This window comes from Triticum aestivum, chromosome 4D (genome assembly GCF_018294505.1).
Source record: "Triticum aestivum cultivar Chinese Spring chromosome 4D, IWGSC CS RefSeq v2.1, whole genome shotgun sequence".
NCBI classification, from domain to species: domain Eukaryota; kingdom Viridiplantae; phylum Streptophyta; class Magnoliopsida; order Poales; family Poaceae; genus Triticum; species Triticum aestivum.
Window position 1 is genome coordinate 44,961,703 of NC_057805.1, and position 72,089 is coordinate 45,033,791.

The 72,089-nt window shown below is 45.7% G+C and overlaps 3 protein-coding genes and 1 pseudogene across 3 annotated transcripts; 3 read left to right on the top strand and 1 right to left on the bottom strand.

Annotated features, from left to right (window-relative positions):
- Positions 1-12,540: 12,540 nt before the first annotated feature.
- On the top strand, positions 12,541-18,501 carry LOC123096069 (protein DETOXIFICATION 29). Its single transcript, XM_044517665.1, has 8 exons — positions 12,541-12,947; positions 16,457-16,998; positions 17,109-17,195; positions 17,287-17,343; positions 17,458-17,696; positions 17,779-17,897; positions 17,997-18,083; positions 18,204-18,501. The coding sequence occupies exons 1-8, from the start codon at positions 12,750-12,752 to the stop codon at positions 18,300-18,302; spliced, it is 1,428 nt and encodes a 475-aa protein (XP_044373600.1). The 5' UTR covers positions 12,541-12,749; the 3' UTR covers positions 18,303-18,501.
- Positions 18,502-24,724: 6,223 nt separating this feature from the next.
- On the top strand, positions 24,725-30,974 carry LOC123096070 (protein DETOXIFICATION 29). The gene is made up of 8 exons (XM_044517666.1): positions 24,725-25,116; positions 28,834-29,375; positions 29,480-29,566; positions 29,658-29,714; positions 29,924-30,162; positions 30,263-30,381; positions 30,471-30,557; positions 30,682-30,974. The coding sequence occupies exons 1-8, from the start codon at positions 24,913-24,915 to the stop codon at positions 30,766-30,768; spliced, it is 1,422 nt and encodes a 473-aa protein (XP_044373601.1). The 5' UTR covers positions 24,725-24,912; the 3' UTR covers positions 30,769-30,974.
- Positions 30,975-33,375: 2,401 nt separating this feature from the next.
- LOC123096071 (protein DA1-related 1) lies at positions 33,376-40,310 on the bottom strand. The gene is made up of 12 exons (XM_044517667.1): positions 40,007-40,310; positions 39,142-39,419; positions 38,572-38,659; positions 38,220-38,382; positions 35,434-35,554; positions 35,272-35,355; positions 35,049-35,168; positions 34,698-34,910; positions 34,574-34,633; positions 34,377-34,495; positions 34,165-34,223; positions 33,376-34,054 (listed from the first exon to the last, which is right to left on the bottom strand). Exons 2-12 carry the CDS (start codon positions 39,394-39,396, stop codon positions 33,684-33,686), a joined length of 1,653 nt encoding a protein of 550 aa, XP_044373602.1. The 5' UTR covers positions 39,397-39,419; positions 40,007-40,310; the 3' UTR covers positions 33,376-33,683.
- A 23,051-nt stretch (positions 40,311-63,361) lies between these two features.
- Positions 63,362-72,089, top strand: part of LOC123096642 (uncharacterized) — a 19,252-nt pseudogene continuing 10,524 nt past the window's right edge.

Sequence of the window (72,089 nt, forward strand, 5' to 3'; positions counted from 1 at the left end):
CAATTGCTTGGTGACTGAGAACATAGGTTGTTGAGTTTCAAGAGAATTCATTGTTTGAACCTTAACATGTGAATTGGTTGCTACTATAACATGAGAAGTCTTATAAGAAAGAATTGATGTTATGATGCTAGGAAAAGTGATTGAAATTATCATTGATCAAACTTATGCACTTTGCTAGCATTCACACTTCATAAATTATTTCTTTTATTATTTACCTACTCAAGGACGAGTAGGAATTAAGCTTGGGGATGCTGATATGTCTCCAACGTATCTATAATTTATGAAGTATTCATGCTGTTATTTTATCATTCTTGGATGTTTTACAATCATTTTATAGCAACTTTATATCATTTTTTGGACTAAACTATTGACCCAGTGCCCAGTGCCAGTTGCTGTTTTTTGCTAGTTTTTTACATCACAGGAAATCAATATAAAACGGAGTCCAAACACCGAAACTTTTTGTGGATTTTTTTATGGACCAGAAGACCACCAATGGGCCAAAGAAGCACCTGGGGGTGCCCCGAGGGGGGCACAACCCACCAGGGCGCGCCTGGGGGCCCAGGCACGCCTAGGTGGGTTGTGCCCACCTCGGTGGCCTCCCGCACCCCCTCTTTACCCTATAAATTCTCGAATATTCCGAAAACCCTCGGGGTTAACCTAGATGAGAAGTTTCGCCGCCACAAGGCTCTGTAGCCACCGAAAACCAATCTAGACCCTTTCCGGCACCCTGCCGGAGGGGGGGAATCATCTCTGGTGGCCATCTTCATCATCCCAGCGGCCACCACGATGAGGAGGGAGTAGTCCACCCTCGGGGCTGAGGGTTTGTTCCAGTAGCTATGTGTTTAATCTCGCTCTCTTGTGTTCTTGAGATGTCATGATCTTGATGTATCACGGGCTTTGTTAATATAGTCGGATCATATGGTGTTTTTCCCTCTCTATCTTGTTGTGATGAATTGAGTTTTTCCCTTTGAGATTTCGTTGTTATCGGATTGAATACTTTTATGGATTTGAGAACACTTGATATTGAAGGAAATATGCCCTAGAGGTGATAATAAAGCTGTTATTTTACATTTCCTTATATCATGATAAATGTTTATAATTCATGCTAGAATTGTATTAACCGGAAACTTGATACATGTGTGAATAAATAGACAAAAAAAGTGTCCCTAGTATGCCTCTACTTGACTAGCTCGTTAATCAAAAATGGTTAAGTTTCCTAACCATAGACATGTGTTGTCGTTTGATGAATGGGATCACATCATTGGGAGAATGTTGTGATGGACAAGACCCATCCGTTAGCTTAGCATAATGATCGTTAAGTTTTATTGTTATTGCTTTCTTCATGACTTATACATATTCCTCTGACTATGAGATTATGCAACTCCCGAATGCCGGAGGAACACCTTGTGTGCTATCAAATGTCACAACGTAACTGGGTGATTATTAAGATGCTCTATAGGTGTCTCCGAAGGTGTTTGTTGGGTTGGCATAGATCAAGATTAGGATTTGTCACTCCGAGTATCAAAGAGGTATCTCTGGGCCCTCTCGGTAATGCACATCACTATAAGCCTTGCAAGCAATGCGACTAATGAGTTAGTTATGGGATGATGCATTATGGAACAAGTAAAGAGACTTGCGGGTAACGAGATTGAACTAGGTATGATGATACCGACGATCGAATCTCGGGCAATTAACATACCGATGACAAAGGGAATAACGTATGTTGTTATTGCGGTTTGACCGATAAAGATCTTCGTAGAATATGTAGGAACCAATATGAGCATCTAGGTTCCACTGTTGGTTATTGACCGGAGATGTGTCTCGGTCATGTCAACATAGTTCTCGAACCCTTAGGGTCCGCACGCTTAACGTTCGATAATGATTTGTATTATGAGTTATGTGTTTTGGTGACCGAAGTTTGTTCGGAGTCCCGGATGAGTTCACGGACATGACGAGGAGTCTCGAAATGGTCGATAGGTAAATATTGATATATTGGAAGGTAGTATTCGGACACTGGAAGGGTTCTGGGGTGTCGGGTACATACCGGAGTACCAGAGGGGTTACCGGAACCCCCCGGGGAAAGATATGGGCCATATGGGCCATAGGAGGGAGGCTAACCAGCCCACAAGGGGCTGGTGTGCCCCCCACAAGGGAGGAGGCCGAATTGGTTTAGGGAAGGGGCGCCACCCCACTTTCCTTCTCCTAACTCCCTCTCCTTTCCCCTTTCCACCTCCATGCGAAGGAAAAGAAGTGGGGCCGAATCCTACTAGGACTCCTACTAGGACTAGGAGTCCTAGTAGGACTCCTCCCTTAGGGCGCGCCCCCTAGGGCCAGCCTCCTCCATCTCCCTCCTTTATATACGTGGGCAGGACACCCCTTGGAGACACACCAATTGTTCCAAGCCGTGTGCAGCGTCTCCCTCCACGGTTTACTCCTCCGGTCATATTCACGTAGTGCTTAGGCGAAGCCCTGCACGGATCACATCACCATCACTGTAACCATGCCGTCGTGCTGACGAAACTCTCCCTCGACCCTCTGCTAGATCAAGAGTTCGAGGGACGTCATCGAGCTGAACGTGTGCTTAACTCGGAGGTGTTGTACATTTGGTACTTGATCGGTTGGATCGCGAAGACGTTCGACTACATCAACCGCGTTAACCTAACACTTCCGCTTTCGGTCTATGAGGGTACGTGGACACACTCTCCCCGTCTCGTTGCTATGCATCTCCTAGATAGATCTTGCGTGATCGTAGGAAATTTTTTGAAATTGCATGCTACGTTACCCAACAGATATATGTCTTACAATTGAATACTCGTGGTGAAAATGGGGTATCGTACTGATTCACTTGATATATGTTTTGGCACTCAACTCGTGGATTCCCGAGGTGACATTGGGGTAATCTATGCATAGGGGTTGATGCACGTTCTTGTCTTTGTTTCTCCGATACAAACCTTGGGGCACTCTTTGAAGTTCTTTGTGTTGGATTGAGTATTATGAATATGAATTTGCTTTGGTGTTATTTTAGTAGAAACTCTAGGATAGATCGAACGGAAAGAATAGCTTTGTGTTATTTTAGTACGAGCTCTTGAATAGATAGAACGGAAAGAATAGCTTTGTGTTATTTTGTACCCTACAAACAATGTATTCTTATGTTCTCCGCTAGATTGGAACTTTGGAGTGATTCTTCATCGCACTTTGAGGGGTGGTTATATGATCCAATTATATTAGCATTCTTGGGAGATTGCACTAGCGAAAGTACGGACACTAGGCCTCATTTTCAAGCATTGCAATACCGTTTTTGTGCCCATTTACTATTTGCTACCTTGCTGTTTTTATTTATTCAGATTATAAAAATATATTTCTACCATCCATATTACACTTTTATCACTATCTCTTCGCCGAACTAGTGCACCTATACAATTTACCATTGTATTGGGTGTGTTGGGGACACAAGAGATTTTTTGTATTTGGTTGCAGGGTCGTTTGAGAGAGACCATCTTTATCCTACACCTCTCACGGATTGATAAACCTTTTTTTCGCGAATACGCAAAAGGCTTGCGTATCATTGCATTGATAGGTAGAAAAGAGTGTTAACAGCAATTACAGGAACAACCTCTGACGAGCACGATCACGCAGCGCGGCGTGAGTCAGGAGGTTATGCATACAACAGAAAGGGGTGTATGCATCCCCAAAGCATAAAAGGAACTACTCATCGGGCAGGATGAGGCCGAGTCCTCGGGCGCCCGCATGAGCCCAGCCGCAGGCTTCCTCCCTGATCGTCGCCAAGGTCCTAGAGATGGAAGGCCGGGCGGCGTCGAAGACACAAGCGTTGCGTTGCTTCCAGATCTCCCATGCGATGAGCAAGGCCAGGGTGGTGAAACCACGCCGTAGGCAAGCAGGTGTGGTGGCAGCCGAAGCGGCCAACCAATTGATGAATGGGGTGTCCGCGGTGGGGGCGGATGCCGGCAACCGACACCAAGTGAGGGAGTCGTACCAAACCTGTCTAGAGAATGGACAACCCGAGAGGAGGTGAGCCATGGTTTCCGTAGCCTGGTCGCAGAGGGGGCAAACGGAACCATGGGGGAGGTCGTGCCTGGCAAGGCGCTCCGCCATCCAGCACCGATCCCTGAGCGCGAGGCAGAAGAAGATCTTCACCCGAAGAGGGGCCCAAGGGCGCCAGATGAGCCGCCAGTGGGGGAGCTCAATGGAGCCGAAGAACATGGCGCTGTAGCAGGAGCTCGCAGAGTATGTGCCATTCGTAGTCCATCGCCACGAGAGCGAGTCTGGGGAGTCCGAGAGAGTAACCTAATGCAACCGCTGCCAAAGGTGGACGTACTGAACCAGAGCCGCCGGCCCCAAGGACCCAGAGATGTCCCGCACCCAAGAGCGATCGTCAAGGGCATCGCGGACCGAAGGGATCTTGTGCCGACGTCGTGACACCTTGTCGAAGGTTAGCGGGGCGAGCTCCGCAATAGACCTGCCGTCGAGCCAGGGGTCAACCCAGAAGCGGCAGGAGCGGCCATCTCCGAGGGCCCACGACGTGGAAGCACGGAAGATGGCCTGGGTCTCAAGGCAGCTCGGCATGTGCAGGTGGTGCCAAGGCCGGGAAGGATCTGTTGCTTAGAGCCATAGCCAACAAGTCCGGAGCGCAATCCCGGCGCGCTGGAAGTCAGGGATGCCAAGGCCTCCGAGCGAAATAGGGCGACAGATCGTGCTCCAGTTGACGAGACAGTGGCCTCCGTTGGCCTCCTTGCGTCCGCGCTAGAGAAAAGAACGGACCAATCGGTTCAGCTGCTTGAGGATGGGTGGAGTGAGAGCCATGGCCATCATGATGTGCAGCGGCATGGCCCCGAGGACGTGGCGAGCAAGTGCCAGCCTCTCACCTTTGGAGAGCAAGGAAGCCCACCAAGGCGATAGCTTGCGCTCGAGCTTGTCAATGAAGGGTTGGAGCGCGGCGGAGGAGATCTTCCTGATAGAAAGGGGCAGGCCAAGGTATTTGGTGGGGAAATCCACGATCGGGTAGGCGAGGCCGCGATGGATAGCGGCGCGGTCCTCCGAAGAGCACTGGATCGGGGAAGCAGAGCACTTCGCAAAGTTCGTGTGAAGGCCGGAGACAGCGCCATATACCCGAAGGAGCTCGCGGACCACGGCGAGGTCGTGCTCGTCCGGGTGGCAGAAGACGACGACATCATCAGCATAAAGGGAGATGCTGGATGCCATGTGGCGTGGGGTAAGGTGGCAGAGGACGCCGTCGGTGACGGCCCGCTGGAGGAGCCGATCTAGGACGTCGATGACTAGCACAAACATCATGGGGGAAATAGGGTCGCCCCGACGGAGCCCCTTGTGGTGCGCACTAGGGGGCCCGGCACAGCCGTTGAGGGGTCGCCCTGACGGATTGATAAACCATAGGTCATTCACTTGAGGGAAAATTGCTATTGTCCTACAAAACTCTGCGCTTGGAGGCCCAACGCGTGTCTAAAAGAATAAAGTTGTGTAGTAGACATCAAGCTTCCCCCGGAGGGTTCCGGTAACCCCCCCCCCCCCCCCCCCCCCCCCCCCCCCCCGCGTACTGCGATATGTACCCGATACATTCTGAAACACTTCCGGTGTCCGAATACTATCATCCAATATATCAATCTTTACCTCTCAACCATTTTGAGCCTCCTCGTCATGTCCGTGATCTCATCTGGGACTCCGAACAATATTTGGTCACCAAATCACATAACTCATAATACAAATCATCATCGAACGTTAAGCGTGCGGACCCTACGGGTTTGAGAACTATGTAGACATGACCGAGACACATCTCCGGTCAATAACCAACATCGGAACCTAGATGTTCATATTGGTTCCTACATATTCTACGAAGATCTTTATCGGTCAAACCGTAATGACAACGTACGTAATTCCCTTTGTCATTGGTATTTACTTGCCCGAGATTCGATCGTCGGTATCTTCATACCTAGTTCAATCTTGTTACCGGCAAGTCTCTTTACTCGTTACGTAATGCATCATCCTACAACTAACTCATTAGTCACATTGCTTGCAAGGCTTATCATGATGTGCATTACCGAGAGGGCCCAGAGATACCTCTCTGATACTCGGAGTGACAGATTTTAACCTCGATCTATGCCAACCCAACAAACAGCTTCGAAGATACCTGTAGAGCATCTTTATAATCACCCAGTTATGTTGTGACGTTTGATAGCACACAAGGTATTCCTCCGATATTCGGGAGTTGCATAATCTCATAGTCAAAGAAATATGTATAAGTCACGAAAAAAGCAATAGCAATAAAACTTAACGATCATTGTGCTAAGCTAACGGATGGGTCTTGTCCATCACATCATTCTCCTAATGATGTGATCCCGTTCATCAAATGACAACACATGTCTATGGTTAGGAAACTTAACCATCTTTGATTAACGAGCTAGTCTAGTAGAGGCATATTAGGGACACTGTGTTTTGTCTATGTATCCACACATGTATCAAGTTTCCGGTTAATACAATTCTAGCATGAATAATAAACATTTATCATGATATAAGGAAATATAAATAACAACTTTATTATTGCCTCTAGGGCAAATTTCCTTCACCGCTGTCATCGCCCCTCCCTCCTCGGATCAGGGCAAACATTGTTGTAGTAGATAGTCGGGAAGTCGTCGTGCTAAGGCCCCATAGGACCAGCGAACCAGAACAGCAACCGCTGCCGATAAAGAGAAGCATAGATCGAAAGGATCCAACATGCAGACACATAGACGTAGACGAACTAAGACCGGGTCCAAAAGGATTCACCGAAGACAAACGCCAACCGGATCCCACGAGATCCGCCGGAGACACACATCCACAGGCCCTTTGACGATGCTGGAAGCATCACCGGGACAGGGCTAGGCGGGGAGAACCTTATTTCATCTTCAAGAAGCCGCCGCCGCCTCATCTTCTTGATCATGGCACAAACCCTAACAAAACTCAAAAGACACCTAAAACGGAGCCCTCCCGCCGGCAAGGGCCGGGATCCACCATGCCTCCATGGTCCAAGGACCATAGGAGATGAGGCAGATCAGCGGCGGCGCCAGCGAGAGGCAGGGAAACCAACTTAGAAACAAACAATGAGGATGGATTAGCTTTTAGCCTCCTTTTCGAAGAGAACAAACTCAACAATTGTGGAAAACCCATCATTTCCATTGCATTCCGAAGAAAACTTAGACTATCTTGCCATATATGTATTATGATGCATTTGGATGTTTGTGTTCGACCCTGGAATCATGAGTTGGTATTGTTTAGCCTCAAATACGGGTATTTGGATGGTCACCGTATTGACCCTTGGAAACTTGGCTCAATTCCGAGCTCGACTCTCTCACAAATGCGTGCTCCCTCGCTCGATACCGAACCTGAGATGTCTGTATTCCACTGAATCGTATCGCTCTCGCAAAACGTACTGATTCACTCATCCCAAACAGAAATTAAGAAAGGAAGACGCTGGACAGAAGAGATGTGACGACCTCCAACCTCGCAGCCCCCAAACACCTCCCTACCAAGCGGTCAGCTTGGTAAGCCACAGCCTTTCCCCCGCCTTTCTCCCCGCGCTGATGCTTCGGGTGCAGCCGACTAGACCCGACACGTCGTCCTTGCTACCTACTGCCGTCCTCCCCGGCGGTTCTAGGTGAAATGGTTGACATGGCATGGGTGGCATCCTCCCTAGGATGACTTCGTTTGGAACGAGGCAGAGTCTAGTAAGTGTACGACGACCGGCTAGGGAGGTAAATGCAAACGAGTGGCGACTGGCTAGGACAGAAACGCGGACGAGCAACAATGACAAGGAAGATTAACAGAACAAATGCAATTCAGGACATGGTCATCCAAACAAAAATTGGAGTTGGGTGCCCTCCTCAGATTCCAGCATGACCGTTTTTGCCACACAAAAATTCTTGAATTGTAGTCCATTTCAATGCATTGGTTGATTTGGTAGTGCATCCAATTCAACTCAACGGGCTCAATAAAGACACCCAAACAAAATGTTAGATAGGTCCAACTTACAGACACAACAACTATTCTCCGGATTTCATCGAGTTGCATGAAGTGAAATCACTCCAAGGCAATTATCCCATGATTGTGATAGCGAGTGCCTCCACCCCAAGCTCAAATACTCCTGTTATGATCAGCAAAGTCCAAAAGTAATTAAGAGAATGCACCAAATAAGCTAGCGGATGCTCTTCTCGACAATATTGGTTCCAAGTTTCAACCAATCTAATCTACCTACGCACCCAGTGGCGGATCCAGGAATTTAACATTGGGTGTTCAAAAAAAATTGTTCACCGCAATACAAATACAAATTGTTCACTAGCAGATATATTTTTCTAGGTCTACTCCATATAAAGTTTCCTGCTTTGTAGTTTTTGTAGGGAGGGCATATGTCCCCTAGCCATGATGTACCTGTGCTCATGCGTTAAAGAGCTATGGGGATGTTTGGTTTGTGACAAGGCTGCCTTAGGTTTCACGCTGTAGGTGGGGCGATATGCAGAGGACAGTGGTATCCCCGGCATCTCCGACTATGGCGGCCGCCGCCGCAACCCTCTATGCTGCGACACTTGGTCCCGTACTGGGTTGTCGCTCCTCCCTAGTAGTGGCGGCGGGCATGGCACTGGGCGACTCGTCCGCGTGGAGCTCCTGTGCCAGTGGCTTCCCCGCGTGGCAGCGGATGTGGCTCGCCATGCCCATCAGGTTGGGTCGCGGGCAGTGGTAGAGCCAGAAATTATGTATGAGGAGGGCCAAGTGCTGCTAAAACAGGTTGGGCAGGGCCAAGCTGTTGAAAAATGAATTTTTAGTAGCAAATAGTGACTAATTCTATCATTGTTCATATCAAATTAGCAGCCTAGTCCCCCTGTCTCCACCACTGGTCGTGAGAGCGGCGCCACCGCCTCGTTCGTGCCTCTGTGGCTCTGTGGGAAGAAGGAAGAATCGCTGGCTTTTTTCTTTGATTTTTTTTGTTGAGAAAATTGTTTTTTTGTTGAGAAAATTGTTTGGTGAGTGGACAAGAATCGCTTGGCTGGGTGAGCCTCTATGCGTGCGTGCGCCCTAGTGGACGTAAGTGGTCTGAAGCCTAAAGGTGCAAGGGAACAAAGCCAATGGGCTGTTGTTGCCTATCCGCTTGCTAAAATAGGCGTATTGGGCCTATAGAATAGTGTACCAGTCATATATGCCTATATTTGTCTCAAAAAAAATCATATATGCCTATATATACAAAAAAAACTAAAATAATTGGGTGTACATCTGTACACCCATGCTCCATGCTGACCCGCCCATGTACGCACCCCTTACCAAACACAACAAACTAGTAGCACACGCTTAGGGCGCGTTTGGTTGCCCGCATGCAGCCCAACCAGGCCTGCGCGGGATGTGCGCGACCTGTTTGGTTTCCTGGGATGCATGCGGTTTGAGGCCCGCACGGACCTTAAAGCAGCCCGCAGCCTGGCCCAGTGGAAACTGCTGAATCGGCAGTTTCTCGCGAGTCTGGCCGCGCGCGGCCACGCGTGCGAGGCAGTTGCGTGCCTCGGGCAGCGCGGGAGACGGAGGCGACATCTCATTACTCTCCCCCACTCTCCTGTCACCGCCCAGATGCACTGTTTCCACCGCTCCCTCTCTCTCCCTCACCGCCCCTCCCTCTCCTCTCCTCCGATGGCTCCACCACGCCCACCGCCGCGCCGCCCTCTGACCCCCGTCGACCAGCACATCGCCAGCATCCAGGAGCGCTGGCTGGCCGGGCTTCAGAACTCGGGCCGCAACCTAGCGTCGGCGCTGCGCGCGCCGTCCCCCATCTGCTGCCGGCCACCACGAGCGTCAGACAATGCGGTGCCGTCCGCTCCTGCTCCGCCGCCGATTCCGGACCTCGTGGTCCTGGGCTCGGCGCCGTCGACGGAGCCGCCCCTTCTTGGGACCCCATTGGCCACGGGGGTTTTCTTGACCCCCATCCAAGGGTTTTCTCCGGTCGGCGGGCCGTCCTTCTCAACCTCCGGCGTGGCGTTGAGCACGGGACTGAGGCCGCAGGCCGTCGCTGGGGCCGGCTCCTCCTCTGCTCCGCCCCCTCTCTCCTTCCCGCCGGGGTTTTCACCCCGGCCTCGGTTCGCCGCGGCTGCGCGTGCTCCGGTGAGTCAAACCCCTCAATCCTTGCTCCTAGATGTAGATTAGATGTTTATTTCTTAGGCTGTAGTAGTTAGTGGATTCAATAGGATTAGATAGGATTATAGCAGATCCGATTGGATGCGATCCCAATCGAATCCAATTGGACTGATCTGTTCTTGTTTTGTACAGTGTGTGTGCTAGGATAATTTTTCTTGTGCTACTGCTTGTGTGTCCTATGATTTGTGTTCATGCTAGTAGGTGTGTTCATGCTAGAATCATGTTCATGTTGAGTGATGAATGTTATACTGATGGCATGTTCATGTTGAGTGATGAATGCTAGAATCATGTTGACTGATGGCATGTTCATGTTCTAGATAGGATCATGTTCATGTTTCATGTTGCTAACATACATGTTCTAGCTAGGGTTTGTGTTGAATGTTATACGTGCATGTAGTAGGAGCATTTTAGGATGGTGCCAAATCTGCATGGCTGCACATGGGTGCTATTGGCACTTGGTGTTGTTATTTTTAGATGTTACCATGTTTAGGATAGTGCAGTGTTGAGTGCCAGTTGCATCAAAAAAGATGGCACTGATCAGTGGACTTGCCCAACAGTAAGTCAACTGATCAGTGCCACTGATCAGTGGCATTTGCCCAACAGCAAGTGCCATTGATAAGTGGCATTTGCTGTTGGGCAAAATGCCACTTATCAATGGCACTTGCTGTTGGGCAAGTCCACTAATCAGTGGACTTGCCCAACAGCAAGTGCCATTGATAAGTGGCATTTCATCAAAGAGTTTGTGACTGATCAGTGTCATTTGCTCTTGGGCAAATGTCCCTGACCAGTGCCATTTTGCAAAAAGTTTGTGCACTAATACTTGTCATCTTACCTGACAAGATATTGAAGACTGACTGGGATGTGCCGGGAGGAGGAGCTCAGGTGGTGGCCGGAGCTGAGCGCGCCGAGGATTTCATCCCCACGAACAGGTGGCTCAGGAAGGTAGACCTGCCTGGCAGGATCGCCTTCATGAGCGTGCCTCGTTCAAGGGGACGATCTCCGAGGCAGGGCCACGAGGATGGGGCCAGGGAGCCGATGCGCTTCTACCAGCAGATCAAGGACAACGAGGACCTCGCCATGCTCGTCGTGTCTCCCAAGTTCGTGGAGGTGATGAACACCTGGCTGGTCATCAAGCGGCTCCCTCGCGTCGTCAGGCTGTCGGCGAACAAGCGGTGCGTGTTCTGGGTGCAGGTGCAGAACTTCGAGGGGCACATGGTGCTTGGCCGGGGCTGGAACTACTTCTGCCGCCGCCACCGGATCGTCCCCGGCGACCTCGTCGTTGTGCGCATCTCCGGACTCGGACTGAAGGTTCAGATCTACAACCACGACTCCTCGGTGATGTGCAGGTTTCGTTGCACCAGGCACAATTGCGTTGGTAACATCGAGCAGGCTATGTAGTTAACTTAAGTAAGGTGTTAGTGGAGAACTTTTATGGTGTGTGGCGAGACTTGTGCTGGAACTTGTTCATATTTTGGCCAGGAGCAGCACCCTGGCGTGGAGCAGGGAAGGAGGATGCCCCTGCTTTTAATCTAGACTTATGCTATATAGTTAAGTAGTTTGCTGTCTTTTCCTTGCTTGCTGTGTTAAGTTTGTTGTCATTACATTGCTTGCTTTGTTTGATCTTGCTGTTCTGCTGTTGCTGTTGTGCTGATCATGTGGTGGTAAGGCCACCACATTTGAATGGGGTGAGCAGAACACAAACGCTGTTTGCAACCAAACAGCTGCAGTTTGCATCTGCTCACACCCTAAGCACAAAAACGGCAACCAAACAGCAGGGGGGTAAATGCCTCTTCATGCGATGCAGGCAACCAAACAGATTGCATCTGCTGCATATATGAGGCTGCATTTCATCAACCAGACTGACTGAAAATGGACATGCAATGCAACTACTGTTGCAAACTGCAACCAAACACGCCCTTAATGCTGCCATTGATGCACATCTTTTTCGCTGTTGGACACGCCAGTCATGATCCGATGATCGATGGAACCCTATGAAATCAGAGGAAGTCCACAACACTGGTTGCCGTGCTCCATCCCAGTCCACATCACTCGACCCACCTACCCACACGACCCGCCTCACACGGACCCGAAGGCCGGAAGTACCACATCACTTTCACTGCCGATGGGCCTGGCCACCCACTCGTCACCTGTAATCACCCTGTGCACGAGGCCCAGTTTCGTCAAACAATCGACGCATTAACAGCCAATCAATAGCTAGTACGTACTACATCTGTGTGTACTACTGTGTAGTGTGTACTCTCATGTAGTAGTAGCATCAGCAGAGATAGTGGCTGAAGACTTGAAGGCACGGGCACCGAATATGCCCGAGTTTGGAAGAAGCCTATAAATAACAAGAAGCTAGCTTTGCTTCGTTAGCTTTAGCTAGCTAACTCTGGAACTTCTCCCACATCCATCTTCCTCCTCTGTTCAAGAGCACCGGCCAGGAGTTCATAGACACCGCACCGAGTGAGGTGCAGGAGGGTTGGGCAGGTGGAGTTGGAGTAGCTGCCCCGCCCGCCGCCGGCCTGATACACGTCGTCGTCGGGCGCCGGCCGGCCGGAGGGATCAAGTTGATGGGGAAGATGGTGGGCAAGAGCTGGCAGGAGTCGAGGCTGCTGTGGCACATCGCGTTCCCGGCGATCCTGACCGCCGTGTTCCAGTTCTCCATCGGCTTCGTCACCGTCGGCTTCGTGGGGCACATCGGCGAGGTCGAGCTCGCCGCCGTCACCGTCGTGGAGAACGTCATCGAGGGCTTCGCCTACGGTGTCCTGGTACGCACGCCACAAGCCAACCAACTCGCATATATGCTAACGCGCATTGCTGCTTTTTGCTAGCTAGCTCATAGATAGATAGATACGTATATGCATGTGCTTAGATGCCTCCATTCCATCTGTTAATTTGCACCAATTAACTTGGCAAAATTTTGGCGAAATCTAGTCGCACGTACGGATGCAGCATGTCTAAGTGCATGTCATAACTCTTGATTAACTGGATCATGTGTCGATCAATTCAAATAGGTTGTTAATTAGACTGCAGAATTTGTGATAGGTTAGCACTCGTAATCAAGATGCATGAAGCGCAGCTAGTAGGTGTATACAGCTGATTAATTAAGCTAGCTAGTGGCGAGCAATGTGCCGTGCTAATGTAGGGTGGTTTGCACGTCCCCATCTAGGTCAGACTCCCGTGCGTCGCAAATTAACACCCGAGTTTGTTCCTTCCCTTGGAGACTTGGGTCAGCAGGACGCCAGTAGAAACAAGGATTGATTGGTCATGCGCATAACCAAATTAATAAGGAACTAATAACATGTCTCTCTGTGCGTGCTTGCTTAACCATAATAAAACTTGTAGAGATATAAAGAAGAGCCTAACATTGTGACCGATACTACGTACGAGCTTACGCATGCATGAACTGGAGTACTGGGGCTAGTAGTAGTGATTGTTTAATTCTCAGTTTGCCTAGTGATCGAGACACCATACCCGGGCTGGCTGGCTGGCTGCTGGCCATAAGTACCATCGATCGATCAAGCTATAAGGATTATGTTGTGCAAACATGTGTGCTCGCGTGTGCGTGCGCGTGTTCTCTACTCCTATTGTCCTAAAATGTAAGACGGATTTTGACACTAGTGTGTAGCTCGGAATCGAGAAAAAGCCGGCTCTGGCTAAGGGATCACATGCGAAAAAGATTACCAATGGCACGTGGTGAGCCATGTGTGTCGACCTAGCTATATCTAGGTGCCTGACCGCCCACCTAGCTGGTAATTGTGCGGTGGTCGACACTGCACCGTGCAGGGGCATCCATCCAACCATGCAAGTAAAGAGCCGTGCTTTCCTTTTTTTTAACACCGGTGAAAGCAGCAAGATTGCGTTAGAAAACAAACTTCTGCATTTGCTGGAACCTGCAAGTTAAAGTACAGACGCTCCCTCCAGATCTACCTCAGAAGTTTCGGTGCAGCTGCGTGCACACAGAGGCAGTACGTGTCGTGCGTGCTCATCACTCGTCGTACGTGCCGCTGCCGCCACACCCACTTTCGTCGTGCCAGTGGCCAGCCAAATTCGGGCTGGGTTGACCGATGAGCGAACGAGGAACAAGGACGAGACGCCACGACACGTCGGAGGAAACCATTTCGGGTTTCCCGGCGGTCGTTTTCCGTCGTTCGGTGCACGGGGAAAAGTAGATGAATGCACCCGAACGATCGGTGAACGACAACGTACTCCATCCGAACTCGAGCCACGGAAACGTGGGGATTGTGGGTGGCGCCGTATGCCGCCGCCGGAGTAGTGCATGTACACATACGGCGCATACATATCGTTCGTTTTGGCCATTTCATTATTTGTACCTTTTTTTCCAAAAGGAGGGCATATTCCTCGGCCTCTGCGTCGAGTGATGCATGCAGCATTTTTGTTGATCATTTTAAAGTGCATATTCCAATTACAAAACATATCCATTCCTCATGGACTGTCTCCAAATGTATATTCCTCATGGACTGTCTCCAAGTGTATATTTCTCATGGACTGTCTGTGAGATTTTAATAGGGAAATTACACAGCCAAACAGACAGTGAGACAGAAAACGAGCCAAGATCGTGAGGTCATGTCTCATCCTTTTTTTTGAAACGGAGGCAAAAGACTTGCCTCATATATTAATTAAGAAGAGAATAGAGTTTGTTGAAAATACAATACCCAAGATACAAAAGAATTACTCTCGCCCTATTTTGACATCGATGGCTACCACTCACGCCCCCACGTCTCATGTGAGCACCTACCACACGTCTGATATCATATGAAAATGCGGAAATTGCTCCATCTAAAAAAATGCAGAAATAGCTAATGGAGCTCGAGCTCCATGGAGCTTGGAATTTGAAAATTTCAAAAATCAAATTTGTAGGTTTTGAAAAATCTGAAAATACACACACATATCTTTTTTTGCGGGAATACACACACGTATCTATGGGTGCAACTACTTGTATGTAAAGTTTCATGATGAAATACATTTTTATGCGAGCTACACAAAATAACAAAATAATGTATTTCTAACACATGTAGTAGTCACTATAAAAGTACATGATTTCTTCTTTTACATCTCACATCAAAACGTATTTCAGAATGAAATATAATGCACAACTAGTATACATCTATAAGTACTTTGTATTTATTTTAAGAATTCTTTTGAAACCTAAAAGGTAAAACGAAAAATTGAAAATTTTGGGCTCCATGGAGCCAGAGAGCCAAAAAGCCTCACTCATAAAAATGCAAGTATAAATAAAACAATTCTAGTCAATCTTTTACCATTGTGCCCCTCCATTTATCACTTTTATAGCTTCACTGAAGGCAGGCCGGGTGAAGCTAGATCAATAGGAGGGGGTAGATTAAAGGGGATGATGCAGATGTTGGAGGGGTGGGTTAGAGTTTGAGAGTCCAGGGTTAAGGTTCACCTTGTTTGGCCTGTGGACTTTCGACTCAAGAGGAACAAAGGAAGACCGTAACCACATGGTTATTGCTTATGCTTATGCGGGTAGACTACACCGCGGGTTGTACAAGGGCAATGCATATTGCGTCGATGTGAGGGGCCGGGGCACAAAGGAAATGACAGCGACATAATAGTTCATCGTGTAGATGAGTGGTTAATCGATCGGGAGGCGCTCAATTGGGGACCAAATCCAATGACGCTAGCCCTCGAGGAAGTCGAGGATGGTGTGGAGCGCTGGCGTGGTCGAGAGTGAGAAAGTGAGAGCGAGAGAGAGTTGAGGTTGGGTGTTTAGAGAGAGACAAGGAGGGAATGAAGTAAATTAATCTCCACAGTTGAACAAATTTTTTTTTGATGAAAAGTGAAAAGGGTTTGAATGGTAATAAAAGATGAGAAGTGAATTAACCTGGCCATAGTTTTCCACTTTGAGTGCGTACTAGCAAGATGCCCGTGTGTTGCACAGAACATCAAGATGCATTTGTATGAGTAGTTTATCTTGTGGGAGAAAAGAATGAACGAGGGAAGGCCTTATCTGCAAACGTGGAGAGGAGTGCGGGTAAATTGTTATTCATATCCATCAGATATAGATCGGACGGTCTATATTGCAGGATGGCAGGCACACCATCATCACCAACTCTGTTTTTTATAAGAGTAGAGATACCATGTGATGATGGTGTCTTCGGGCTACAAGCTACCACGAATCACAACTCACGACCGCTTCTGCAAGTCATAAAATGAGTTCATAACTGGACCGGTCGGCATTTGAATTTTGCTCCTTCCCGCGCACGCATGTAATGTTGATGGGTTTCGTTTGCAGCTTGGCATGGGCAGCGCGCTGGAGACGCTGTGCGGGCAGGCGGTGGGCGCGGGGCAGGTGGACATGCTGGGCATCTACATCCAGCGCTCCTGGATCATCTGCGGCGCCACCGCGCTGGTGCTCGCGCCGACCTACGTCTTCGCGGCGCCCATCCTCCGCGCGCTCCACCAGCCCGCCGCCATGTCCGCCGTCGCGGGGCGGTACACGCGGTGGGTCATCCCGCAGCTGTTCGCCTACGCCGCCAACTTCCCGCTGCAGAAGTTCTTCCAGGCGCAGAGCAAGGTCTGGGCCATGACCTTCATCTCCGGCGCCGCCCTCGCCCTCCACGTCGTGCTCAACTACGTCTTCGTCACGCGCCTCGGCCACGGCCTCTTCGGCGCCGCCATGATCGGGAACGTCACATGGTGGATCATCATCGTCGCGCAGTTCGCCTACCTCGTCTCCGGCTGCTTCCCCGAGGCGTGGAAGGGGTTCTCGATGCTCGCCTTCAGCAACCTCGCGGCCTTTATCAGACTCTCCCTCGCCTCCGCCGTCATGCTCTGGTTGGTAGATACACGAATTTAATTGAAACCAGCTGGTAGATTGCCTGAGTATCATTTTGAGATTTGAATAGTGCTTATAGATTTTATATATGTGTGTGTGTGTTGTCTAGCTTGGAGCTTTGGTACTACACTGCAGTGCTCATCCTTGTGGGTCTCCTGAAGAATGCTCAACTCGAGGTTGACATTATGTCAGTCTGGTAAGCAAATTTTCTCTGACAAACGTGTAACTGAACTTTGTGTGCATGTAGAGAAATCGTTCAGTGATTAAATGGTTTCTGAAATCTGCAGCATCAACTACCAGCTTTGGACCCTGATGGTTGCACTAGGCTTCAATGCAGCAGTGAGGTATAGTGCGTGCAACAACACAAATATAGCACTGCTAACACAAAACTGCAACTGTACAAAAGTAGACGAAATCCATCAATGTTTGTGCTGATGCAAAAAATCTATGACATGCAGCGTTAGGGTGTCAAACGAGCTGGGCGCCAACAGGCCGAAGGCAGCCAGGTTCTCAGTGATCATGGCAGTGTCGACGTCTGCCGCCATCGGGGCGGTCTTCTTGGCCGTGTTCCTCGCCTGGAGGACCGAGCTGCCACGCTTCTTCAGCGACAACGAAGAGGTGGTGAGCGAGGCTGCAAAGCTTGGCTACCTTCTTGCAGCAACCATCTTCCTCAACAGCATCCAGCCTGTGCTCTCAGGCACGTACCACTGACAGTGATGAGTTACCAAATTAATCCAATGGCAATTGGAACATCTGAACAACAAGTTATCACTGTGCAGGTGTGGCGATAGGAGCAGGGTGGCAAACACTTGTTGCCTTCATAAACATAGGGTGCTACTACTTGGTTGGCATCCCACTGGGGGTCCTCTTTGGCTTCAAGCTTAGACATGGTGCATTGGTAAGGACAAAATCAGATCAACCTCCAAGATAGATGTACAATTATAAACGGGAATCGGATTCTAACCAGCTCTGGATATACAACAACGTGTTTCTGCAGGGGATTTGGGTGGGCATGTCCATTGGCACGCTGCTGCAGACTACTGTGCTTCTCATAATTTGCTTCAGAACCAAGTGGGAGAAACAGGTGCTCTACAATGCTAACATCACCCGATCCGTCGATCATAGTTTTTTTTTTCATATATAATGATTCGATCGAAGTTGAGCAGATCTTTATATAAAAAGTGTCTGAACTTTTAACGTGCAGGCTATGTTGGCCGAAGAGAGGATAAGGGAGTGGGGAGGAAGCAGTGATACATTGCCGGCGGCGACAACAACGGTGACAAACGGTAGCATAGATAGATGATCAGATGGTTACTGCATACAGATTCGACAATGCTATTTATATGTACATGGAAAACACATATAGGTAGATTATATAGAATTAATTAACCTGTACAGACTGAGATTGATCCAATGTACCTCGGCTTCGTCATTGGGGAAAACGGCCTTTTAGGATCTGTTTTAATCGGAGAAATGAAATTCAACTACTAATTCATCTTTAATGAGAATTAGAATTGGGCATCAATTTCAGTTCAGGTATATGGATAGCAACAGAGTCGAGAAACCAAATTAGTAGTGAAGTCAAATATAAGTTTTGTTTGGTTCAACACATTGTTCTTTTTAAACACAGAGCTGCCTGGTCGCCGGCGCGTGTGGTTGACTGTTTGGCATCGGCCGGCGCAAGCCTCGACACTTCCCCTCGGCGGCGTGTCTGCGTTCTTGTGTGGGTTGCCAGGTCGCCCTGTGTGCCTTGTTTCTGCGGGCCAGTTGTGACGGTTTTCGTCCGGTTTTCTGTTTATTAACCGGGCAACTCTCTTCGAGCTTATTTAATGAATCGGGCCCTAAGGGACCGCGTTTCAAAAATAGTACAGACGCAAGCGCCCATATACACATGCATACACTCACCACTATAAATGCACACACGCACACCCTACCCCTATGAGCACATTCGCAAGACTGAGCCGACATATAATGTTGAAATTTACGAGGTTATCGTAGGTACCTCGTTATCGACCGGAACGTCTCCTCCCACTGAATGCACATCGCCGGAAATCCTGAAATAAATTCAAAAATAAATGCGAGCACCAGGATTTGAACCTTGGTGGGCTGGGGATACCACAATCCCTCTAACAATCCAACCACAGGTTGGTTCGCTTTTGGTTCAGCACATTGAAGAATCGAGCGCGCAAACACACTGATGTATTTATTTATGTAGTGTACATATAACATACCACAAGTAAATATAAATAAAATACAAGTACTATAGACATGTACCAAATAATATATTCTGAACATATAATATTATTATATGCATAAATATAAGGCACATATATTGTGCTTCTTACATTTATATAAGTTACTATTGATGTTACAATAATGCATTATATATTTTATATGAACGAATTTGTACAATGGATTGTAGTAGTTTTTTTCCTTATATTTTATTGTATGTCCACATAAATGTGCCTTATTTTTCTTTTTGTTAGCCCATCATGTACTTTAAATATATAATAATATATTCGGAATATGTTTAAATTACTATTTGTACCAACTCCGTTACAAAGGGAAAAAAAGCACTCACGAGTCCCTCATCATAGACGGCTTGTTGTTCATTGTCGGATTCAGTATACAAACTGGGCGTGTGTATTACCAAGCTGGAGCATATGGGATGGCTGGAATGAGCAACACTGTCCATGATCCGAAAACAGTAGCAATTCCAATGACACATTCCGCGGCGGATCTTGGAACAGGGTCATGTTGTATTTGTTGTGGGGTTGTCACAGTTCCAAGTTTGCACCAAACTATTCTTGAATTTAAGAAGCCAAAATTTGAAAACAAAAACATTTTCAAATGTCAAACAATATTTAAAATTCCAAAAACATTTTCTGAAAAAAAACTCGAAAAGAAAATTTAACAAAAACAAAAACAAGAAAGAAAAGGAAACAAACAGAAAATTTGGTTCTTTTTTTTTTTGAGAAATAGAAAATTTGGTTCATAAACCTTCAGAGGGTTCTGAGAACCGGACAAGAACCTGTTAGAAGGTTCTCAAAACCGAAATGAGCTAACAAATTAAATGGGCCGCCCCACATGCTTCACTGGTGTGGTTCACCTTGCCACAAGGCGCGGCAAATAGGAATTTCCCTTGTAACCAGGGTGTGCCATGTGCCGCTTGATGCGACGCCTAGGGACGGCTCACCTGCACGGAGCCCGAACTAGGATGGCCCAGTAAGCACAAGCGGAGTCACGCTGACATCATGTGTGATTTTTTACTTCACATTTTTATCTTTGTTTTTAGTAAAAAATTATATTTCGAAATATTTTAAATATACCACAAAAGCATTTTACATAATGTTTTTTTTTCAATTTATCTTATATTGGGAAAATCTTAAACATGCTTAAAAAAATATTTCTGGTGTACAGGAAAAACTGTATAACGTGAATGACAAAATTATAAATGTTAATCATGTGTATGAAAAATATTTGTGACAATTAGAAAATGTACGTGACATTTTAAAAAATGTTTACAATGTAAAAAATGTTTGTGTAATTCAAAAACAAATTTAGTATATAAAAAATGTACGTCACATTTAAAAATATTCACAAGTTTCAAAAATATGTTTGTGGCATTTTTTAAAATGTTTGCATATTTAAAAAAGGTTTTTATTATTAAAAAATGTTTAACATGTATTTGAAATAATGTTCAACACGTATTTTAAAATTATATTCAACACATGTTTTTTTTGCAAAAATGTTAAACATGTATTTGAAAACGATGAACATGTATAATGTTTTTTTAATGTATACAAAAAATATACAATGTGTATGAAAAAGTAGACATGTGTTGAAACAACAAAAACCAAAAAAGCTACAATGAAACAAGAAGAAAAGCGAATAAACAATAAAAACCAAAAATATCCAAGAAAGAAACAAAGAAAACCAAAGTATAAAAGAAAAAAAAAGAAAAAAAAGAGAAACATTGCAAATAAACAAGAAAACTGAAATCATAATGAAGAAAAAAGGAAAATCGGCACAAAAACAAAGAAAACCGAATGAAAACAACAGAAAAAGAAAAACCCAGACTATATTGATCGAACTCAAGGACCAGACGTGGTGCGAACAAGGCCATCGACCGGTCTAGCTAATGGGCCGACCCATAGTCGTCCGCCCGTAGGCGATTCCTTATTAGAAATCGGTATGAGCGAGACGTAGGACTGGAGGTTACCCCTTGCGAGGGGGGGGGGGCTTCAAGGGTCACTTTTGGTGCCTTGGGAGCATGCCAAGTGGTGCATCTAGCCGCCGCCACATGTCGCGCGCTGGACTCTCCCTCTAGATTTCGTTTTTTTTCTATATGCATTGTCGGGTTTTAGATTTTTTTTTTGTCTATGTATTTCGACTTCCGCTCGGTTTTCCCTAGGTTTTGGAGAGACAAAAAAATCTTGGGCTTCTTTTTGCATGGAAAAAAAAGTTGTGCTTCCACGAGCTGCAGGCAAAGTTTGCTTCGCGAGAAGCACATCTGTACTTCTTGGAAAGGAAATATTGTGCTTCCACGAGAAGCACATATTTGCTTCCACGGCGGTTCTTCTCAAAAAGGGGAAAATGTGCTTTCATGAGAAGCAAAGATGGAGACATAGATTTGCTTCTGCGAGATGCACAATTGTGCTTGTCACAACGGAAAAAAGGTGAAGAAAACAAATAATTCCTTTCGGGCTTTTCTGAGTTTTTAATGAAAAAATCATTGAAATATACTAACATGGGATCTAGTTTCCAAGATCTCGATGCAAGTAATTCAACAGTGAAAACGGTTCATGATTTAAACGCATGATTCAAGAGATAAAAACATTTTGAATAAACGAATCTACCAAAAAAGGAAAAAACTCTCAGGTTACGGCAAAGTGGTGCACTGCATATGCACGACTTGTCAGCGCCTGAGAAGATGTGAGTAACTTTTGTAAAGGGTAATCCTTCACTAGTGATTTCGGAGACATAGCCCTAGCGTTGTAACCACCCTCCCTAGCACTTGACCTGCCTAAGTGAACCCATGCACATGGCTCAGTTTCGTCAAACAAACGATGCATTAACAACTAATAATTCTTTTGAGCTCCTATTTGGCGAGCTTCTGGGCTTGCCCATGTGATGTATGAGACATCTCAATTTTTTCATTTCGTTTTTATTGCTTTCTATCTTTTCTTTTATTGTTTTTTCTTCTTTCAACTAATTCAAGATTTCCAAAAGTTCCAAATTTTAAAACAAATTGTGATTTTTTTAAATGTTCACGTATTCAAAACATGCTCACGAGTTCTCGATTTTGAAAAAAATGTCCAGGAAATCATAAAATGTTCATGAATGCAAAAAATGCTTGTGTATTTCAATAAAAAATGTTTGCCAATACAAAAATGTTTGTGAAAAAATGTTCATGTATTGAAAAAAGCACAAGATTCAAAAGGAGTTCATGATTTCAGAAATCTTCATGAACTTAAAAAATGATCATGTGATTGAAATGTTCATGACTTTCAAAAAAACCGTTCGCTAGTTTGTGAAAAATGTTCAGGAATTCCAAAAAAATTATCAAATTAGAAATAACTTTCATGAGTTCAAAAAATATTTTCGAATTTTAAGAAATTTTCATGAATTCAAAAAATATATGAGAATTCGAAAAATGTTCTTGAATTTGGAAAAAAATCAAAAACTTGGGAAAAATATGTTCATAATTCCAATATTTTTCGCAAATTGAAAAAAATCACCTGCTTGAAAAATGTTCACAAATTTAAAAAACAATGCACACAAAATTAAGAAGGAAAAGAAAACAAGATAATATAAAAAACAATGATGGGAAAAGGAAAAGGAAATTTTTTTTGAGGGGTAAAAGGAAAAAAAACAAAACAATGGAAAAAGAAACAGAAAAAAAATAGTGTGGGATGGCTTATACCGAGGAAGTGGCCAGTGGGGAGGGTATGCGTTGGGTTGCTATCCAACTACCCAGGCGTCAAATAGTAATCGCCTCCGTTCTTTTTCTACAAAAAGCAAAAAAAAGAAGTTTGTCTTGTATAGAGAGGGCGTAAGAGCATCTATGATCGGACTTGTCAAATCTGACCCCATACGTCCGCAGACGCGCCTGGACACAACCACGGATGCAATCGAACCGCTCCTCATATGTCGTGCCTGGCATCCACATACATCAAGTCCGGAATTTCAAATACATACAATTCCATGTATGTCCATCATACACGCCAATACCGCACGTAAATATTGGTACCGAAAATACATAGTTCTTACATAATTTTTATTTTAAGTGCACAACTCAAACACTGGCTCTTTGGTTTTCATTGTGTATCCACATATACTCCATAAGATCACTGAGTAGCTGCGCGTGCATATGATGATCTCGAAGATTCTGATGCATCTGTAGAAAGTTCATAAGCATCTTGATCTACTGAGATTTGAACTTGTTCTTCAAGCGCTTCAAAATCATTGGTTTGGGCTACACCTTCACCCTCATACTCGACAATCATATTATGCAAAATAACACAACGTGTCATCAGCTGCCACAAAGTTTCTGATTCCCATCATTGCAGCTCCACGAACAATTCCCCAACGAGCTTGAAGCACTCCGTGCCCTCTCCACATCCTTTCTAACTGCCTCCTGCATTGTTGCAAAGTGGATTTATTTGTTGCCTTTTGGGTCGGATATGGTCTTCACAAACGCCGCACTGAGGATGGATGACATCGGCAAGATAATATTCCATGACTCCATGTTGTAGTCACGACTGTTGATAGTGCAGTTGCACGGCGGCGGTTTCCCATTACAAAGCCTCCTGAACAGGGAGATCGTTGAAGCATGTTGATGTCGTTACAAGAATACGACATTCCAAAGAAAGCATGACAAATCTATAAGTCATATGATGCCACTGCTCGGAACGGCTGCGGACCAAGGGTTGCGACGGAGCTGCGGGACGTCTGGCGCGGGGGAGGAAGAAGAGAGTAGAGCAAAAGGAACCAATAGGTTGAGGGGATGAATTTGATGCAATTTATGATAGGGTAGGCATGTTGGTTCCGACATGACGAAAGCGCCCAGGCATGCCCGGGCATCCCCATATCCCCCTACATTTGGACTGGATATGAGAGGTGTCAGTCAGCCTAGGCGTTTGAAGCCCGACAAGGTCATGTTTTTTTTACCGGGTCGTCCGCCCGGGCGTTTGAGGGGGTTTTGGGTAGTAGATGCTCTCAGTTTACTATCTATATAATGTATACTCTCATGTAGTAGCATCGGAAGCCTATAAATAACCAATAATCCATTTTTGAGCCCAGGCTCAGCTGCATCCGCGCTAACGAAAAAATCAAAATAAATAGTAGGAAAAAAATTAAAAATTGTGTGGTAGATAAATTGATGCGTGAGGTCCCTTTCAATTTTCAACTCATTTGAACATCTGAGCAGCTCTCGGCAAAAAAAAACAAATTCATAGTCTGTATAAAAGTTTATTCACGCACTATTCTGACCCGATTTGTCTGCTTTGCTAAGAGCTGCTCAAATGTTCAAATGAGTTGAAAATTGAAGCTGACATCGCGCATCAATTTATCTACCACACAAAAAGAATTGACTTTTTTTGACTTTTTCTAGGTTTTGTTTTGATTTTTTTCTGCTCCGCCTGGTCACCGAAACGCCGCACACGTTTCTGCAAGCTAAGCTAGGTTCATCAGCTTTATAGCTAGCTAGCTATGCGACTTGTCTTGCTGTTCCTCCTCTGTTCAAGAGCGCATGCCACAAAAAACACACTTCTTCGTATACACCGGCCGGGAGCTCATATAGACACCGTACCGAGTGAGTTGCAGGGGAGTTGGACAGGTGGGTCTGGAGCAGCTGGCCTGCCGGCCGCCTGATACATCGCCGACGACGGCCGGCCGGATCGATCAAATTGATGGGGAAGATGGTGTTGGTGGGCAAGTGCTGGCAGGAGTCGAAGCTGCTGTGGCACATCGCGTTCCCGGCGATCCTCACCGCCGTGTTCCAGTTCTCCATCAACTTCGTCACCGTCGGCTTCGTCGGCCACATCGGCGTGGTCGAGCTTGCCGCCATCACGGTCGCCCAGAACGTCGTTGAGGGCTTCGCCTACGGTGTCCTGGTACGCACGCCACGAGCCAATCAGCTTGCTTATATGCTTACACTTGCACATGCCCTCCGGCCGAGACACGGACTAGGCGGGTAGAGACTTATTTCATCATTCAGGCAGCCGCCGCCGCCTCATCATTCTGAGTAAGACGCAAATCTTGTAAACAAACTCAAAAGAATAGCTAAAAATGAAGAAGGAGCCCTCGAGCCGGCAACAGGCTTGTTACAAAATGGGCGGGTTCAATGGGGTTCCATGGATGCCATGGCACCCCTCTGAAAATGCAAAAAGTTATTTTGCCATATAATCAGGCTAACAAATGTGTATTAGAAATGATCAATCGCATGAGTGTTAAGCTCGGCACCCCAGCGATGAAGTTCTAGATCCGCCATTGGTTACGAAGGTATGTACGCGAGTTCATAAACACCTTGATTAACTGAATCATGTGTTCCATTCAGACTAGCTTGATCGGTTCTTAATTATGAGTATTTCCAAAATTTGCAAAGCATGGACTTGATACATATTTTAAAAGGTTACTACTGGAAAGTTGCAATCCTAATCAAGATGCATGAAGTGCAGCTAGTAGGTAGGTATAGCTACACCACCAAAAAAAATCTGTTGGCCCATTGTCAAATGGAGAGAGGAAAGAGAAGAAGGAAGAGAAAAAACTGGGTTTATGGTGGGGTATGGGGCTGAGCCGGCGATGTCCGTAGAAGTGAAAGCTCCCAATTTCATGCCGGTTTGTGAGATTTCGGTTGTCCGCCCGCATCTGCGAACATTAGATGAGGCGCTTTGGATGGATAAAAATGTTCGGACCATCGGATTTGGATATTTGGCGTTTTGATGATCCATGTTGGAGGTGCCAAAGAAAAAGCATAGGAAGGTTTGGCAAGCATGAGCACAAGACCCGCGGCAGTGTCGCATGGAGAAGGAGAACCATGTGTGTCAACCTAGTAGTACCTGACCGCACAACTGGCTCGTAATTGTGGTGGCCGACATTGCACCGTGCAGAGCATCCATCCGTATCCACATGCAAGTAAAGAGCCGGGCTTCTTTTCTGAACACTGAAGCTGAGTCTAGATCTCCCTCAAAAATGTTTTGGGTGGAGCTGCGTGCACACGGATGTACGTGTGGTGCGTGCTCATCAGTCATCAGTCATCACTCATCGTGCCGCGGCGGCCACACCTACTTCGAGTGGCCAGACAAATTCGGGTCGACCCATGATCGAACGAAGGACAAGGACGAGACGCCACGCCACGTCCAAGGGAACCATTTCTGATTTCCCGGTGATCATTTTCGATCGTTAGGTGCACGGGGCAGAATAGATAGATGCACATGCAGCCGGTCGATCCATGGACCACCCAAGCTCCAGCCACAAACACATGGACACTAGCTAGCTACGGTTTTTTATTTTCTAACGCACTACAGACGCAGACGCTCATATTGTACATACTCAGTCGTCTGAGTCTGAGTAGTGTATGTACACATACCGACACACGTACGGCGTGTATATTTAGCCATTTCGCTCTCTGCATGTGGAGCAGGCTACGGTAGTGCGGGCTATGAAAGCTCGTGGATGTACGTTCTCCTACTTCCTCCGCCACAAATATACGGTGTTCGAACTTTTTCTATCCACAAAAGCGTTTTACTGCGAAAGCAATCGCTCACACATGTTTACTCCACATGGCCGGTCCAGTGAGTGCTCTGTCCCCGTTTTCACTTTTGTGTGTTTCTATCATTTTCTTTTTACATTTTCCACTTATATTTCTTTTTTCCGCAAAAAATCAATATTTCTTTTTTCATTCCTCCTATTCTGTTTTTGCGGGGGTTCATTTGTCTATTACACTTCAATATTTTTGTTACTTTTCTTCTTTTGGGGAGATGCGAGGACACTTTTTTTGAAATGTTAAGGTTTTTTCTTCTTTTATATATGAATGTCTCCGTTAAGATTTAAATTATATATATATGGATAATTATTTAATATATGAATGGTTTTCTCTAATACATGAACATTTTCTTTAATATATGAACATCTTCCCTAGGCATGGAGCTCCAGAACTGGTAGGGGTACGAAACGGTCTGCACCTAGGGAGATGCGTCTGGACCGTCGACATCCCATGGCATGGTTAGATACACGGCCAATCACCATGAACCGCCATCAGAGGAGCATGCTGCCTAGCCCTGGCTGGCGTGAGGTGGCACGGCTCTCTCGGCTATGGCAACTACACAGCGCGGTGCCCAACACCCGCACGATAAATGAGCCAGACCAGCGGCGGTGCGCAGGGGAAGCATATCTACTTGAAAAGGAGACTACTTGAACAAGTGAAATGGAAGGAAGGCATGAAAGTTTGATCTACCAACATAGAGTCTGCCACTCCCAGGAAGAAGAAATTTGCTACTTTGGCTCATCAGTTGGTAAGTCTGTCTATGAAGTTCAGTGCCTAGAAAAGAGAAAAAAAAAGACCAAAACAAGCTTTTTCAAGCTCTACAAGACCTCTTCGTGTTGTCATTCAACTCCGCACCATAGCATCAATGTCGGGGAAGTAGTCGAAGCAGAGGACGGGGACGAATAGGGAGCAATCGCATCGAGGCACTGCCCCAAAAACCTTATCGCCCTCCTCTCTGTGCATGATCGCAAAGACGGGTTCCAGAGGCGTACTCTCCTGAACAGCCATGCATGCGGTCGATGGGATGAGATCGCCGGAAGCATCAACAATGAGTGGAACAGTAGAGTGGCATCAAGGGTTATGAGAGAGGAGGAACTAAGTGTGTCGAGTTGCCAACACGTCCAATATATAGGTCGTCCGGTAGGGAGTCATGGCCCTGGGCTTAGGCCTACGACCGAGTCGGCAAACAACTCACGGTCCAGTGTCTCGGATAGTGGCACTTCTATTAGTGACTCGTAATTAATCTCTAATTAGTTAACTGTTCCTGACTAGTATAAATAAAACACACAGATGACATAGGTCCGAGTTCGGATCGTTCATAAAACAAGCACGGGCGAGCGGGTGACGGGGAGAGCGTGCGTGTATGACTCCTCTTCTCAAGCTCCAATAACATGTAGACGAGAATCTCTTATAAAGAGGTCTCAACTCTCTTCCACTCGCGGTATGATAGTAAACTTGTCATGGCACTCCACATGGGCCTTAATTATTAACAAGGAATTATAGTTCATATGGGCCCAAGGTAATTCAACAGATATGTTCTTCGAGATAAACTTGTCTAGAGCCTTCCAAACATACCCACATAGTGTGTGCATCCGTGTGATCGTGTCTTTTGGCTAAAGGCTAAACCTAGGCAAACATTAGGCCGTACCGGGCTTATAAAAGCCCGACTTTCTTTTCTCAAATCCGAACTAACCCGAAGCCCGAAATACTCTCTTTTCTTGAGACTGAGCCCGACCCAAATCTTTTTTTCAATGTTTACACGTGTAAGCCCGACCTGGAATACCGAAAAAGGGAAACTCGAACCCATACTGAACTACCATCCGGGCTGCAAAACGAGGCCCAAGCCCACCCAGAATGACAAGTATGGCCCAACTCCGCATGGGTTTTTTGGGCCGGGCTGCCCATGCTCAGGTCTACTAAAGGCTATCACGTGATTAACAAGTTGAAAAAAATGCTTTCATGTCTGAATCGATCGGCGTTTGAATTTTGCTCTTTCCCGCGCACACATGTAATGTTGCAAGTAGAATACACACGATCTGATCGACAGTGTGGGTTGCGTTCGCAGCTTGGCATGGGAAGCGCGCTAGAGACACTGTGCGGGCAGGCGGTGGGTGCGGGGCAGGTGGACATGTTGGGCATCTACATACAGCGCTCCTGGATCATCTGCGGCGCCACCGCGCTGGCCCTCGTGCCAACCTACGTTTTCACGGCGCCCATCCTACGGGCCCTCCACCAGCCTGCCGCCATCTCCGCCGTCGCCGGCCGGTACACACGATGGGTCGTCCCGCAGCTGTTCGCCTACGCCGCCAACTTCCCGCTGCAGAAGTTCTTACAGGCGCAAAGCAAGGTCTGGGCCATGACCTTCATTTCTGGCGTGGGGCTCGCCCTCCACGTCGCGCTCAACTACGTCTTCGTCACGCGCCTCGGTCATGGCCTATTCGGAGCCGCCATGATCGGGAACGTCACCTGGTGGATCATCATCCTCGCGCAGTTCACCTACCTCGTCTCGGGCTGCTTCCCGGAGGCGTGGAAGGGGTTCTCGATGCTCGCCTTCAACAACATCGCCGCCTTCGTCAAGCTGTCCCTCGCCTCCGCCGCCATGCTCTGGTTGGCAGATACACGAACTTAATTGAAATCAACATGTAGGTTGCTTAAAATGCACTATCATTTTGAATAGTACTTATAAATTTATACATGTGTGTGTTATCTAGCTTGGAGGTCTGGTACTACACTGCAGTGCTCATCCTTGTGGGTCTCCTGAAGAATGCTCAACTCGAGGTTGACATCATGTCAGTCTGGTAAGAAAATTTCCTCTGGCAAACTTGTAACTGAACTTTGTGTACATGTAAAGAATCGATTCAATGATCAGACTACATCTGAAATTGACAGCATCAACTACCAGCTCTGGGCCGTGATGGTTGCACTAGGCCTAAATGGAGCAGTGAGGTAAAATGCGTGCAACAACACAAATATAGCACCATCAATACAAGACTGCAACTGTACAAAACTAGATGAAATCCGTTGCTCCCTCCGCTCCAAATTAATTGACGCAACCTCTATACAATGTTCATTTTACATTATATAGAGGTTGCATCAATTAATTCAGATTGGAGGGAGTAGTGTTTGTGCTAATGCAAAAAATGTCTGACATGCAGCGTTAGGGTGTCGAATGAGCTGGGTGCGAACAAGCCAAAGGCGGCCAGGTTCTCGGTGATCATTGCGGTGTCAACGTCCGCCGCCATCGGTGCAGTCTTCCTGGCCGTGTTCCTCGCCTGGAGGACTGAGCTGCCGCGGTTCTTCAGCGACAACGAGGAGGTGGTGAGCGAGGCTGCCAAGCTCGGCTACCTTCTTGCAGCAACCATCTTCCTCAACAGCATCCAGCCTGTGCTCACAGGCACGTACCACCACTACACCCACCAATTACCAAATCAAGCCCGTATTCCCAATGGCAACGGGAAGATCTGAACAGCAAACTTTTCGGTGTCGCTGTGCAGGTGTGGTGATAGGAGCAGGGTGGCAGACGCTTGTTGCCTTCATAAACATTGGATGCTACTACTTGGTTGGCATCCCACTGGGATTCCTCTTTGGCTTCAAGCTTAAACTTGGCGCACTGGTAAGGACAAAATCAAATCAACTTCCAATATGGAACGGGCAATCTGACTCTAACCTCTGCTCTGAACATACAACAATGTCTTTCTGCAGGGAATTTGGGCGGGCATGTCCATTGGCACGCTGCTGCAGACTGTTGTACTTCTCATAATTTGCTTCAGAACCAAGTGGAAGAAACAGGTGCAGTACTATGCTAATATCACTCAATCCAAGATTTTTTTTCTATAGATATGACTCGATCGAAGTTATTTCTTGACTCGATTGAAGTTGAGCAGATCTTTAATCTGAACTTCTAACGCTGCAGGCTATGTTGGCCGAAGGGAGGATAAGGGAGTGGGGAGGAAGCAGCGAAACATTGCCGGCGGCGACAAACGGTGGCATCGATAGATGATTAGATGGTTCCTGCATGCAGATTGGACAATGCTATTTATATGTACATGGAAAACACATACTATATATGTAGACTGTAGAACTAATTAACCTGGACGAATTAAGATTGATCCAATGTATACCTCGACTTCGTCATTGGGGAAATCGGTCTTTTAGGATTTGTTTGGATCGAAGAAAAATGAAATCAACTACTAATTCCTACTTTAATGAGAATTAGAATTGGGAATCAATTTCAGTTCAGGTATATGGATGGCGACAGAGTTGCAAAACCGAATTAGTAGTGAAGTCAAATCTAAGTTTTGTTTGGTTCAGCACTTTGAAGAATCGAGCGCGCAAACACACACGGATGTATTTCTGTATGCACGGATGTTCATCGCTTGCTCGCACGCGGCTAGGATTTGGGCTCAGGCAGGCTTATCTACAACCCCGAGATTCCAAGACTTGTAGCTCTCTGAACTTCCGCTACAACTGGACTACCGAATCTGGCCAGAAGTGTTGCTTGTAATTCTGTGGAAATTTTGAGACTCACGCAACGCTGCTGCTTTTAGAGCCGTAGACCACCCTCCGCTAGTCACCTTCAGGAACATTGTAACCGTCTAACCGATTTTGAGCTGTACTCTTTTCGTTTTAGAGACCCAAGTTGACAAGGTAGCTGCCAGGTCTTGGCTTAGCTATCTTACCACACGCCGCCGTGACCCTGTAACTTTCTTTGGCCCCCTTTGGCCGTTTGAGAAATAGATTCCTCAAAAAAAAAGTAAATACAAAAAAAATCAAGTATTATAGACATCGCATAAATACGAGGAACATATATTGTACTTATTTTTATACAAATTACTCCCTCCATCCCATAATGTAAGATGTTTTTTTGACACTAGGGAGTACTACTGAACATGAATTATATATTTCCTACGAACTAATTTGTACAATGGACTGTAGTAGTCTTTTTTTCCTTATATTTTACTGCATATCCACATATATGTACCTATTTTTTTTCTTGTTAACCCATCATGTACTTTAAATATATACGTAGGGCATTTGACAAGAAAGTACCGCAGAATTGACAATGCAGAGTGAGTACAAGCTAGCGAATCCTTCAGCTCAACGAACGGAGGACCAATGGCACTTACTGGCTTGCTAGCTGCCGGAGGTGGCGGCGATTGGACTGCTGGTGGTGGCAATCCGTCCTGTGGCGCCGCAGCTCGGACCTCCGCCGTACGCCGTGTGTCCGCCTCCTCTTCCACTCCGCTACTCGTCGCCTGCGCTCGTGGCCGCCGCCCCTCGCCGCGAAACCCTCGAGCACAGAACTGTTCTTTGCAGGCTTCCCCAACACTGCAGGCGTGCATATGGGCCGCGCGAGAATACATCGAGTGCCCATACCAGGATGAACATGTGGCTAAATGTTTATTCAACGCACATGGCGAATAGTAATGGGCTTGGCCAATTATCTCCGTTTTTTTTCGTACCGTTTTCTCTGCCGGTTTTCCGCCTCGTTTTTTTTTCCAGTTTTCAGCAGCTTATTTTTTTATTATCTTCTATTTTGTCTTTACATTACGTTTGTTATTATAGCTTTATAAAGTGGTTTTTATTTTATTTTTTTCCATTTTGGAAATTTGTGTCCTTTAAAAAAAATAGTGAACGTTTTCTAAATCATGATCATTGTTTAAAAATTGTAAGCATTTTTTAATTCATTGATATTATTGAGAATATACATTATTTCAACAATATAAATTTAGTAAAAAAATATTTGAAAAAATCACAAAGAAAATTTCTAAATGCTTAAACACTTCTTTAACTCGTGAACAATTTTATAAATTCGTAAGCATGTTTCATAATTTGTGAACTTTTACTATTTTAAATGGATGAAAAAGTACGAGATAAATGAACCAAATTGGATTAAAAAACATGCCTAAATATAAAAAGTTGTCTGAAATAGGTGCTACTCCCTTTGTAAAGAAATATAAGAGCGTTTAGATTACTAAAGTAGTGATCTAAACGCTCTTATATTTATTTATGGAGGAAGTAACAACTAAAACTAATGAAAAAGCCAATGTAAAGAGTGTTCTTCATTTTGAAAATAATAAAACAAAAAAATGCAAAATTGGAATGACAAACCGCAAACACAGTACAAAGCATGCACCTGCTCGATAGGACAACAAATTTGAATCCTGTCTCCGACTGGTTCACATTCTAGAAGAGCAAAATCACTTATCTCGTGACACGCAAAGGCCTTTGTCTGATATAACTAACCTGTCGTATGCAAACATACTGAGCCATTCATATGGTGTTTTTTTCTTCTCTCGAACATGAAGGCCAATTCAACAGAAAGTTTGTTCAGACCCAGACCTCCGTCCTAGTCCTCCCCAGACCAGTTTCCAGGTTCTTAGTTCCGAACATCCTCTTACTTGTTTGATTTCAGTTATATCAGATGGACATGGGAACAGAAATTCAGAGTTAACTATGTGAACCCTATAATCCAGAACTGTGCCATGACAACGGAAGTATTCAGATTCCCCAGGCTCTAGATTGCTATGCACAAGAGTAGCAAAAGCAAATATATAAAACCTCCATGACATGTATTTTCACCAATGTCGAAAATATAGGCAAGACGTAAAAATGGAGCCCCATACGCACATACAGAAAGGCATTGCTTTCAGACATCGAAATACATTCCACTTTCTTTCTGTATATCAAATATCAATACTCTACAATGTTTGCTATCACCTTGACAAATTCATATCTAAAGCACAACAGAAAAGATCCCTGCAATTTATGGTATATGATGACTAAATCCTCTTCTTTTTTACTGTGTTCTATTTGTCATCTTATGCGTATAGCATTTGGTATGCCTAACTTTGAACCAAAAAGCCCTCATAGGATATGCCCCATGCTCACAAAATGAAGATGCAAAACCCTACCTCAACTTGGAAAAGAACCTGAACGCTTGATATGATCAAGAGTACCTCTCAAGCCATAGCGTTCAACTGCTCGAATGCCAGCTCGAAACCCATCTCCATATATTGCAGAGGGATCTGTTTCGATCTGGTGCTTGAAGAATTCTCCAAGTTTTTTCTCAAAGTCAGTCTTTTCACCCTTTTTCGCAGAGGAAGATGTTGAAGAAGGTGTCACTGTTGCTTCTGCTGCTACTGCTACTTCTGCTGCTACAGCTGCTGCTTCAGATGTGGTTGCAATGCTACTACTTGAACCTGATACGATTTCAGACTCAAGCCAGAGATGAGCTAGGACCTGACAGATGCCTTCTTCAACCTCTGGACTAAGGATCCGGTATCCTATAAATAAAGAGAAGATATCAATACGTAGATGCAGCAGTGTTTGATGGCACAAAAATAGAAGTATGCATAAGATTCTGCAAAACGAAAATAGACACATACAATAGTACCTTTAAGTCGAAGGTATGCATGCATCATCTCATGAGCTAGAATATAGCCTGTGAGCAGTCTGCAAGCAATTAATCAGTGGAAATCAAACATACGCACATTCGCAAGAAAGGACTTCTTAACAGGTTCGTAAACTGGTTGCAGATCAACATCAATCAAACATTAGCATCAACTGTGCTCAGTTCGGAAAACGTATGAAAATAACTAAATTTACCTTGGCAAAGCATATAGTACAAGAATTGCAGTCACTTCACACCGCCGAACTAGTTTGTGTGGTGCTGTAGAAATGTCTATCATTTTGTTTCCTGGTCCAAGTATTGGTCGTCTCGATATCTGTGTAGTGTATGTTAATTTACCATGAATTCTCATACGTATGAAGGTGACATACAAGAAAATGTTGTAAGAACCTACCATTCTGACAATTTGCTCTTCCGATAGGCAGAGACCCCTAGTTTCAGGAAGGTGATGCCCCTAATCAAGCAGGTTAATAGTTAATCAACATACATTACAAAATGGTGAATATCATATCACTTACCATTTTCTCTACTTCCCTGGCTTCATTTAAACCTTGACGTTCAACCAAAAGCAAGGGGATCTGTTGCTCTACTTTCATGTTCAAACCCTCATAGAATTCCTGGATATCAATGTATACTGGTTGGCACTCGTCTGTGTCCATTATTGAAGTATATAGACACTCCAAGCAGAGCTTCCGGCCATCATCTAATGTTATGTACTTGATATCCTTTGGCTGGGGTTGATGATAAAAAATGGAAGATGCAAAATTCATTAAACCAATCAAATGTGAATATTTGCACTATGAATTGAAGCAGCTGTAACTGAACTAAACTGCCAGTTAATTTCTGATTGGTATAGTGATAACCCTAACCTCCATTCGTTCGCAACTGCAACACCTAGGAGTACCGTCATTGTCATGCGAAGGACAATACTTCTGCATCCAGAAAGGATGGGCCCGGTATTCAATTAAACCATTTTTATTTGTTCGAATCTGGTCACAAAAATACAATCAGCACATTTCAACAGATAAATTAAAAATTAGGCACCACCAAATACTCAAGCTCACTCATAAACTTGAAACACCGGTTGCTTACAAAGTTCTTGCAAACATCACATTTTGGATGAAAGTTCTCCTTGTAGCAGGAACTGTGGTATGGATGATCTTCATGTACTGCAAACTTGTCAACAGAAAGGTTGACATTTATAATTTTATCACAAGTTGAAGTATGTTAAATCAAATGTGTTAGTTTTTGTACCTCAGAGTCTGATATTGGCTCACTGCAAGCTGAACACCTGAAGCACTGAGGGTGCCAAACAGAATCCATACAACTGAGAAACTGTCCATGTCCAAGTGGAGTTTTACATCCAGCACAAACCCTACATGAGTCAATATGGTGCACCATATCTATTAAAAATGCAAAACAAAGAAGCTCCTGGCGAAAACAAATGGAGACAGAACCCAATGATTCTACCATCTTATAATAGAGTTGAGTTCTGAGAGCCCAAGGTTTCCACTATTTTACTCTACAGTAAGGGTATTAGAACTCGAGGAGACAATTGATTTCATATGGCAGGTATAAGAGTGTGACTTAACAATGGCAGCATGCAAAGAGAGAATTGTTTCATAACTTAAAGGTAAGCGGAAGATATATGTCACTATGCAGTTAAATTTCGAAAAGACTGTCTGACTACCAAAAGTATTCAAATTTGTCACCTGTAACAATATTGCTACCTTTTTGCAAAAAATATTTCATTCACTATAAATTTTTATATTTTTACGAACATACTTGGATATGGATGGTCAAAGGTCTATATCGAGACCACATTTATGCCGGAAACAAGTAAAATGGAATGAAGGTAACTAATACATAATATTGCCGGGACAACGCATATGTTTACATTGTTTACCCATAATCAACCCAACCAACAAGTCAGTGCATACGCTCCCAACACTAATCAAACGTTCCTAATCGGGGAAAGTTCCGCCGTATAGCAGTCAACTGGATTACCTGCATCCACCGGTAAGCCTCAACGCTACCCAAGTCTTTCCGAGCTTACACTTTTACAACCCATACGCTTGGAATAAAATGTAAAACTATACTAGTGGTCATTGTTACATGAACGATTTTTCAGTGGAGTACAAACTCAATTTGAAAATATTGATCCCCGGTCCCAATCACATCCTGATCTTGGACTGAGCAGTATGATTTAGATCAGCAGTTTAGATACGGTTTCTGCTGTTTCTATATTGTATAAAGTAGGTTGCAGAGTATGAACCACACTTTTTTTTTTCGAGAAAACGCATGAGAGCGTGCGTTTCATTGCATTGTAAAGAGGGAGAGTTTGGTTACATTCCTCCTAGGAGGCTGATTACAGAGACCGGACTAGTGGACATCCCAAGTCTGGGGGGTAATGGCTTTGAGCCCTAGCGCGTCCGCATTTGCCCAAAGGGCAGCTTCTTCCTTGATCTTCGCTACGATGGTGTTCACAGATGGGCGCGCTCCGTTGAAGATGCAGTCATTGCGGTGTTTCCATATCATCCATGGGACGAGGAGGGTCACGATACCGAGGCCTTTGCGCATGGGCGCAGGGGTGGAGTGTCGCGCCGATTGCCACCAGTCTAGAAGCGAAGGCTCGTCGTCAGGTGGGGTGCACGGGATCCGCAGCCAGCTTAGCGTCTCGTGCCAGGTTTGCCAGGCCAAGGGGCATGCGAGGATGAGATGGTGCATGGTTTCAGGCGCCTGGTCGCATAGGGGGCACCGTGCGGGGTGTTGCAGCCCACGGCGAGCAAGCCTGTCGGCGGTCCAACATCTGTCGAGGTGGGCGAGCCAGTGGAAGAAGCGGATGCGCGGCGGTGCCCAGTGTTTCCAGGTGAGCTTCCAGGCGGCGCAGGTCGTGGAGCCGGCGAAAGTGGCCGTGTAGGCCGACTTGGCCGAGTAGACGCCGTTCGCGCTCCATCTCCAGATGAGGCAATCGGGCTCGGCAGAGAGGGTCGTGCCCGCGATCCTGTGCCAAAGCTGGAGGCATTGCCCGATCTCGTGGATGCCAACCGTGCCCTGGATATCTCGCGCCCAACGATTGTCCGCCAACCCATCCGCAACAGTCCGGAGTTTGCGACGGCGTTTGGGGATGCACGCGTATAGGAGCGGGGCGATCTCGCGGACGGACCGCCCGCCGATCCATCGGTCCTCCCAGAAGAGGGCGTCTGTGCCGCTTCCGAGCTGCATGGTAGTGGAGGCGAAGAAGAACGCGCGCTCCTCAGCATCGAATTTGGAGGTCGAGGCCTGCCCATGCCTTGGTAGTGTCCGTGCGGCTGAACCATAGCCACCGCGTGCGCAGCGCGAGGCTGGTGCGCGCGAGGTCGCGGACGCCAAGGCCACCAAGAGGGATCGGGCGGGCAACTCGCTGCCAGTTGACGTGGCAGTGTCCGCCGTTTGCCTCCGTGCGCCCGGCCCAGAGGAAGCCACGTTGGATCTTCTCGAGCGCCTTGATGGTCTTCTTGGGGGGGCAGAGCCAGCAGCTGGTGGATGGGGATCGCGCTGAGGATGGCTTTCACAAACGCGAGGCGCCCAGCCTTGTTCACAAGCCTGATGAACAGAATGCCCTAGTATTCGTTGTCATCCCACAGGCATGTACCTTCTCATATCATGCTATGAAGCTGGTCATGAATCAATGGCCTAATGCTATTTTATTACATGTCCTGAATTTTGCTTCATCCCCCAAGCTGATGATACATGAAGTTAAACATCCAGAATCGTATACGTTCTCACCTTTTGTGAGATCAACAAGTTACAGCAATGGATGTAAGTGAAGCACATCTCAACCAAATATATCTGCATGTGTTTTTTTGCTATAAAATCAATTAGTTAGAAAAACCAACACAGTAGATTGTTATTCACTGTTTCACACTAATGCAACATGCAATGCAAGCGCCACTCAGTGGTGTCAAGTGTCAACGAAAGAAAAACAAACTTTTCCAAGTCCACAAGCTAAATTATCGTGAAACTAGAGATGAATCATAATGTAACATTATAACAAATACCTCGATCTACTTGATGGCAAGATATCTGGCAGTAGGCTAGTTGCTGGAGTACTATCTGAGTGAACTCCCCCCGCCGGAATCTTCTGACGAAGAGGATGTTTATCTTTCAGACTTTCTTGCAGAGCCCGTGCAAGCTCTTCATCTTCTAAATGATCATCAGTATCTGGTTCATAAGTAAAAGCAAATGACAAAACATTAAAAATATTCTTTCTATCAACTTTACATATTTGGACATGCTCATTAACCTAGAACTGCTATTCCAAACTAAGAAACTTTAATGACACATGCAACTAGGTAAAAGAATCTCTAAACTAGAGATTATCAAAACTGGTTTAGTTGGGATAATACAAACCAATGGCCTTTCCCTTCCTTTGACCTTCCTCTGATAAGGATAATGCAATAGCACGATCAATGTCTTCATTGTCACTGGTATGTGTACCCTACAGTATAATTGGAACCAAATTAGCAACAGTGAAGTAAATAAAGCTGTTCATTTTATCTTGGAATCATGTACCACGTTGTGCGCCCTGATTTATATAAAAATGCAGTGGCTCCTGAAAAATAAAGCTGTTCATTTTATCTTGGAATCATGTACCACGTTGTGCGCCCTGATTTATATAAAAATGCAGTGGCTCCTGAAAAATAAAGCACAAATTGTTCGATCCCTTGCTATCTATGCTTCTGTAGCATTCAAATTTAAACTTCCCACAACTGATTTATCCCATGTGATTTGTCACAGAGAAGAGCAATTTCAAATTGAGAGAGTAATAAACAGACAAGGAAGCGCATGATAAAACGATAATATATGATAGTCAGAATTAAGATTTGGAGAATCATGATTCGCTTCTATGCATTTTTAGGAATGAACATTTTACAGCTAGTTATTTCCAGCAAAGAAGAAAAAGGCAAAATTGGGCAGTACATGTGACGTAGCGTGCTGGGTTGAATAGCCTTCACTAAAGTTCCCGTCGTACTGTCCTCTTATAACTTTATTTACCGAACTTTTAACAACTTTGCTCAGCCAACCCATGTATTTCTTTATTGGAGGATGAAGATCCATTTTGTCCACCCGATGATGAAAATCTATTTTGTTCAGCCGATGATGACGATCCCTTGGAGGGTGACGATCCTTTGGAGGATGACGATCCCTTGGAGGATGACGACTCATTTTGTGCATCCGAAGGTGGACGACCCTTGTGCCTGCAGCAAAAAGTGAATTCATGCAGAAATAAGCTAAGAGAGACCTGCAGCTGAGTTTCTTATTTGCATTAAAAGCCAACATTGGGAGGAAGTTGAATTTAAGGCTTTAGGCCTGCATCTCCATTAGTATCTCATTTAGTTCATTTTCCGCATAGATTTCAATAATGGGCACTGATGCTCTAGGATACAAACAGTGCATATGTTACTGAATATCTGTGACTATTGCTCGGAATCTTGTTTCATACTTCCAGTGCCTAGAGCAATCAGTCTCCCTCTGAAAAATGTGATTTTCAATTTATCAAATTCGGAGAACACATAAGCAAAAGGCTGTGCCATGTTCCTAGACAATCGCCACTCACAAATTTTATCTAGAACTTGGAGCAAGCAATTAGGTGAGATCTGCTTTGAAATGGAACATCTCAGGTACACAAAAAAAGGGGATAATGGTTCATTATCCATCTGAGGGTGGACTCGACAAGATATTTTGGTGGAAATGTCAACGGTAGGCTCCCAGAGGGATCAGATCATGAAAAAGAAGCCCCAGAACAGCATTGGAACTTGAGAAAGGGAAAGCCATGGCTTCTTACCTCAGGGAAGGAGAGGTACGCGCCAGCGACCTTGGATTCAGCAGAGCACGGACGGGGCTGGAACTGCGCGTGTGTGGGATGCTATATGAACCGCAATAACTTCCAGCCACACCGCGTGCCCGGTCTTCCGCGGCTATTCGTACTGCCTGTCGGCCGGAGACGGCCGGAGAGGCGCGGCGGAGTGCTCCGGCGGGGAAGAGAAGGGGGGCGAAACGGGTGGGAGGAAGAGGCGAGGAGAGCGTGACATGGACGGGCGAGTCAAGAAAATAAAATGCGAATCTGGTGTGGAGGCGAGCGACGCCTCTCCCCCCTAAGCCCTAACTAACTCCCATCCGCCCACCGCTCCGCGTCGCGGTCGCAGCGACGTCAACCCCCCGACGGTACCGGGAGGGGGAGGGAGGCGGCCCACATGCGGGGCCGTGGCGCAGTGGCGTCCCTCTCGGGCATTACGTCGAACGTGTTGGGGGCGTGCTAGTGGAGGGAAATCGCGTGGAAACGACGGTCCGGTCAATTTTGGTTGGATTTGGATGAACTCTAGATGAAAGAGTGTGACATATGTCTTTGGTGTCTATAAACTCTAGATGATCTCAAGGCTAAAAGAGTATACTGCGTCTAGAGTCACTGAACTTTGTCATGCATTTGCAATTTAGTCACAAGCTTTAAAATTGCGATGCACCGGTCACAAACTAAAAATTGGGGTGCGCCAATCAAGGAAGGTTCTTTGCAGAAGGAAGCAATTATAGAAACATAAAAGTTGGAGTATCGGCACTCGCCACTAAGGCCCTGTTTGTTTCAGCTTTGATTGGATTGATATCACCTGTGGATTCTCTTCGGTGGCAAAGTTGTTTTCTTTGTTTCAGTTTTGATTGGATTCAAATCACCTGTGGATTTGGCAAAGCTGAATCAACTTCACCACGAAGTACACTATGAGGTTCTTCAACAAATTGCACTGAAAATGAATCGAATCCGGATTCAACTTCACTGGCAAAAGTTGATTCAGAATAGTTGTTTGTCTCAAGTTCTAGACTAAGTTTCACGGGCAACTTTGGCTTCACTAACAAAGTTGTTTTCAAATAGTCTGTTTATTCCTAAATGTAAGGCTTTTTAGATATTTCAATGCGGACTACATACGGATGTATATAGACGTATTTTAGTGTGTAGATTCACTCGTTTTGCATGCTCCGTATGTAGTCAGTCCGCATTGGAATCTTTAAAAAGGCATATATTTACAAACGGAGGGGATTTGTTTTAGATTCTAGATTTAGCTTCACTGGCAAAAATGAATTTGGTGCCTGAAGCTCAACCAAATAGGGCCATGGAGCTTTGGAGACTAGCAGGTGCACGATGCCTAGAGACCCCTCTCGGGGATCCAGATGAGAGATTGGCATGTTGCCAACCCTTTTTAATCTTTTCTCTGATTTTTCCCTGTGATCGCTTTGATCATGCCACCGTTTTGTCACCCTGCTCTTTGCCGAATATATATGAAAGCCAACAAGTTGCTAGATCTCTCAAAATAAAAACCCTTCCACATCCATTCTAGCAAAGGTGTAGGGCACATGAAATCTGTAATGTTCCTTCAGATTCTTGATGTTATACTCATGAAACTAGAAGTGCAGCTTTAAAGTCAATAAGACAAAGTATATCATATCTAGGAAAGACTACGAAGACCTACGAGACTAGGTGCATGAACCCATGAAGAAAATGTAGAACAAATAATGGACACCTCCATTCCATTATTCATTACACATTTCTAAGCCAGAGAAATACATCCCTTGAGTGTTTTCACCACGATAGACTAAATCGACTTGGCCCTAGCGTCGGTCCTCGTGGGCGACCAAACCCTAGCCCTCTGATCCGCCTCCCCTCCCCTTTATCCCTCCTTGCCGCCACCCGAGGAACTTGACGGGACTATGCTCCGGGGGTGGCTCACCGAGACGGACCAGGCAAGAGGCCAAGATGGGGCCCATAAGGCCCATCAAAGGGATGAACTGACTTACGAGCATATTGCCCCCCAAGTTGTGAAAGGCGGTGACCTAGATCGCATCTCCTCCTTGTAAACCCTAACCTTCGCCGCCTATATAAAGGGAGGTTGGGGAGCTCCCATGACATCTAATCTTAGAGAATGTAGTAGTCTAGCCCATACCATTGTACTCCCTCGCACGAGGTATCTCACCATTATGAATAACAAGAAGCAGGATGTAGGGGATTACTCTTCAGAGGCTTGAACCTGGGTAACTGTTGGGTAATGTAGCAATAATTCAAAATTTTCCTACGTGTCACCAAGATCAATCTAGGAGATGCTAGCAACGAGAGAGAGGGAGTGCATCTTCATACCCTTGAAGATCGCTAAGCGGAAGCGTTACAAGAACGCGGTTGATGGAGTCGTACTCGCGGCGATTCAAATCGCAGAAGATCCGATCTAGCGCCGAACGGATGGCGCCTCTGCGTTCAACACACGTACAGCCCGGGGACGTCTCCTCCTTCTTGATCCAGCAAGGGGAGAGGAGAAGTTGAGGGAGAACTCCAGCAGCATGACGGCGTGGTGGCAATGGAGCTCGTGGTTCTCCGGCAGAGCTTCGCTAAGCACTACGGAGGAGGAGGAGGAGTTGGAGGAGGAGAGGGCTGCGCCAGGCCAGGGGTGCGGCTGCCCTCTCTCTCGTAGGGGGAAGGGGGTGGAGGAGGCGCCCTAGGGTTCCCTAGGGGAGGGGCGGCGGCCACAGGGGAAACCCTAGATGGGTTTGGGCGCCCCACCCCTGGGAAACTTGCCCCCCAAGCCGGGAGGGGTGGCTGCCCTAGGGGAGGCGCCCCCACCTCTCCACGTTACGTCAGAGGGGTTGGGAGGGGCGCACAGCCCCTTAGTGGGCTGGTGTGCCCCCTCCCCTTGGCCCATAAGGCCCCCCAACGCTTGCCGGGGCCTCCGAAACACCTTTCGGTCACGCTGGTCGTCACCCGGTACTCCCAGAACAATTCCGGACTCCAATACCCTTCGTCCAATATATCGATCTTCACCTCCGGACCACTCCGGAGTTCCTCGTCACGTCCGGGATCTCATCCGGGACTCCGAACAACCTTCGGTAACCACATACTATTTCCCATAACAACTCTAGCGTCACCGAACCTTAAGTGTGTAGACCCTACGGGTTCGGGAACCATGCAGACATGACCGAGACACCTCTCCGGCCAATAACCAATAGCGGGATCTGGATACCCATATTGGCTCCCACATGTTCCACGATGATCTCATCGGATGAACCACGATGTCGGGGATTCAATCAATCCCGTATACAATTCCCTTTGTCTATCGGTATGTTACTTGCCCGAGATTCGATCGTCGGTATCCCAATACCTCGTTCAATCTCGTTACCGGCAAGTCTCTTTACTCGTTCCGTAACGCATGATCCCGTGGCTAACTCATTAGTCACATTGAGCTCATTATGATGATGCATTACCGAGTGGGCCCAGAGATACCTCTCCGTCATACGGAGTGACAAATCCCAGTCTCGATTCGTGCCAACCCAACAGACACTTTCGGAGATACCTGTAGTGCACCTTTATAGCCACCCAGTTACGTTGTGACGTTTGGTACACCCAAAGCATTCCTACGGTATCCGGGAGTTGCACAATCTCATGGTCTAAGGAAACGATACTTGACATTAGAAAAGCTCTTAGCAAACGAACTACACGATCTTGTGCTATGCTTAGGATTGGGTCTTGTCCATCACATCATTCTCCTAATGATGTGATCCCGTTATCAATGACATCCAATGTCCATGGTCAGGAAACCATAACCATCTATTGATCAACGAGCTAGTCAACTAGAGGCTTACTAGGGACATGTTGTGGTCTATGTATTCACACATGTATTACGGTTTCCAGTTAATACAATTATAGCATGAACAATAGACAATTATCATGAACAAGGAAATACAATAATAACCATTTTATTATTGCCTCTAGGGCATATTTCCAACAGTCTCCCACTTGCACTAGAGTCAATAATCTAGTTCACATCACCATGTGATTAACACTCAAAGTTCACATCGCCATGTGACTAATACCCAAGAGTTTACTAGAGTCAATAATCTAGTTCACATCACCATGTGATTAACACTCAATGAGTTCTAGGGTTTGATCATGTTATGCTTACGAGAGAGGTTTTAGTCAACGGGTCTGCAACATTCAGATCCGTGTGTGCTTTACAAATCTCTATGTCATCTTGTAGATGCAGCTACCACGCGCTACTTGGAGCTATTCCAAATAACTGCTCTACTATACGAATCCGGTTTACTACTCAGAGTCATCCGGATTAGTGTCAAAGTTTGCATCGACGTAACCCTTTACGACGAACTCCTTTTCCACCTCCATAATCGAGAAAATTCCTTAGTCCACTAGATACTAAGGATAAGTTCGACCGCTGTCATGTGATCCATTCCTGGATCACTATTGTACCCCTTGACTAACTCATGGCAAGGCACACTTCAGGTGCGGTACACAGCATAGCATACTGTAGAGCCTACGTCTAAAGCATAGGGGACGACCTTCGTCCTTTCTCTCTCTTCTGCCGTGGTCAGGTCTTGAGTCTTACTCAATACTCACACCTTGTAACACAGCCAAGAACTCCTTCTTTGCTGATCTATTTTGAACTCCTTCAAAATCTTGTCACGGTATGTATTCATTTGAAAGTACTATTAAGCGTTTTTGATCTATCCTTATAGATCTTGATGCTCAATGTTCAAGTAGCTTAATCCAGGTTTTCCATTGAAAAACACTTTTCAAATAACCCTGTATGCTTTCCAGAAATTCTACATCATTTCTGATCAACAATATGTTAACAACATATACTCATCAAAAATTCTATAGTGCTCCCACTCACTTCTTTGGAAATACAAGTTTCTCATAAACTTTGTAAAAACCCAAAATCTTTGATCATCTCATCAAAGCGTACATTCCAACTCCGAGATGCTTACTCCAGTCCTTAGAAGGATTGCTGGAGCTTTGCATACTTGTTAGCATCTTTCAGGATTGACAAAACCTTCTGGTTGTATCACATACAACCTTTCCTCAAGAAAATCGTCGAGGAAACAATGTTTTGACATCCTATCTGCAAGATTTCATAAATAATGCAGTAACTGCTAATATAATTCCAACAGACTCTTAGCATCGCTACGAGTGAGAAAGTCTCATCGCAGTCAACTCCTTGAACTTGTCGGAAAACATCTTAACGACAAGTCGAGCTTTCTTAATGGTGACACTTACCATCATTGTCCGTCTTCCTTTTAAAATCCATCTGCACCCAACAGCCTTACGACCATCAAGTAGTTCTTCCAAAGTCTATACTTTGTTTTTATACATGGATCCTCTCTCGGATTTTATGGCCTCGAGCCATTCGTCGGAATCCGGGCCCACCATCGCTTCTCCATAGCTCGTAGGTTCATTGTTGTCTAGCAACATGACTTCCAAGACAGGATTACGTACCACTCTGAAGTAGTACGCATCCTTGTCGACCTACGAGGTTTGGTAGTGACTTGATCCGAAGTTTCATGATCACTATCATAAGCTTCCACTTCAATTGGTGTAGGTGCCACAGGAACAACTTCTTGTGCCCTGCTACACACTAGTTGAAGTGACGGTTCAATAACCTCATCAAGTCTCCACCATCCTCCCACTCAATTCTTTCGAGAGAAACTTTTCCTCGAGAAAGGACCCGTTTCTAGAAACAATCACTTTTGCTTCCAGATCTGAAATAGGAGGTATACCCAACTGTTTTGGGTATTCTATGAAGATGCATTTATCCGCTTTGGGTTCGAGCTTATCAGCCTGAAACTTTTTCACATAAGCGTCGCAGCCCCAAACTTTTAAGAAACGACAGCTTAGGTTTCTCTAAACCATAGTTCATACGGTGTCGTCTCAACGGAATTGCGTGGTGCCCTATTTAAAGTGAATGCGGTTGTCTCTAATGCCTAACCCATAAACGATAGTGGTAATTCGATAAGAGACATCATGGTATGCACCATATCCAATAGGGTGCAGTTATGATGTTCGGACACACCATCACACTATGGTGTTCCAGGCGGTATTAGTTGTGAAACAATTTCCACAATGTCTTAATTGTGTGCCAAACTCGTAACTCAGATATTCATCTCTATGATCATATCACAGACATTTTATCCTCTTGTCACGACGATCTTCAACTTCACTCTGAAATTACTTGAACCTTTCAATAATTCAGACTTGTGTTTCATCAAGTAAATATACTCAGCATCTACTCAAATCATCTGTGAAGTAAGAACATAACGATATCCACTGCATGCCTCAGCACTCATTGGACTGCACACATCAAAATGTATTACTTCCAACAAGTTGCTTTCTTGTTCCATCTTACTGAAAACGAGGCCTTTCAGTCATCTTGCCCATGTGTTATGATTTGCATGTCTCAAGTGATTCAAAATCAAGTGAGTCCAAACGATCCATCTGTATGGAGTTTCTTCATGCATATCTACCAATAGACATGGTTCGCATGTCTCAATCTTTTCAAAAACGAGTGAGTCCAAAGATCCATCAACATGGAGCTTCTTCATGCGTTTTATACCAATATGACTCAAATGGCAGTGCCACAAGTATGTGGTACTATCATTACTATTTTATATCTTTTGGCATGAACATGTGTATCACTACGATCGAGATTCAATAAACCATTCATTTTAGGTGCAAGACCATTGAAGGTATTATTCAAATAAACAGAGTAACCATTATTCTCCTTAAATGAATAACCGTATTGCGATAAACATAATCCAATCATGTCTATGCTCAACGCAAACACCAAATAACAATTATTTAGGTTTAACACCAATCCCGATGGTAGAGGGAGCGTACGATGTTTGATTACATCAACCTTGGAAACACTTCCAACACATATCGTCATCTCACCTTTAGCTAGTCTCCGTTTATTCCGTAGCCTTTTATTTCGAGTTACCAACACTTAGCAACCGAACCGGTATCTAATACCCTGGTGCTACTAGGAGTACTAGTAAAGTACACATTAATATAATGTATATCCAATATACTTCTGTCGACCTTGCCTGCCTTCTCATCTACCAAGTATCTAGGGTAGTTCTGCTTCAGTGACCGTTCCCCTCATTACAGAAGCACTTAGTCTCGGGTTTGGGTTCAACCTTGGGTTTCTTCACTAGAGCAGCAACTGATTTGCCGTTTCATGAAGTATCCCTTCTTTCCCTTGCCCTTCTTGAAACTAGTGGTTTTACTAACCATCAACAATTGATGCTCCTACTTGATTTCTACTTTCGCGGTGTCAAACATCGCGAGTTGCTCAAGGATCATCATGTCTATCCCTGATATGTTATAGTTCATCACGAAGCTCTAATAGCTTGGTGGCAGTGACTATGGAGAACCATCACTATCTCATCTGGAAGATTAACTCCCACTCGATTCAAGCGATTGTAGTACTCAGACAATCTGAGCACATGCTCAACGATTGAGCTTTTCTCCCTTAGTTTGCAGGCTTAAGAAACTTGTCAGAGGTCTCATACCTCTTGACGTGGGCACTAGTCTGAAATCCCAATTTCAGTCTTTGGAACATCTCATATGTTCTGCGACGTTTCAAAAACGTCTTTGGCGCCTCAATTCTAAACCGTTAGCATTACGCACTGAACTATCACGTAGTCATCAAAACGTGTATGTCAGATGTTCGCAACATCCACAGACGACGCTCGAGGTTCAGCACACCGAGCGGTGCATTAAGGACATAAGCCTTCTGCGCAGCAATGAGGATAATCCTCAGTTTACGGACCCAGTCCGCATAATTTCTACTATCAACTTTCAACTAAATTTTCTCTAGGAACATATCTTAAACAGTAGAACCAAAGCGTAAGCTATGACATAATTTGCAAAGACCTTTTGACTATGTTCATGATAATTAAGTTCATCTGATTATTTAATGAACTCCCACTTAGATAGACATCCCTCTAGTCATCTAAGTGATACATGATCCGAATCGACTAGACCGTGTCCGATCATCACGTGAGACGGACTAGTCATCAACGGTGAACATCTCCATGTTGATCGTATCTACTATACGACTCATGTTCGACCTTTCGGTCTCTTGTGTTCCGAGGCCATGTCTGTACATGCTAGGCTCGTCAAGTCAACCTAAGTGTTTCGCATGTGTAAATCTGGCTTACACCCGTTGTATGCGAACGTTAGAATCTATCACACCCGATCATCACGTGGTGCTTCGAAACAACGAACCTTCGCAACGGTGCACAGTTAGGGGGAACACATCTCTTGAAATTTTAGTGAGGGATCATCTTATTTATGCTACCGTCGTTCTAAGCAAATAAGATGTAAACATGACAAACATCACATGCAAATCATAAAGTGACATGATATGGCCAATATCATCTTGCGCCTTTGATCTCCATCTTCGAGGCGCGGCATGATCACCTTCGTCACCGGCATGACACCATGATCTCCATCATCATGATCTCCATCATCGTGTCTTCATGAAGTTGTCTCGCCAACTATTACTTCTACTACTATGGCTAACGGTTAGCAATAAAGTAAAGTAATTACATGGCGTTTTTCATTGACACGCAGGTCATACAATAAATTAAGACAACTCCTATGGCTCCTGCCGGTTGTCATACTCATCGACATGCAAGTCGTGATTCCTATTACAAGAACATGATCAATCTCATACATCACATATATATAATTCATCACATCCTTTTGGCCATATCACATCACATAGCATACCCTGCAAAAACAAGTTAGACGTCCTCTAATTGTTGTTGCATGTTTTACGTGGCTGCTATGGGTTTCTAGCAAGAACGTTTCTTACCTACGCAAAAGCCACAACGGTGATATGCCAATTGCTATTTACCCTTCATAAGGACCCTCTTCATCGAATCCGATCCGACTAAAGTGGGAGAGACAGACACCCGCTAGCCACCTTATGCATCAAGTGCATGTCAGTCGGTGGAACCTGTCTCACGTAAGAGTACGTGTAAGGTCGGTCCGGGCCGCTTCATCCCACAATGCCGCCGAATCAAGATAAGACTAGTAACGGTAAGCAAATTGAACAAATCATCGCCCACAACTACTTTGTGTTCTACTCGTGCATAGAATCTACGCATAGACCTAGCTCATGATGCCACTGTTGGGGAACGTAGCAATAATTCAAAATTTTCCTACGTGTCACCAAGATCAATCTAGGAGATGCTAGCAACGAGAGAGAGGGAGTGCATCTTCATACCCTTGAAGATCGCTAAGCGGAAGCGTTACAAGAACGCGGTTGATGGAGTCGTACTCGCGGCGATTCAAATCGCGGAAGATCCGATCTAGCGCCGAACGGACGGCGCCTCCGCGTTCAACACACGTACAGCCCGGGGACGTCTCCTCCTTCTTGATCCAGCAAGGGGAGAGGAGAAGTTGAGGGAGAACTCCAGCAGCACGACGGCGTGGTGGCAATGGAGCTCGTGGTTCTCCGGCAGAGCTTCGCTAAGCACTACGGAGGAGGAGGAGTTGGAGGAGGAGAGGGCTGCGCCAGGACAGGGGTGCGGCTGCCCTCTCTCTCCCTCACTATATATAGGGGGAAGGGGGTGGAGGAGGCGCCCTAGGGTTCCCTAGGGGAGGGGCGGCGGCCACAGGGGAAACCCTAGATGGGTTTGGGCGCCCCCACCCCTGGGAAACTTGCCCCCCAAGCCGGGAGGGGTGGCTGCCCTAGGGGAGGCGCCCCCACCTCTCCACGTTACGTCAGAGGGGTTGGGAGGGGCGCACAAGCCCCTTAGTGGGCTGGTGTGCCCCCTCCCCTTGGCCCATAAGGCCCCCCAACGCTTGCCGGGGCCTCCGAAACACCTTTCGGTCACGCTGGTCGTCACCCGGTACTCCCAGAACAATTCCGGACTCCAATACCCTTCGTCCAATATATCGATCTTCACCTCCGCACCACTCCGGAGTTCCTCGTCACGTCCGGGATCTCATCCGGGACTCCGAACAACCTTCGGTAACCACATACTATTCCCCATAACAACTCTAGCGTCACCGAACCTTAAGTGTGTAGATCCTACGGGTTCGGGAACCATGCAGACATGACCGAGACACCTCTCCGGCCAATAACCAATAGCGGGATCTGGATACCCATATTGGCTCCCACATGTTCCACGATGATCTCATCGGATGAACCACGATGTCGGGGATTCAATCAATCCCGTATACAATTCCCTTTGTCTATCGGTATGTTACTTGCCCGAGATTCGATCGTCGGTATCCCAATACCTCGTTCAATCTCGTTACCGGCAAGTCTCTTTACTCGTTCCGTAACGCATGATCCCGTGGCTAACTCATTAGTCACATTGAGCTCATTATGATGATGCATTACCGAGTGGGCCCAGAGATACCTCTCCGTCATACAGAGTGACAAATCCCAGTCTCGATTCGTGCCAACCCAATAGACACTTTCGGAGATACCTGTAGTGCACCTTTATAGCCACCCAGTTACGTTGTGACGTTTGGTACACCCAAAGCATTCCTACGGTATCCAGGAGTTGCACAATCTCATGGTCTAAGCTTAGCAAACGAACTACACGATCTTGTGCTATGCTTAGGATTGGGTCTTGTCCATCACATCATTCTCCCAATGATGTGATCCCGTTATCAATGACATCCAATGTCCATGGTCCGGAAACCATAACCATCTATTGATCAACGAGCTAGTCAACTAGAGGCTTACTAGGGACATGTTGTGGTCTATGTATTCACACATGTATTACGGTTTCCGGTTAATATAATTATATCATGAACAATAGACAATTATCACGAACAAGGAAATACAATAATAACCATTTTATTATTGCCTCTAGGGCATATTTCCAATAGTAACTTGTGTGTGCGGGGTCTATCCCGGTACTTCTGATCTTGTTAGGAACCCTACCGAGAGATCTTACTGTATTTTGCATTGTCAGAACTCGCTCGCGCATCGCGCGGCCTTTGGTGAAGGTGGCGGCAAGGTATTGTGTAATAGACCAAGATTATCCCTATTATTTATGAATTGGTTGTGCATCATGAGCATCTCATAAGCATCATTTTAAATTAATTTAATTTGAAAATTATAATAATTTCAACCCCTAACTTCATTAAAGGGCTAAAACCCTAACACATCTTTAGTGAGCCCAAAATGTTCTTCCAAACCCTAAAATTTTGGCATGGAGTTCACTAATATGTACATGGACTCATCCCAAAGTTTTACATTGATTGAAATGGTTTAAGTAATCAAACCCTAATTAAAAAGCAATTTAAATAAAATGCATAGATATTTGATCTATTTAAAATGAGGGACATTCACTTGATGAAATCTCTTGAAACCCTATCACATACTAGACATCACTTGGTGAAATTTGGCATCTGAATCTGCCTCCCAGCTTTTCCTTTTTAAGAGCCTTGACTCTCTTGGATTTCATTTGGATCTTTGGTGAATGACCTTGGTAATTCAAAAAGCTCTCTCCCATGGAACCATGAACCTTCTCAAAGACACTTTTAACACCAATATGATTTCTTGGGTTTATCTCTAAAACCCTAATGACACTTTATATAAAGCCAGGATTGTTGGCTCTAGCCATTTCAAAGGAAACATTTTTTCCTTTGCTCATTTGGATATCCAATTCTTATCAGGGCCTCTATGATATATATGAATCCCTCTTCAGCAAAATTATTGCTATGTCTTTTAGCAATATTTCTTTGTTTTGAATATTCCCTTTATGACCATCATTGGCTCATAAAATTCAAAGTGTATTTCCCTGCATGCAAAATTTATGAAACTTCTCAGATAGGATTTCGGTGACCAAATTGTCATGCAGTAAAACTATTAACTCCATTTGAGTTAAGAATTTTTTCCCTATTTTAGGAAATGTCCTCTTGACAACTTCTCCAAAGCACCTAGCTTTTATATTTCTTGGAAAATTCTGAATTTATTCATGGACCCCCTCCTAGTCATATGATGTAAGACCCACCAAGAAACGACCAAATACCATTTCCATTTGGGACTAGGAACAGAAACTCCTACTTGACCCATTTGGCACTTTCTGAATGAAGTGCAATTTTCCAAAGATCCCTTGTATCTAAGTTTTGGACACATCAATCATCATCCCAAATGATGCATCTAGGAAGAGACTTGGCCCAAAGGGAGAAGTCTGGAAAAATGGCCATGTATCAAACACCTTGTTGGGAATCGTTGCATGGAAAACAAAAAATATTCTATGTACACGCAATGATCTATCCATGGAGATGCATAGCAACGAGGGGGAGAGTGTGTCTACGTACCCTTATAGACCGTAAGCGGAAGCATTTCACAATGCAGTTGATGTAGTCGAACTTCCTTGTGCTTAAACCGATCAAGTACCGAACGCACGGCACCTCCGCGTTCTGCACACGTTCAACTCGGTGACGTCCCTCGCCTTCTTGATCCAGCAAGACGCCGAGGTAGTAGATGAGTTCCGTCAGCACGACGGCATGGTGACGGTGATGGTGAAGTGATATCCACAGGGCTTCGCCTAAGCACTCCGAAAATATGGCCGGGGGTCTAAACGGTGGAGGGGGCGCCACACATGGCTAGGCAATTGTCTGGTTGTGCTAGGGGCGCCCCCTCCCCACATATATATAAGTGGGAGGGAGAGGCGAGGCGAGGCGCCCCAAGTAGGCAGAATCCTACTTGGGCTCCTCCCAAGCCGCGCCCCCTGCCATATTAGTTGGAGGGGGAAGGAAAGAGGGGGAAGGGGGAATCCTATTCCCTTTCTTTCCTTTCCTCCTTCCCCTTTCCTTCTCCACCTTGGCCAGCCCATATGGGGGCACACCAGCCCCTTGTGGCTGGTGTGTTTCCCCTCTTGGCCCATAAGGCCCATATCTTTTGTCGTGGGTGCCCGGAACCCCTTCCGGTGATCCGATATATACCAGGTACCCTTCGGAACACTTCCGGTGTCCGAATACTATCGTCCTATATATCAATCTTTACCTCTAGACCATTTCAAGACTCCTCGTCATGTCCGTGATATCATCCGGGACTCCAAAGAACATTCGGTCACCAAATCACATAACTCATATAATACTATATCGTCAATGAACGTTAAGCGTGCGGACCCTACGGGTTCGAGAACTATGTAGACATGATCGAGACACCTCTACGGTCAATAACCAATAGCGGAACTTGGATGCCCACATTGGCTCCTACATATCCTACGAAGATCTTTATTGGTCGAGCCGTTATGACAACATACGTAATTCCCTTTGTCCATCGGTATGTTACTTGCCCGAGATTCAATCGTCGGTATCTTCATACCTAGTTCAATCTCGTTACCGGCAAGTTTCTTTACTCATTTCATAATACATCACCTCATGACTAACTCCTTAGTCGTTTGCTTGCAAGCTTATGATGTGTATTACCGAGAGGGCCCAGAGATACCTCTCCGATATTCGGAGTGACAAATCCTAATCTCGATATATGCCAACTCAACAAACACCTTCGAAGATACCTGTAGAGCATCTTTATGATCACCTAGTTATGTTGTGACGTTTGATAGCACACAAGGTATTCCTCCGGTATCCGGGAGTTGCATAATCTCATAGTCGAAGGAATATGTATTTGACATGAAGAAAGCAATAGCAATAAACTGAACAATTATTATACAACCAGTCCATAAATGGATCGCTGGAGCTTGCACACTTTGTTAGAACCTTTAGGATCGACAAAACCTTCTGGTTGCATCATATACAACTCTTCCTTAAGAAATCCATTAAGGAATGCAGTTTTGACATCCATTTGCCAAATTTCATAATCATAAAATGCGGCAATTGCTAACATGATTTGGACATACTTAAGCATCGCTACGGGTGAGAAGGTCTCATCGTAGTCAACTCCTTGAACTTGTCAAAAAACCTTTCGCAACAAGTCGAGCTTTGTAGATAGTAACATTACCGTCAGCGTCAGTCTTCTTCTTGAAGATCCATTTATTTTCTATGGCTTGCCGATCATCGGGCAAGTCAAACAAAGTCCATACTTTGTTCTCATACATGGATCCCATCTCAGATTTCATGGCTTCAAGCCATTTCATGGGATCTGGGCTCACGATCGCTTCCTCATAGTTCGCAGGTTCGTCATGGTCTAGTAACATGACTTCCAAAACAGGATTACCATACCACTCTGGTGCTGAACGTACTCTGGTTGACCTACGAGGTTCGGTAGTAACTTGATCTGAAGTTTCATGATCGTCATCATTAACTTCCTCACTAATTGGTGTAGGCATCACTAGAACTGATTTCTGTGATGAAATACTTTCCAATTCGAGAGAAGGTACAACTACCTCATCAAGTTCAACTTTCCTCCCACTCACTTCTTTCGCGAGAAACTCCTTCTCTAGAAAGGATCCATTCTTAGCAACAAATATCTTGCCTTCAGATCAGTGATAGAAGGTGTACCCAACCGTTTCTTTTTGGGTATCTTATGAAGACGCACTTTTCTGATTTGGGTTCGAGCTTATCAGGCTGAAGCTTTTTCACATAAGCATCGCAACCCCAAACTTTAAGAAACGAGAACTTAGGTTTCTTGCCAAACCACAGTTCATATGGTGTCGTCTCAACGGATTTAGATGGTGCCCTATTTAACGTGAATGCAGGTGTCTCTAATGCATAACCCCAAAACGATAGTGGTAAATCGGTAAGAGACATCATAGATCGCACCATATCTAATAAAGTACGGTTACGACGTTCGGACACACCATTACGCTGTGGTGTTCCAGGAGGCGTGAGTTGCTAAACTATTCCACATTGTTTCTAATGAAGACCAAACTCGTAACTCAAATATTCGCCTCCGCGATCAGATCGTAGAAACTTTATTTTGTTATTACGATGATTTTTTCCACTTCACTCTGAAATTCTTTGAACTTTTCAAATGTTTCAGACTTATGTTTCATTAAGTAGATATACCCATATCTGCTTAAATCATCTGTGAAGGTCAGAAAATAACGATACCCGCCGCGAGCCTCAACACTCATCGGACCGCATACATCAGTATGTATTATTTCCAATAAGTCAGTGGCTCTCTCCATTGTTCCGGAGAACGGAGTCTTAGTCATCTTGCCCATGAGGCATGGTTCGCAAGCATCAAGTGATTCATAATCAAGTGATTCCAAAAGCCCATCTGCATGGAGTTTCTTCATCCGCTTTACACCAATATGATCTAAACGGCAGTGCCACAAATATGTTGCACTATCATTATTAACTTTGCATCTTTTGGCATCAATATTATGAATATGTGTATCACCACGATCGAGATTCAACAAAAATAGACCACTGATCAAGGGTGCATGACCATAAAAGATATTACTCATATAAATAGAACATCCATTATTCTCTGATTTACATGAATAACCGTCTCGCATCAAACAAGATCCAGATATAATGTTCATGCTCAACGCTGGCACCAAATAACAATTATTCAGATCTAAAACTAATCCCGAAGGTAGATGTAGAGGTAGCGTGCCGACGGTGATCACATCGACCTTGGAACCACTTCCGACGCGCATCGTCACCTCGTCCTTAGCCAATATTTGTTTAATCCGTAGCCCCTATTTCGAGTTGCAAATATGAGCAACAGAACCAGTATCAAATACCCAGGCGCTACTACGAACATTAGTAAGGTACACATCAATAACATGTATATCAAATATACCTTTCACTTCGCCATCCTTCTTATCCGCCAAATACTTGGGGCAGTTCTGCTTCCAGTGACCGGTCCCTTTGAAGTTGAAGCACTCAGTTTCAGGCTTAGGTCCAGACTTGGGCTTCTTCCTGGGAGTAGCAACTTGCTTGCTATTCTTCTTGAAGTTCCCCTTCTTACCTTTGCCCTTTTTCTTGAAACTAGTGGTCTTGTTAACCATCAACACTTGATGCTCCTTCTTGATTTCTACCTCCGCAGCCTTAAGCATTGCGAAGAGCTCAGGAATTGTCTTTTCCATCCCTTGCATATTATAGTTCATCACGAAGCCTTTATAGCTTGGTGGCAGTGATTGAAGAACTCTGTCAATGACACTATCATCCGGAAGATTAACTCCCAGCTGAGTCAAGTGGTTATGGTACACAGACATTCTGAGTATGTGTTCACTGACAGAACTGTTCTCCTCCATCTTGCAGCTATAGAACTTGTTGGAGACTTCATATCTCTCAACTCAGGCATTTGCTTGAAATATTAACTTCAACTCCTGGAACATCTCATATGCTCCATGACGTTCAAACGTCTTTGAAGTCCCGATTCTAAGCCGTAAAGCATGGCACACTGAACTATCGAGTAGTCATCAGATTTAGCTTGCCAGACGTTCATAACATCCGGAGTTGCTCTTCCAGCAGGCCTCACACCCAGCGGTGCATCAAGGATGTAATTCTTCTGTGCAGCAATGAGGATAGTCCTCAAGTTACGGACCCAGTCCGAGTAGTTTCTACCATCATGTTTCAACTTAGTTTTTTCTAGGAACGCATTAAAATTCAAGGGAACGACAACACGGGCCGTAGATCTACAACATAGATATGCAAAAACTATCAGGACTAAGTTTATGATAAATTTAAGTTCAATTAATCATATTACTAAAGAACTCCCACTTAGATAGACATCCCTCGAGTCATCTAAATGATCACGTGATCCATATCAACTAAACCATGTCCGATAATCACGTGAGATGGAGTAGTTTTCAATGTCGAACATCTCTATGTTGATCATATCTACTATATGATTCACGTTCGACCTTTCGGTCTCAGTGTTCCGAGGCCATGTCTGTACATGCTAGGCTCATCAAGTTTAACCCGAGTATTCTGCACGTGCAAAACTGTCTTGCACCCGTTGTATGTGAACGTAGAGCTTATCACACCCGATCATCACGTGGTGTCTCGGCACGACGAACTGTCGCAATGGTGCATACTCAGGGAGAACACTTATACCTTGAAATTTAGTGAGGGGTCATCTTATAATGCTACCGTCGTACTAAGCAAAATAAGATGCATAAAAGATAAACATCACATGCAATAAAAATATGTGACATGATATGGCCATCATGATCTTGTGCCTTTGATCTCCATCTCCAAAGCACCGTCATGATCTCCATCGTCACCGGCTTGACACCTTGATCTCCATCGTAGCGTCGTTGTCGTCTCGCCAACTATTGCTTCTACAACTATCGCTAATGCATAGTAATAAAGTAAAGCAATTACAACTTTTACAAAACATGATCATCTCATACAATAACGTATATCACATCATGTCTTGACCATATCAGATCACAACATGCCCTGCAAAAACAAGTTAGAAGTCCTCTACTTTGTTGTTGCAAGTTTTACGTGGCTGCTATGAGCTTCTAGTAAGAACCATTCTTACCTACGCATCAAAACCACAACGATTTTTCCGTCAAGTGTGCCGTTTTAACCTTCAACAAGGACCGGCCGTAGTCAAATTCGATTCAACTAAAGTTGGAGAAACAGACACCCGCCAGCCACCTTTATGCAAAACAAGTTGCATGTATGACGGTGGAACCGGTCTCATGAACGTGGTCATGTAAGGTTGGTCCGGGCCGCTTCATCCAACAATACCGCTGAATCAAAATAAGACGTTGGTGGTAAGCAGTATGACTATGATCGCCCACAACTCTTTGTGTTCTACTCGCACATATCATCTACGCATAGACCTGGCTCGGATGCCACTGTTGGTGAATGTAGCATGCAATTTAAAAAAAATCCTACGATCACGCAAGATCTATCTAGGAGATGCATAGCAACGAAAGGGGGAGAGTGTGTCCATGTACCCTAATAGACCGAAAGCGGAAGCGTTAGCTTAACGCAGTTGATGTAGTCGAACGTCTTCACGATCTAACCGATCAAGCACCGAACGTACGACACCTCCGAGTTCTGCACACATTCAGCTCAATGACGTCCCTCGAACTCTTGATCCAGCAGAGGGTCCAGGGAGAGTTTCGTCAGCACGACCGCATGGTGATGGTGATGGTGATGTATCCGCGCAGGGCTTCACCTAAGCACTACTATGCTATGACCGGAGGAGTAAATTGTGGAGGGGGCACCGCACACGGCTAAGAGAACAATTCATGTTCTATGGGGTGCCCCCCTGCCCCCGTATCTAAAGGAGGAGGGGAGGAGGCCGCCGGCCCTAGGGGGCGTGCCATGGGGGGGGGAACGGACTAGGATTCCTAGTCGAAGTCGGCCCCCTTCCTTCTCTTGGAGGTGGAAAGGGGGAAGGAGAGGGAAAGGGGAAAGGAAAGGGGGGCCGCGCCCCCTTCCCCTTGTCCAATTCGGACAGCCCATGGGGGGGGGGGGCGGGCGCCACCCCTTGTGGGCTTCCCTCTCTCTCCCCTATGGCCCATAGTGGCCCAATACTTTCCCCGGGGGGTTCCGGTAACCTCCCGGTACTCCGAAAAATACCCGAAACACTCCGGAACCATTCCGGTGTCCGAATATCATCGTCCAATATATCAATCTTTACCTCTCAAACATTTCGAGACCCTCGTCATGTCCGTGATCTCATCCGGGACTCCGAACAATCTTCGGTCACTGTCGTGGGATTGTCACGGCAGATGTCCTAGTGCAAGGACTTAGTCGTGGAGCCATCACAACGAGATTAGCTTAAAGGGGTTAAAACGGGACAAAGGACACAGGGAGTTTATACTGGTTCGGCCCCTTGCGGTGAAGGTAAAGCCTAATCCAGTTGAGGTGGAATTACTTATGTCTCGATTACCAGGGAGCGAATACGCTTGACCTAGCTTTCGATCTCTTCTCTCTTGCCCTTAACTTGCCGCCGGGTCGTCCCTTTATATACTCAGGTTGACGCCCGGTGGCTTACAGAGTCCCGGCCGGCTCATAAACGTGTCCGGCCCGGTGACTTAACTACAATTGCCTTATTGTACAAGTTATACACATATGGCGGTTTACACCTACGGGCCTTAAGCCGCCTTTGGGCTTTGGGCCCTTCATAAGTTATCCTCATGCACCGCCATCTTCAATTCCTTCCTGGGCTTTGTCTTTATGAGTCGCTATGAATATAACCCGGCCCCTCTTGGACGGGTTAACTCAATAACTATATCCCCAACATTAGGCCCCAGGTTGATTTGAACCTGTTCACATCAATCTTCAACACTTAGAAAAATCCCTCCTTCATTACCTTGCGAAACTTGTAACTCACCATGACATCATCTTCTGGGATCAGGGTAACTCGCCGTGACGTCACCTGTTATTAATTTTATACAAAGCAAAAAATCTTTAATGTATCTCCTCATTTTTAATGAATCTCTGAAAATCGAGGCGTCTGCGCTGTCACATATTTTTTGGCCTCCTCGATTCCCGCGCATCCATTTGCCTTATAAATAGGGCCGGGGGTCTCTTTCACTTTCCCCCTCGGCCTCTTCGTCTTCATCCTCTACCTCGCGACGCCCTGCGCCCGAGCCCAGCCGCCGCCGTCGATCTTCACCTCTGTTTCAACGTTGGCCGCTGCACTAACCTGGCTAGTCCAGATTCGACTTGCTCGCCTCCGCCGCCCAGAAGCCTCGGTAAGTTCTTCCTCTTCCTCGTCCATAGATCTCATTAGGTTTATAGAAGTTCATGGAAGCTCGCCGCCGTTCTTCACTGTTCTTCGCTATAGCACGGATATTCAACTCAAACTTGATACCTTTCTTGTGCGGCAATAGCCATAGTTCCTTTTTCATCATCAGAGCATCTCCTTTTGCATAGAAAATCCAGTCTGGATCTTATGAACTGCTCAAGCACCCATACTTAGGTCTGAATATATTTTTATTTCCTGACGCGCATTAGATCCAAAATTGTAACATCGATCTGTGAAACCTGTTTTTCATCACTTAGCAATTTCCATTCGTAGATCTGCTCTTTAGGCGGCTTAATTCAAAAATAGTAACCCGCCAGGTATCATTAGTCCCCTCTTAAGCCGCCTATATTCTTTTAGTAATCTTGTAATATCATGCCCCGACTTAATACCTAATTGTGCTCATTATTGTTTGTCCTTGAATTGTAAGCCAGCTTAACCATGTGATCTTAAAGCGGCGTAATATTTTTCCAGAAATGGCTAAGACATATATTTCCTGCAATTGGGTCAAATCCCGGATTACTGAGGGAGATTTGAACAACCATGTCGCCGCTGGCGGCTTAGCCAAAAAGGAGGATATCCACTGGAGAGCTCCTGGTGATGAAGTCCTTCCTCAACCCAAGGATGGAGAAGTAATTGTTTTTACCGATCACTTGGGTCGGGGGTTCAGCCCCCCTGGCTCAAATTTTTTCCATGATGTGCTTCATTTCCTCCAACTGCATCCTCAAGACATCAGACCCAACTCCGTGTCTAATATTTGTAATTTTCAAGTATTCTGTGAAGCCTATCTTCAAGAAGAACCCACGGTTAATCTATTCAGGGAGTTTTATTACTTAAACCGCCAAACTGAATTTGTTGATGGGCCATGCCAAGAACTTGGTGGAGTCATTATTCAAAAAAGGAAAGATGTCAGTTTTCCTCACGCCAAGCTGCATAGCCACCCCAAAGATTGGAACCAAACATGGTTCTATGCTCGAGACACATCTCCGGCTGGTGAAAATCCTCAGCCGGGTTACCACGAACACCGGCTTAATACCAATCATCCACTTCCCCAATGTCTTGATGCAAAGGAACGGGCCAAGTATGCACCTGCCTTCTCAAAGCTTCGAGCTTTTATGGCCAACTGCTTAACTGGCGTCGATTTTTTCCGGTGTTGGCTGTCTTGGGGTATCCTACCATTAAGCCGCCGCCCCATCTTAATGTGCGAATGTACTGGTGATGTTAAAGATCCCCAGCGCCATTGTGATATTCAGCTAACTAAAGTATAAGTTACCGAAGCCACCAAAAAACTGTTGAATGAGCCTGTAAAAGAGTGCAGCAAAACTGGGCTCAGTCCTTTCTGCACTATCAACAAGCCACCAGCCGTAAGAATTTCTCAACTCCTACTTAATCCTCCTTCTCAATATTCTCTTATGATCTTTCCAATCTTAACAGGCCGATGACCCATTTTGGAAGAGGAAACTGCAGGATAAGCCGGCCAAAGCGCCTCGTGTCAAAACCAAGGCCAATTAAAAACCTTCAAAAAAGAAAACCGCCGAGTGTGCCGAGTTAAATATTGACGACGACGATGATAATCATGAGTCAGAGGTAGAACTTGATTCCCTTGGCTCTTTTTTTGTACATCTCATTGACAATGATTGTTATCAGGACGACGCAGAGGCTAGCCGTGCAGGTGACGCAGAGGTAATTATTCTTTCCTCTGGCTCAGAACCCCCACCAACACAGAAAACTCGTCAAGCAAGCCGGAAAGTAAGATTTTCTCACCCTCTAGCTCACTTGGATCCAAACTTTCTTTTGAAGAAACAGCAACATGAAGCTCGCCGAACGACCCGGTATAGCGGCAACATGATCACGTCTTCTGGGTTACCGAACACTCCACTTCGCAAATGCTGTCCCGAGGTCTTACATATTTCTGACATACTTTACCCCAAGGCGGGTTATTTTCGACAACCTCTTAACCCATCTGATTCAAACTATCAGGGGACTTCTCATTCCTCTTCTGGCGAGTCAACAGGAACACAAATTCCAGCTTTCAAGACTGTACCTGAGTAATACTATTTTTAACTATTCCATATTTTGTGCTTGGTCATCACCTTGATTTTATTTTCTTGTTTTTCAGGGGCCAAGCTAAACCCAGTAAAAAGGCAAAGCTGAATAAGCCGGTTAATGACCCCAATCCATCTGAGCTAGAAAAGCAGCAACCAGAGCCTTCTCATCCAATTACTGATAACCCTGCTGATGATCTACCGCCAGAAGACCATCATGTTGACATTGATCCGATGACTGTTAACTCAACTGATATCAATCCGCCAAGCCCTATCAGAGCCGCTAGTCCTGTTAAGCCGGCAGAAAAAGATGATGATGTTACTATTACTGGTCATGGCTTCACAACCCCGGGTCGTCCTACCGCCCTATCCAGGCACAGCACCAAAGAAGAAACTTCTGCTAAGGAAAAAGGCAAGTGAAATGTCAACTTAGAATGCTATACCCAGCTCAATGCCCAGGACCTCCATTCTGGCTACTTGAACCGGTTATACACCAGCCGTGATTTTGAAGCCGGTTTAGTGAACTTGATGAAGGATCGCTATGAGGTAAACACTGTCACTTCCTTTCATGCATTTTCTTTAGCCGCCAAGTTTACTGGACAGGATAGAATAGAACGTGTTGTAAACTTCAACAATTACATAGAAGATAACCAGTAGCCCCCAAGGGCCGGTTTATATATTGGATATGAATTAGGACTTATGACAGCAGTACTTCAATTCTGCATATGTAGCCCCCAAGGGCCGGCTTAATGTATATGTTAAGCCAGGACTTTTCAGTAATAGAAGCAAACATTGCATCCGTAGCCCCCAAGGGTCGGCTTATCAATTTATATTAAGTCGAACCTTATCATCCTCAAAGAAATAACACTGCTCATAATCTCCATAACCCGGATCACCATCTTTTTTCCGGGTCAACAAATTTATTCATTTCTTGATAAAAGCAATGTGCATTAGCCCCCAAGTGCCAAGGATAATATGTGTATTGTGCTTGGGACTTCGTAATATTTGAAGAAGCAATAGACATTAGCCCCCAAGTGCCAAGTATATTACTTGTAATGTGCTTGGGACTTCGTATAAATGCATTGCCATCTCACAAATTGTTTATCTCTTGCAGACTGAGCTTAGCCGTAAGGAATCTCAAGTCACCGACCTCCAAGAAAACATCAAATCTCAACAAGCCGAAACTTCCAAAGCCAAGGAGGAACTGACCAATGCCTTAGCAGCGATGGAAAAATTGAAGGGAAGCTTTAGAGCCAAAGAGACAGAGTGGGAGATCGAGAAATCGGCCCTTCTGAAAAGAGCGGAAGATGCTGAAGCTGCACTTAAACCGGTGACTGAAGAGTTATCCAGCTTAAAGAAGCAGATTAACCTTATGTCATCAGCCATCTTTGGTGAGCACATATCCCCCTTGTACTTGTAAAAAGCATATTAGAAGCTGCTGCCGGCTTACCTATAACCTTGTTTATACAGGTTCTCGGAGCGCGAAGTTGGGCTCAGATATGCGCGTGCGGCTTAAAGCTGTCTACACTCTTGTAGAGTAGCTATATACTGGTGCCTAATGAACCATCGCTGCTACGATGCACAAGAAGACTCCTTCAACAGTCATCCAAGAACTTTGAAGCAATTATCAGTGCTGCCCAAAAGAATTGATGACTTAAAATGGGGAGCTGCTATAGGGCTGGTGCTTTAACTGCTTTAAGCCGGGCCAAAGCATGGCAGGCCGACCTTGACCCGGAGGATTTGGCCAACGGCTGCCCCAGTGTTAAGGAAGATGGATCTGACTTCAGCGCTGATGACTTTGCAGAAATAGCAAGAGCTATGCGCCCATTAGCTAGCAAGCTGGCTGATGAAACCAACTTATTTACGTACCAGGAAGCTTATGATGCTGACAACAAGAAGATTGGTGCGCCGGTTCATGAACCAACATATCTTATTCCTCCGATTCGTAAGCACACCTTTGCCCCTGACATTGACCCATCAAATCTTATTGACGATGAAGCTGTGTTTAGAGCGTTGACCGGTATCAACTGGGCTACGCCTAACTTCCAGATGATGGATAAGCAAGGAGGTGAAGATTAGGAAGAGGTGCCGGAAGATCCCGAGCCTTCAACCCACCAAGAATCATAAGCCGGTGTACTTATCAGAAGAATTTGCTGCATTGATAACTTTGATGACTGCTTAATCTGGTTGGGCCATCCGATGCCTTGTAATAGGCTAGCTTAAACTCTTGACCTGCTATGCCACCGCGCATATTTTGGTTTGCATGACACTGTTGATCTGCCAATTGAAGGTCTGCCATTTGTGCTTATAATATCAGCAATTTGAATCTATTCCTGTATACAAACAAATCACAAGTGTCCTGACGGTTTACCGCAGGACGGGTCATAATGCCCCAATATATAATCACTAGAAACTAAAATAGTTTATAACCAGGGCTGGCCTTAATTATAACCATAGATAATTTAAAATATATCATACCTGTGATATTTGATCACACTGCTGGTTTATCAAGCCAGTGTAGTAAGGGTGATAACCCAAAATTTGAGCACTGGTAATTATCATTTATTGCCGGCTTATGAACAAAGCCAGGCCGGGTTAATAAGCACCGGATTTTATCTTATCGTATACTGGCGACTTATAGTCGAAAACCAGGCCGGGTTAATAAACACCGGATATTAACTTATCATATACTGACGACTTATAGTCGAAAGCCAAGCCGGGTTAATAAACACCGGTGAATTGTAACCATAAAACTTTATAAGCCTTATTCGATAAACCTAAAAAAAATTGTTGAATAAAAACAAACGAAAAACAAGGCTTTCATAGGCCGCCGAGCCTAAATCTCAAGTGCTTTCACGGGCCGCACAGCCACTGGGTTAAACCTTCATACAAACCTTATAAGCCGGACCTCACATAACCAATCGTCGTTTTAACTTTGACAAGTTCAGGGTCTGCATGAGATTGACTTGTCAAAAGTACGGCGGGTCATTCCAGGATTACCTAGGTGGAGTGGCAGACTTAAAAAGGAAGGATAACCCAGGGTTTTAGGTGAATACGCCTGGCTTCCAAGCCTGGCTTTTAAGCCTATTACAAGCGTCATAAAAACTCTTGTCCTTTAGAACAAAGAGCCCCCAAGAAATATTTTTGAGCTGTGCTCAATGGGCACCTATGTTTGAGTTGTGCTTTTGCAACTGACTCTCTTTAGTCCCTTTAACCTGGGTAGCAAGCCCCCAAGTTTATATATATATATAGTGATACTATTCATCACCCTGGGGCAGTATAACTTATTCTTCACCCGAGGTAATTTTACGACCGTTTCATAAATAAATTATATTTGGAATACAAATAGTTACATTCATATTGATTCACTATGTAAAATTTGGCATAGGAAAAGAAAAATATAGGTCACAAGACAAAAAAAAAATCATATTTTACGTATATTTTACACTATATTTTTACGTATGTAATTTTACATGATATAAAGTATTTTTTATGGCAAATATATGTTTTCTTATGTTCTCTTTTTACGTCTAAAATAAGCCAAAATTTACGGAAAGTAAAAATTATGGTGCATTAATGTTGAAACAGAGGGGGGTGAAGAATAACTATTCCTCACCCAGGGTGACAAATAGTCAATCCCTATATATATATATATATATATATATATATATATATATATATATGGCCTATAAGCCGGATCAAAGGGTAATCATAACTTCGCTTTATAAAAGCAGAAGCCCCCAAGCGACCAAAAACTCGTTATTTAAAGAGAAAGCGACAGAGGCCCTGCTTTAACAGGGATGCCGGCTTTATTATATTGATCATAATATATACATTGTCAAAATATGTACATCAGAAGAGCTAGTGGCTCAGGTGTAGTAAGGCCGAAGATGAGCAATATTCCACGGCCGGTGGGTCTCCTCCTCCGACTTACGTGAGTCTTTGTGCTCTCGAACATCGATAAGGTAGTAGGACCCATTGTTGAGATTCTTACTGACCACAAAAGGTCCTTCCAAGGTGGGGATAACTTGTGCATATCAGTTTGATCCTGGATAAGCTGGAGCACCAGATCACCTTCTTGAAAAGTTCTGGTTTTAACCCGGCGGCTGTGATAGCGGCGCAGATCTTGCTGGTAGATCACCGAACAAGCCGCCGCGATGTCACTCTCCTCATCTAATAGGTCAAGTGATTCCTGACGTGCCTTTTCATTGTCAGCTTCAACATAAGCCGCCACACGCGGTGAGTCATGACGGATGTCACTAGGGAGAACCGCCTCTGCTTTATAAACCATGAAGAAGGGCGTGTAACCCGTAGATCTGTTGGGGGTGGTATTAATGCTCCATAACACCGAAGGTAACTCCTCCACCCAACAACTCGGCGTCCTCTGTAGGGGGACCATAAGCCGGGGCTTGATGCCTCTCAGGATCTCTTGATTGTCTCTTTCCGCTTGACCATTAGATTGGGGGTGAGTCACTAACGACACGTCAAGCCGGATATGCTCACGTTGACAAAATTCTTTCATAGCACCCTTGGACAGATTAGTGCCATTATCAGTTATGATACTGTGGGGAAAGCCAAAACGGAAAATCACATTTTTAATGAACTGAACCGCCATCGCAACATCACATTTACTGACCGGCTCGGCCTCAACCCACTTTGTAAATTTGTCAACCGCCACCAGGAGATGTGTCTTTTTGTCCTTGGACCTTTTGAAAGGTCCAACCATATCAAGCCCCCAAACTGCAAACGGCCAAGTAATTGGAATCATCCTCAATTCTTGAGCCGGCACATGGGCTCGTCGTGAAAATTTCTGACATCCATCACACCTACTGACCAGGTCTTCAGCATCAGCATGAGCCGTCAGCCAATAAAATCCATGACGAAAAGCTTTAGCCACGAGAGACTTTGAACCGGCATGATGACCACAGTCTCCTTCATGAATCTCACGCAGGATCTCACGGCCCTCTTTTGGAGAAACACAACGTTGAAAGGCCCCTGTAACACTGCAGTGATGCAGCTCTCCATTGACAATTGTCATTGACTTAGACCGCCGGGTTATCTGCCTGGCTAAGGTTTCATCCTCAGGTAACTCACCCCAGGTCATATAAGCCAAATACGGGACTGTCCAATCAGGAATAGCATGAATAGCCGCCACCAACTGTGCTTCTGGGTCAGGAATAGCAAGATCCTCCTCTGTAGGCAACTTGACTGAGGGGTTATACAGAATATCTAAGAAAGTATTGGGTGGCACCGGCTTACGCTGAGAACCGAGCCGGCTTAAAGCATCAGCCGCCTCGTTTTTCCTTCGATCAATATGCTCAACCTGATAACCCTTGAAGTGACCCGCAATAGCATCAACCTCTCGATGATAAGCCGCCATGAGTGGATCCTTAGAATCCCAAGTACCAGAAACTTGTTGAGCTACCAAGTCTGAGTCGCCAAAGCACCTTACCCGGCTTAAGTTCATCTCCTTAGCCATCCGAAGACCGTGCAGCAAGGCGTCATACTCAGCCGCATTGTTAGTAGATGGGAACATCAACCGGAGAACATAACATAATTTATCACCTCAAGGGGAAGCTAGCACAACTCCAGCCCCCAAGCCCTCCAATTGCCTGGACCCATCAAAGTGAATAGTCCAACACGTGTTATCTGGCTTTTCTTCAGGCATCTGTAGCTCTGTCCAGTCATTGATGAAATCCACCAGCGCTTGAGACTTGATGGCCGTGCGAGGCATATACTTCAAACCATGAGGTCCAAGCTCAATAGCCCACTTGGCTATCCGACCTATAGCTTCTCTGTTCTGAATAATATCCCCTAAGGGAGCAGAACTTACCACAGTGATAGGATGGCCCAAAAAATATTGCTTAAGCTTCCGACTGACCATGAACACCCCATATACAAGCTTCTGCCAGTGCGGATACCTCTGCTTGGACTCGATAAGCACCTCACTGATGTAGTAAACTGGCCTTTGAACCGGATATTCCTTGCCTGCCTCCTTCCGTTCCACCACAATGTCTACGCTCACAGCCCGGGCATTAGCAGCCACATACAACATCAATGGCTCCTTGTCCACAGGGGTAGCAAGAACGGGCGGCTCAGCCAACTGTTTCTTCAAGTCCTCAAACGCTGCGTCAGCGTCATCGCTCCAGACAAAATTATCTGTCTTTTTCATCCTCTGATACAAAGGGATAGCCTTCTCTTCCAACCGGCTTATGAACCGGCTCAAGGCCGCAATACAACCCGCCAGACGTTGAACATCATTGACACACGCCGGCTTAGCCAAAGAAGTAATGGCTTTGATCTTCTCCGGATTAGCTTCAATGCCTTTGTTAGAAACCAGAAAACCTAAAAGCTTGCCTGCTGGCACACCAAAGACGCATTTGGCCGGGTTAAGCATCATCTTATAAACCCGGAGGTTATCAAAGGTTTCCTTCAAGTCTTCTATCAAGGTCTCCTTCTTTCTGGATTTCACTACAATATCATCCACTTAAGCGTGAACATTGCGCCCAATTTGATTATGAAGACAATTCTGCACATAGCGCTGGTAAGTTGCCTGGGCATTCTTGAGCCCAAAAGGCATAGACACATAACAGAAGGCTCCAAAGGGAGTGATAAAAGCTGTCTTCTCCTCGTCCTTAACTGCCATCTTAATCTGATGATATCCAGAATAAGCATCCAATAAACTCAATCGCTCACAACCCGCCGTAGCATCAATAATCTGGTCAATACGAGGGAGAGCGAAAGGATCAGCCGGACAAGCTTTGTTTAAATCCGTGTAGTCCACACACATACGCCAAGTGCCATTCTTCTTAAGCACCAGCACCGGGTTAGCCAACCACTCAGGGTGAAAAACTTCAACAATAAACCCAACCGCCAAAAGCCGGGCTACCTCTTCACCAATGGCCTTACGCCTCTCTTCATTAAAACGACGAAGAAACTGCTTGACCGGCTTAAACTTGGGATTAATATTAAGAGTGTGCTCAGCGAGTTCCCTTGGTACACCTGGCATGTCAGAAGGTTTCCATGCAAAGATGTCCCGGTTCTCACGGATGAACTCGATGAGCGCGCTTTCCTATTTCGGATCCAGATTAGCACTGATGCTGAACTGCTTGGATGAATCGCCAGGAACAAAATCCACCATCTTGGTATCATCTGCCGACTTAAACTTCAGGGCCTGGTCATGCTCCGTAGTTGGCTTTTTCAAAGATGTCATGTCTGCCGGGTCAACATTATCTTTGTAAAATTTCAACTCCTCTGTTGCACAGACCAACTCAGCATAGGCTGCATCACCCTCCTCACACTCTAAAGCGATCTTCCGGCTCCCGTGAACAGTGATGGTTCCCTTGTGACCCGGCATCTTTAGCTGCAGGTAAACATAACAAGGCCTGGCCATGAACTTAGCATAACCCGGCCGTCCAAACAAAGGATGATAAGGGCTCTTGATTTTCACCACTTCAAAGGTCAATGTCTCCAACCTAGAGTCATGATCGTCTCCAAAAGCAACTTCTAGAGCTATCTTACCAACTGGGTACACCAACTTACCCGGCACCACGCCATGGAAAACAGTGTTCGATGACTTCAGATTTTTATCTGTCACCCCATGCGGCGGAAAGTTTCATAATAAAGGATATTGATGCTGCTTCCTCCGTCCATGAGTACCTTAGTGAACTTATATCCTCCTACCTGAGGCGCCACCACCAAAGCTAAATGACCCGGGTTATCAACCCGGGGCGGGTGATCATCCCGACTCCATACAATGGGATGCTCAGACCAGCGCAAGTAATGGGGAATCGCCGGCTCAACAGCGTTCACCGCCCTTTTATGGAGCTTCTGATCCCACTTGCATAAACTTGTGGTGAAGACGTGGTACTGCCCGCTGTTCAACTACTTTGAGTTTCTCGGATACCCAGATTGCTGCTGTTGATTCCCCTGTCCTGACTGTTGATGGTAACCGCCCTGATTGCCTTGATTACCTTGGAAACCAGAGTCAGAGCCGCCGCCACCGTAACCCGGACCGTGAGAGCCGGAGCTTGAGCCGCCGCCCGGCCCATGATTGTCTTGAAACAGATTGGAATTTTTGTACTCCTTCATAATGAAGCAATCCTTCCAGAGGTGGCCAGACGGTCTTTCTCGTGTACCATGCCTTGGGCAGGACTGATTTAGCAGCTGCTCAAGGTTGAAGCCTGATCCTCCAGCCCGTGGGGGCGGTTTACCCTTACGACACTGACCATTATTCTGCGTATTGGTGTTAGCCACAAAGTCCAAACTATTATCAGCTTTGCGCTTACCGTTGCCTCCCTGATTCACCGGTTATGCTGCTGCCCTCTGGTGCTGCTGCTCTTCTTTCCCTTTCCCGGCTTTTCATCATCAGAATCGGGGTCCTTGGTACCATCAGAGTCAGCGTACTTAACCAGAGCCGCCATGAGTGTCCCCATGTCGTTGCAGTGGCGTTTGAGCCGTCCTAATTACTGCTTCAGGGGCGTGAAACGACAATTGTTCTCCAACATTAAAACTGCTGAATCGGCATTGATGTGATCCGACGAGTGCAGGATTGTCGAGACCCGACGCACCCAATGGGTTGTTGACTCACCTTCTTCTTGGACACATGAGGCTAAATCCACAATTGACATGGGCTGCTTGCATGTATCTTTAAAATTCTTAATAAACCGGGCTTTTAACTCGGTCCATGACCCAATGGAGTTGGCTGGCAACCCTTTCAACCAAGTACGAGCTGTCCCTTCCAACATCATGGCGAAGTACTTCGCACATGCAGCATCGTCAACATCCAACAGTTCCATTGCCATCACATAACTCTCGACCCATGTTTTAGGGGGTAAGTCGGCAGTGTAGTTGGGCACCTTACGGGGACCCTTAAAATCTTTGGGTAAACGTACATTACACAGAGCCGGTGCCAAACATGGCACACCCAAAGTCCTGAAAGTCACACCTGTCTCCACCGAAGTCGTCGGATGAACCGGGGAAGGCTGGCGAGGCGCATATTGAGACGCCAGCTCCGCTTCCCGACGCGCTCTTCCTTGATCCACTACGTTCTGGGCATTAACCCCACCACCTGCCGGGTTATGTCCACGGGGCGGGTTGCAGTTCCGCCCACTGCTGGACACGGCGGGTTCTTCGATATGCCTGCTATAACTTCGGCTCGGGCGAGGGGTTGAATGAATCATGTCATGACTGTAAGCATAAGCCTGCTGCTGAACCAACGTTGTCTGAAGTAGTTCTCTAGCCCTTCGTGTTTCAACCGCTGTTGGAGACTCGCCTTCGACTAGTAGAGCCGCCATCGTGATGCTGCAACGATCATGTTATCCAAGGGGTTAGAAAAATGACCCGGTGGCGTCGGTGCTACGGTGGGATATTGTTCTGACGAGGCGGGTCCGTCGTGCGCGGCTGAGCCGGTGCTCCTGTCCAGGCGTTTCAACCCGGTTTATCATTGGCTGGTTCCTGGCCCTGCTCCGGGCATGTTAAAGGAGATTTCTCGCCTCGTAAACTGAAGGTAGGCGAGTCTGATGCCTCCTCCTCATGACTTCATTTGAAGCGTTCTGATCCAGCCATGAGCCGGAAGGACTCTGACTGAATCCGTTGTGCCTGAGCATTCCAAAGCAGCCCGCTCCTCGGCCATCCTAGTGTTTTCTGGCAATCAACTCCTCCTTGGCCTGTGCTATCCCATCATGCAACTTTGCGACACCGCATTATGCTGATCCTGATCCGCCGGGTTAACCACTACTGTTAACAATGATGTCAGTTTATCCAGCAAGTCAGTTAAAACCTGAGCCGGCAGGCGCACAGGGCCTCCTGCCCTGGCAGCCGTTGCCGCTGCTGACCCAAAAATCATCTCTGCCGCAGTCAACGAGTTCTGCACTTGCTGCGTACCGGCCATAAAGATCGCAACCCTGTTCGGCGGCTCAGAGGGGTCCGGAATACTGTCGTCATCGGAACAACCCTCAAGCCGGCCGTCTTGTAGTTGATACAACGACTCGGTCTCATCGATGGACGACTCACCGTCAGAGTAGACGACCGTCTCATCACCAGATATCGATCTATCCTTAGATTCCACTCCATGGATGAATCCCACGAAGGCATGATTCATGGCGGGCTGAACTCGGGCGGGTCTTGCATGCTGAGCCGTCTTGACGATGTCAGTGCAAATGTCCGGCTCAGGGCCAGGCTTGCCGATCTTGCCGATGAAAACGTGAATTCCGCCAAAGGGGACCCGGTACCCGTACTCAATTGAGCCGGCCTCGGGGCCCCAGCCTGCGTCGTTGATGTAGAGCTTGCCGCGACGACTCTTGGTCATCCGGCCCACAACGTATCCCTTGATCCCTTCGAAGTTGCCCTCTAAGAACTTGAAACCATCGTGCGATAGCCCCACGGT

Coding starts and splice junctions, on each gene's coding strand:
- LOC123096069 (XM_044517665.1), top strand. CDS start 12,750: ATGGGGAAGATGGTGGGCAAGAGCTGGCAGGAGTCGAGGCTGCTGTGG. Junction 16,999..17,108: donor GCCTCCGCCGTCATGCTCTG/GTTGGTAGATAC, acceptor TGTGTTGTCTAG/CTTGGAGCTTTGGTACTACA. Junction 17,898..17,996: donor AGCTTAGACATGGTGCATTG/GTAAGGACAAAA, acceptor GTGTTTCTGCAG/GGGATTTGGGTGGGCATGTC.
- LOC123096071 (XM_044517667.1), bottom strand. CDS start 39,396: ATGCACAAAATGAGTCGTCATCCTCCAAGGGATCGTCATCCTCCAAAG. Junction 38,660..39,141: donor CCCAGCACGCTACGTCACAT/GTACTGCCCAAT, acceptor ATTATACTGTAG/GGTACACATACCAGTGACAA. Junction 35,555..38,219: donor TTGCCATCAAGTAGATCGAG/GTATTTGTTATA, acceptor TGACTCATGTAG/GGTTTGTGCTGGATGTAAAA.
- LOC123096070 (XM_044517666.1), top strand. CDS start 24,913: ATGGGGAAGATGGTGTTGGTGGGCAAGTGCTGGCAGGAGTCGAAGCTG. Junction 25,117..28,833: donor GCTTCGCCTACGGTGTCCTG/GTACGCACGCCA, acceptor TTGCGTTCGCAG/CTTGGCATGGGAAGCGCGCT. Junction 29,567..29,657: donor GTTGACATCATGTCAGTCTG/GTAAGAAAATTT, acceptor TGAAATTGACAG/CATCAACTACCAGCTCTGGG.